Below are 60488 nucleotides of genomic sequence, written 5' to 3' on the forward strand. Positions count from 1 at the left end.
GTAAAAAGCAATTACTGGGCCGCCCTCCCAATGATTCTGCCCGTATGGCAGCGAAGTCGGGTGGGCCATAGAAGGTAGTGGGTTGATGCTACCGACCATAGAGTAGAATGTATGTACATATATGCTACCGATTATTTACCAACTATCTCCAGGGTTTGTCCAAATTTCGGCATCTGGCCAGTTCGTTAATGACACTCCCATGATATGCGAACGACGAGGGGAAAAAGACTGCGCTGGAGTAAAATCGTGCATGCGGGGAAGTGAGGTGGATCAGTTGTGGGTTTTTTTGCATCTATCCATTATAAACCAAAGTTAAAGCAGCTGATGCCCCTACATAAGCATGGCTCGGTACCTACCTAAGTCCAAGTCTCCTATATATCTTAATGTACAGAATATAAATGCTTCCGAAGTAGTGTTGGGTAGGACATGACTTGAAAAAGAGTTTGTAAGTGTTGCCTCTTTTTTGTACCGAGGCAGTACAATGTCCCACTTCAAATGAGGCGAGGCGTATTGAAGCTTGGCACTACATTTAAATTTTGAAGTAACGAATACAAATGTCATATTTGAACTTTGTTTGAAGCAACGTGTACAAATGTCATGTTTGTACTAGTACAATAATATAGCTTAGTAATCATAGATTTACGATTCGGTACAAGTATTCTATGTTAGTTATAGTTTGTCTTACATACTGATATTAAATGCCAAACTTATTTTTAACCTATATAAAATAGATCGATTCACCTTGGTTATTATATTTCAGTTTTTAAATTATTAAGTAATTTTTATTTTTATAAAATGTCAATTGAATAAATCCAAATTCAAAAAATAATATTTCTAAACGCATCGTATACTATTTCCGTCGCGTTAAGGGATATAGTACAAAATTATATGACAGGACCACAGAATGACGTCCCATTCGACTTTTGTACTAGTGTCTCGCTTTCTCTCGCGTACGAGTAAAGCAACTACCGCGACAGAAAATGTGAAGTAGTACATTTTTAAATGTTGAGCCGCTCTTACATTGTGACGTCATGTACGGGACAAATGTCCTGCCTCTTGTATGTCCTACTCAACGCTATTCCGAAGTAGGTAAACAATTTTCATAAATTGACCTTGGTTGGTCTCATGTTTATTCTGCGCTCCGAACAAAACGTTACTTGTAAATGGAAAACCTGTGTCTATTGAAGCAATGAATCAGTGTCTGCTCAGTATGTACTTACCTATAGATACCTACTGTATATTCGCTGACTGCATCGTGGTCGTGGTATATCTATACTATACCTATAATAAATCTGTAGATAGGTCAATTCTGTTCATGAAATATATTTCCAAAATAACTATCAGCGGGTGAGTGATCGATACTTATGCCAAAAATGCAATCAGTAAATTTTTGTCTGTCTGTCTGAATGTTCGTTATATCCGCTCAGAAATATCGCTGTCATTTTCTAACAGTACAACCTAATGTTTTATCTCGGCTAGCCAACTCTGTTGCCAGCGAGGTCTCCGCGGTAGTGTATGGGTCGGGCAGGTAAGTGTTATACTTATCGAGATACTTGAGTTTTGCCCGTCGTTTCGACGGATGGTTAGCTTAAACAGGGTATGTCCGAAAGTTAGCTATCTAGGGTTAAAGAGTCTAAGGGCGGACGAAGTCGCGGGCATCCGCTAGTATTTAATATTTTTACTTGATAAAACCTAATCAAGATTATATTGTGGTGCCCCATTTTTTTATATGCACCAGGGCCCTTGGTTACCTACTGACCACTGCCCTAGACAGGACATGCGGTTCTCTGAACTTAGGATCAAGTTTAAATAAAAAGACAACATTTTATAAATTATTATCCATTAACTTATAATATTTCAATGATCATCAGAAAGGTTACGGCTTCAAAATGTTCGTACAATAAATTCAATACAACCACAAACATAGTAAAACATTATGAAAGATAGCGTGTCTTTTGAAATTCGTATACGTATATACAGGGTGCTCGGGAGTATTTCCCGTAACTTCAAGGTGTTGACGATTCCACATATAGGAGCCGAACTGCATAACTAATATTTTTTTAACTAAAAAATATTTTTTTTTTATGTTTTCATACAAAGTAATACAAAATTCAAATAATTCCGACTATCCATGTAACACACGCATTTATCTATCGTTGCGTTTTATTTAAACTGAGTCTGCGTCATAAATAAAAGGATCGTACAAGGGACGTACTATTACTATTTATTCCGAAAATATTAATTTTAGAACACATGTTCTTTAAACACTTTTAATTAATTTTCGGAAAAGAATATAAGCCCAGAGTTATGGGAAATATTCCCCAGCATCCTGTATATAAACATTAAATTGCATAATTTATTACAAGTAAATTGCATTCAAAACAAAATAACTAATCACTTTTTCAGCCAATGAAATAGCGTTTCGTGTTATGAAAAAATATGGTTTCTGTTATTTACATACAATTACACTGTTATATTTATAATTTATTACATTCATTTTTAAAAGTTACTTAGGGACATACACAACGGAAACAAAAAGTTCGGAGTCAGGAAAGAATAAAACTAATAACAAACACTAATTTGTATGACATTGCTAGTAAGTGGAAAAGCACCTTTAGGTTTGAAGGAAAAGAAAAAAAAAAAACTTAATGCGATTCACTTTTTCAAACGGAATGAACTAAGCAATTATTATTATAAATGAAAATTATCTACTTAAAACTAAAATATAGGCAAATAAATAAGCTAATTAAACACTAAAATACAGTTTCTTTTCAGCATGCAGAGGGAATGAATCTGTCGATGGCAGTCAAAGGCTCACATTATCGGGTGAAAGCACAATCACTTTTTAACAGACTTCAAAAAGGAGGAGGTTCTCAAGTTGATCGTTATGTTTTTTTTAAAAAACCCTCTCATGAATTCGATGGGTTACTTCGGAAGGTAGCGTTATATTGTCTATGTTATACCTGACCATAAAAAAGAGCGCCACAATTTTTTCAGCAATCTGTGTACAGCATGCTACTTCTAGAAGAAATTAATAGTTCCTTTTTTCCGCACTAGTGTTGTATTTTATTTTTCTGCACAGACTATAATATGCTGGTACCTCCAAACTTAAAAATATTGATTCCTAACCTTGGTAAAATAATAAAATGTTTTAATAAACTGTTGTACCAAACTTAAAATGGCCCAGTGGCGGATTTAGAAATTTGCCGCCAGTAGGCTATTGAATTTTTTCAACCCCTACTGAACTTTGAAATTCGATAGGTATCCTAGTTCGCAATCAATAAAATTACCTTATATTGTGTCAATAAAATTGCAAGTTTTAATATTTTAGTAGGACTGTACAGGATGTACAGGAATAAAATATTAAAATTATCGTTACATTTTCTTTATTTCTGTAGAAGATAAAGTTTTTTGGGTCAAATTTGCAGGCTCCAGCCTACTTAGCCTACTGGCAAATCCACCACTGACATGGCCACCGACGTATTCGATTCGAACGGCGGCACGTTCGCCGCGTAAACTCACTAATACAGCCAATACGCCTTAGCCTTCATTCGCGAGTTTATTTAAAAAAGCGTTCGTTGGAATGCGTTTCCAAGTAGGTATATGTTCACACGACAGCGTTTTGACGCTTCTTTTGAGCATTTTCGAGCGTTGGAAATAGATCTTCATTTAACTTCATAGGTACTATATTTGATCGCTAAAAAAACTCACGTGCGAATGAGGGCTTAAAGTTTGACACTAAACAAATTTTAGTATAATACCGAAGAACACAACTGCACAACTGAATATTACAGAGTCAATCAACACTATTATGTTCAATTGTGTAGTCACAGAAAAAGAAAATATGTCAATTTTTCACTGTTCATAATGAACTTCCGCAAAGTAACGCCAGTTCTATTCAACGTAGTATATCAAATACTTGTAGACTTGCGAATGATATTATTAATTTCGTAAAAATTACACAATTAATTTTAATTTGAAGTTATTTGGCTGTGCTAGAAATACGTAAATCAATATAAATTAAATTAATTATGAGATTATTTCTGTTCCTCATGAAGGATGTCAGAGTGTTAATCATGTAAAATGATGCTTCTACTAGTAGAAGATCCGTATTAGAAACGACCTTCACCCAGATCAGGGTTCCCAGCTTAGGGGGTTTCCCCCCGATTTAGGGGGCAAATAAGTGAAATGGGATTTTTTTAGGGGTATTTTCAGGGATTTTTTGACTCTTTAATATTTTTAAGTTCATGATAATTTTAATATTTCTTTCTTGACCTAGCGACTTATAACGATATATAATACGTTATTCTACAACCACTCTGAGGCAACTGGCGGCAAATTTTAATCGAATAAAAAAAATTGTTAAATTTATTCATTGTTAACATGTATGATTTCAAAAAGTCTGAATCTTCAGATAAAGACGAAATATTTTGTCTGTATTAAATATAGACTTTTGAAATATATTACAGCATATTATTTCTAAATGATTATGAATTTATATTTTTTAGGGGGAATACTCAATAATTAAGGCGATTTTAGGGGCAAACTTTAGGGATAAATATTTTGGAGAGTTGGTAACACTGACCCATCTGTTTAATGGATGAAAAGTGTTTTATATCAATATTAGTACGTCATGTACGTACGTGAGGCGTACGCATTACTTTAAACATAAATAAAATAATTTGATGATTATTGAAATTAAAATATATTTTGAAGAAAATATAGAAAAGTAATATATTAGTATACGACAATAGACAGAGGTTGAAACACTTGATACAATTTCAATTTATGAGTTACTGTATATGTGGCGGAAAGGAGAATGGCGAGATTGCATGTATTTTGGGACTAGCTAATAGAAGTAGCGTGCATAATGGAAACCTATTAATAGTTGTTTATCATGATTTAACTAAGAAATAAGTAAATGGTAAGCAGTCTTAAAAAACAGGGAAAAAATTTATACCTTAAATTAGTAGGTACTCTATATATACATGAATGTGAAAAACACCACCGCTGACATACAACTGCGTGATTGCTTTATAAATACAACAAGGCGTTTTTGCAGACGACTTTTTTGTTAATAAAATGCACTTTTTTTCTGTTGATTCCCGTTCTGTAGAATCTCAATATTTTTTATACAAGCATCTTACAAAATAATAGTTATAATCGATACAAATTTATGAGTGTACGACAATTTAGAGTGTGACTCCCACTTTCGCCAACCTCCTTTCGTCTTATATTATTATAATTAATCTAACAATTTCATGAATTTATTTACATCAGGCAATTTCAAGATATATAAGTGTACATACAAAATGTCACATCACATAATCAATGTACTGACACAATTTGTATTGAAAAATAATTACCAAGGCAACGTTAATATATTATACAAAAACCTATGTTTAAATAATCAGATAGTATCATATAAGTGTATTTTAACCGCCTTAATATATACCAGTCTCTATATTGTTTTAAAGCAGGCAGTACATTTCTTAAATAAAGTTTACAATAATTAGTTAATTAGTATTATGTATTTTTACAACATTCAGAATTCTGTGATTGGATATTACGTGCAATTATGTTATAAATATTCTTTTTTTAACAAAATCTAAATAAATTTGAATTTCAAAATCTAAAAGGAAACAAGTAAATTGGACATTTTTTGTGTTGTATAATTAGAACTTTTTAGCTGGCAGAACTGTAAAAGGATATTGAATTTCTCATTGGATCAACTTGTCCTAGCAAAGAGTAAAAAGTGCATTGAAGTGTTCACCCTTATCTCCAAAATAATGCACATATTTCTTCTGAAATCGAATCAAAATCTAAAAAAATTGTTTATTCAAGTAAACTTTTTTTCTAAAGATTTTTTTTTGTAATTAAAAATGCTTTTACCACTTTTAAAACGAGATAAATTACAGACGTGTGAATTTGCTGCACTTTCGCCTAACTTCGCTTTGAATGTGAACAATTTGACGCATCAATCCATTGACTGTGTTAGTATCATTGACCTTTTATAATAAAAGGACACACAATCATGTACAAAATTTCACTTAAAAACCGGCTAATTTTGCTTTGACAGTTTTAGAATTATTGGTAAAGAAAATTATACCTAAAGGCCTTTAAATATAGTCCAATATTCAATAAAATCTTAAATTCACATCAAATTCAACCTTATGCATTGAGTTTAAGGTTGAATTAGCAAAAAGTTGAGTTTGGGTACTCATTGAGTGGGGACGTTTTTTGATCGCTGATTGTGCATCCACTTTTTAATAGGAGATTGTAGGTTAGTATGAATCGACACTTTGATTAATTCAAATTCTTAGTAGCAGCTCAGTTAGCAGGTCAAGTTACATATATATACCCTCATCTGTTATACATTAGTGCTATGAAATAAATGATAATGTTCACAGAGACACATTGCAAATAGGTTGCCTAGTTAAATTGCGGCCAATCACATTTTTCATACAAAATCTAGGAAACCAAAAATTAAGAAGTTAATCAAAAGATACTTAATTCAGTTAAATTAAAGCATAAAGCTTTCATTTGACTTAATATTAGACGACTAAATAACTGATGAAATATATAAATAACATTACTTAAATGTTTATATCTGGCAACCCCACAGTTGCAGTGTGAAAGCAAACAACCTTTACTTTCTCAATTCCTTTGAGAATATATTCTAGTACGTTTTTTTAAATTAACCAATGAGGGAAAGAGTTTAAATATATTTAAAAAAATAATTATTTAATACTGCTTGGTCGCAATTTAACTAGGCAACCTATGTGCAATGTGAATATTTTGTATCATTTATTTCTTATCCCAATTAAATAACAAATGAGGGTATATATTCCTTATGCCAGATTTTATATTATCAATATTAATGGATATTGTTACAATAATTTATTTACCCTAAATAAGCCAACTCACATCAGAGCAGCAAGGTGGGTACAAACTCTATAATCTAAATGAAATTGCATAACATTTGTGGTCTTGAGGTAAAACATATCCTATTTATTTATACACAAAGGCTTAAGATGCGTCAGCGACAACTGCAGAGGAAAGTAACCCTGTTGTAACAATAGCAGAACGATCGAAAATATCGCAACGAAAGAGATAACTATATCTTGGAATCCGCCGCTATTGGTCGACGTTATGTCCTTCTATCGCCATATGTGTTGTTCACGCATCCTAAAACTTGGTGTCACTATTTTCACATAAATCAATACACATTAAACATACAAATCTCTTTACAAACTTTCACATTTATTATTTTAAATACAAACATTTTCAACATTTATAATATTAAATACAATGTCAGTTCAAGATTTCTAAAAAAAAATTTTATTCATATCATTTACTGTAACAAATTTGCACAATTTGTTAATAATAAACATTAGCTTGAACAGTTTTGAATACTATTTTTGTTATGTGATGACATATATCATCATGAGTGTGTCTGACATGCCAGAGAATGGACAAAAGAAAGCATCAGAATTTATTCATTTACAATAATTCACTTGCACTGTATCACTGTTTCGATCACTATATTGTCTTAAGTCATGACCAGTGTTTGTCATGAGTCATGACGATTGTTTGTCACGAGTCATGACGAATGTTGGTACGAGTCATGACGATTGTTTGTCACGGGTCATGACGAGTGTTTGTCACTGTTGACTGCGGAGCGCTGGTCACTATTCGATGACGATGACGCCCTCGGGAGCGGCCTGTCATTTGCTGGGCGTGCTCAGGCCGAGAGCGGACGACAGGAGGCGAACTACGTTCTTTTGTTCTGTAGGTTCATTTTCTGTGAACAAAGAAAACATTTCAGCGATGCGCTTTTCTTCCTCATCCTTTCATTCCTTCATCTATCGGAGATCTGTCACTAGAACTTACCGATCATGGATGTCTTTTGGATAAAATGTCCACAACTTCGTTGGGGAGAAAATCAATGTAGGATCTTGTGCTATGTGACAATTTTTTTCAGAAGATTACATTATGTATGTTATTGTGGAGGGGAGGTATCAGTGTATGTGTAAATAAAGAGGGTATTTGGTGACTTGAGCTCAGTTGTTTGTTAGGCAGCGTAGACACCGTCACGCTGCCAGTCGTGTTAGTGATTTTGTACAATAATGTTTTGTGTTGTATTTATTGTTTATCATAAATTGTTTAATGTGGGCATGGTGAACATGTCGAGCAGGGAAGGTTTGTGTTGGTGCATTCTGAACCTTTAAACCTACTCCTAAAGTCACTAGTCACGAATCCTGGAAACTGCTCGATGTGTTTCCTCTACCAGAAAATAATGGTACAATCACTGTCGCAAAATATATGGCCACCTTCAGATTTTTTATACATCTGTTAAAAGATTAACATTCCACTATGCATATTTTTGTGATATCTCAAAGGAACCAGGCAGCGTTTTCACAAATGATTTAGAAACTGCCTTACATCCTGGTAGTAAATTCACTACAAACAAACATGACATGTCAATTTTCAAGTGTTTGTTAGGCTTACTACTTATAAACAAAAGAACATACCATCAACGCCAGTAACGTGTTTCTCTAGGTTGAGTTTCTCTTGAGCCACTTGGTAGATGCCCTCCTCTATGGTGCCTGCACTGAGAAGCCTGTAGATGGTCACCGGTCTCACCTGACCCATTCTATGACATCTAGAATATAATACGTCAGTTAACACATTTTTTATTAGTCTTAAATTGGTCATTATCGTTTTTGTTTTCAATTTGTTACTCTTTAACGCCGCTACTACTGAAGCGATTTGGATAAAACTTGGAATGGAAATGGATTTTACTCTGGATTAACACATAGGCATACTTTTTGTCTCAAAAAAATCCATGGTTTCCCGAGATTTGCGAAAACTGATGATTTTAATGATATGAATGTTTGTTACTCTTTCACGCCTCGACTACTTAACCGAATTAATTGAAATTTGGTATTGAGATATATTATAGCATGGATTAACACATAGACTACTTTTTATCCCGGAAAAAATCCATGGTTCCCGAGGGATTTGTGAAAAACTAAATTCCACGCGGACGAAGTCGCGGTCATCCGCTAGTAAAACAATATATTATAGTACCTGTCTTCCGCCTGTTTGTCGTTGTAGGGGTTGAAGTCGATGTCGTGGATGATGACGGTGTCGGCCGCAGTCAGGTTAATGCCCAGCCCGCCCGCCTTGGTCGACAGCAGGAACACGAACACGTCCTCCGTGTTGTATATGTCTATTAGCTCTTGTCTGAAACATGAGTATTATAAATTAAAGAAACTCAGAAGTGGATTAAAAAAACCACCAATATTTATACAAAGTTTATATACGATTCACAACTATTTTGACAACTTAATTAACAAAATGAATATTGCAGAGTGTATCAGATGGATGCAATATATGCTGACTTTTTAAAAGCTTCTGATAAGGTTAATCATTGACTACTATTATGCAATCTTAATGCGCTCGGGGTCTCAGACACTTTATTGAAATGGAGCAAATCATATATTGAGAACAGAAAGTCAAGGGTGGTAATTAATGGTCAACAATCAGAAGTGTTTATAGCTGTCTCTGGAGTGCCGCAGGGATCAAATTTAGGACCACTATTTTTTAATATATTTATAAATGATATAATTGACATTTTTCATAGTAGCACCGCAAGTCTCTTTGCCGATGATCTTAAATTAACGAGAAATATTAAGTGCGACCATGACACAAAATTGTTATAGGATGATTTAAATAGACTATTGATTGGTGTTGTACAAATAAAATTTATCTGAACATTGACAAGTGTTATCACATTAAATTCACGCGAAATAGAAATATAATAAAATCTGTATATGATATAATCGATAGTATCCAGCGAGTAAAATCTGGTGGTAGAATAATTGTGCAAACCAACAGGGCGCCGCGAAAAACCGAATAGCAAAAGCGATGTCGTGAGTGTGTTTTGCAGAAACAGCCAAAAACGTTAGATTGTTGAAAAAAAAATAGAAAAAAGAACAAGAAAGAAAGAAAGAAGAAAGAGGGTAGATCGGTTCTGCCCCTAACAGCTGTTGTCAACTTTACATCTCGCAAACTTCAGTCCCGTCGTGACCACGATCCATGCAACTGGATCGAAATATCGACATTAAAAATCTCGTCGTTTTATCGTGGTATATTTAAATAATATTCATAATTATCATCTTATATTTCAATGGCCTCCCTTCTTAATGGGGAAGGTATATGGAACTTAGACCACATACTCCAATAATGCGGGTTGCAGCACAGGGCGATGTTAAATTCATCAACAATCACTATCAGACGTTAAAGTCCGGCCGCTCAGAGATTGCGTTTCTGACAGGTCGTGATCGAATTGGACAAACATTGAATTACAATTGCCTCGTTATTTTGTCTCATTACTACAAAGACAAATAACTGGTATAACCTTGTACGAAGTACAGTTCGAAGTCTCATCGCCCATTATCGGACTTTAACGATAATGAGCGGGAACAACCGATTAAAACAAATAAGCACCTGTCATTCACAGCAGTGCTGCCGTCCAGCCTCAGGTAGCGATAGTTCCGCAGCTGCATGTAAGGTTCGAAGATGTCCAGCATCATGGTGAACTGGCTGAATATCAGCACTCTGTGGCCCTCCTCCTTCAGTTTGGGCAGCATTTCGTCCAGCTTGGAGAACTTGCCGGAGTCCTCTATCAGCGGGTCTGGTATTGCATAGCCATTAATACTCTGCAATATTAAATCGAAAATTGTTATAATTGAATCCTCCAAGAATGAACTATTTTTTAATGTAGTTCTCAACAATGGACATTTCCAAGTTAAATGTGACCGACCACCTTAAAGAGGCATCATTATTTGACAATTCAGGAGCTATCAAAAATCACTTGTGCTACAATTCCTTCGACCATTGATACCAGGTCCTGTCTCACTAGATATTACCCCTCTGGCAAAGATCAAAAATCAATGATCTTATGTGTTATAGTAAACTCGAAAAACTCGAGCCGCCTATTTTGAATGGAAAACACATTCCGTTCTCGTGCGAGGCTAAGTACCTGGGTATTACCTTAGACCAGAAACTTACTTGGAACTCTCACGTGGATGGTACACTTAAGAGGGCGAAAACAGCCCTCGGTATCTGCAGTCGACTGGCAGGAGCACGATGGGGGCTGAAACCTAAAATAACCCTCTGGCTCTATACAGCTGTGGTGATGCCGATTGTATCTTACGCCTCAACAGTTTGGTGCAGGAAAACGATGCAGAAAAACACTCAAAGTAAGCTTAGCAGTCTTCAAAGATCTGCCTGCTTGCTTATAACCGGAGCCATGAACACCTCACCTGGAGCAGCTCTTGATGCACTACTTAACCTCCCGCCCCTGTTTCTCTACTTGGAAAAGGAGGCAAGAGAGGACAGAGTAATCTGCCAGAAAGAGGTGAACTGGCTTTCTCAAGTTATGAGGAACCTACAAAACTCAGTACTTGATATTCCAGTTCTGGGGATGCCATCAGACATTATGACCCCAAACTACTACTTCCAAAGGAACTACACCATTGAGATACCCGATCGGGACAGGTGGCTAAAAAATGAAATAACTTGGAAAGCGGGAAGCCTAAAGTGCTACACCGATGGTTCCAAGTCAGGAAAAGACGTAGGCTGTGGAACCTATGGAGAGAAGCCCAGGGTGAAAATTCACCGGAACCTGGGAACGTATACCTCCATCTTCCAGGCATTACTGATTGTGCGGAAGCCTTGCAGCAAAACAACTACGTTAACAGAACTATTTATATTCACTCTGACAGCCAAGTGGCTCTTTCAGCCTTGTCCGCGGAGGTTATTACCTCTAGACTTGTTGAAAACTGCTGGCAATGTCTAAATAACTTGGGCAACCGTAATCAGGTTATCCTTCGCTGGGTTCCAGGGCATGCAGGAATAGTCGGCAACGAAAAGGCGGACCAACTTGCGAAACTAGGCGCGAGGTTACCACAGACAGGACCTGAACCCTTCTTTGGTATACCTAAAAGCCTAGCCAAACTCACCCTGTTTACTTACTGTTACTACAACACCCTTATTCGCTGGAGAAAACTTCCAGGAATGAATCACTCAAAAGCGCTAGTAAAATCCTTTAATAAGAAGGCTGCTTCAGACCTACTAGCGCTTAGTAGGAAAAACCTATGTATCTTAGTGCGGGCACTTACCGGACACTGTGGACTCAATAGACACATGTTCAATCCTAAACTCCAGGACACGGATTTGTGCAGACTCTGCCTAGAGGCAGAGGAAACACCTATGCACATCTTATGCAATTGCCCAGCTCTAATACATAAACGCAACCTCCACTTAGGGCATTACACAATGGATCCAGAGGAGGTGAAACACATCCCAGCACAGAAACTGTAGCTGTACCTGGCAGCAACCAGTATTGGAGGGGATATCTAGTCAGTGGCGATCATAATAGATCGGTAACGGTCAACGTGATACAGGACCTCAAGAAGACCTGCAGAGCCGCAACATCAAGAAGAAGAAGAAGAAGAATGTGTTATAGTACATTACTTAATTTTATTCATAAAATGGTGAGCACATTTTTGACATAAAAACTCTTTGGGAAAATTAAAAAAAGTACCATTCATTTTTAGACGTAAAGGTTTTATATTACATTACAGCACATGTGCATTTTACTTTACATAACGTCACATGTGCGTGATGAGATACATTACGATATTAAAATTGGTGAAATAAGCGATACTTTACGAGCAAATGTGTTATAAATAATTATTGCAAGACATTTAATATAACAAACTGGTCACTTACATGATATTGTTGGGTGAGTTGGTGCATTTGAAAGTCAGACAAGCACATGAGGTCTTCGAACACATACTGTTCATTTTTCTCCTTGTAGTTAGGGTCTTTGGCCAGTCGGGTGGCTATTTTCCTGGTAGTGTTCTGATCGTAGAAGAATCTCAGTAGCAAAGGATGATTGGCTAGTTTGCGCATTTCCATCATCATGGATATGCCGTTTTGTTCCACTGTTGAATGTATCTGAAAATGTATGGTTAAATAAATTATCACACACAAAATTATCACAATGGAGAATGTTCACTATTTTTAAATGTTAGCTTTCTGTATTCTCTGTTGAAAATAAAAAAAAACTTGTGAGGGAATTATTTCGATACGTTAATTAGTTCTCAAGATATGGAATTTTAAAATGTGTGTGCGGCGACAGCTCGCGTTTAATGTGCATGACGTCATCGTACAACACTTGCACGGCCGGTTTCTCGCAATTTCATACTTCTGCCTTACCTACTGACGAATTAATGGTTAGCCATTAGTCAAAGAGTAAATTGGCCTGAACGGGCCGGGCAAGTGTTCTAAGATGACGTCACGTACAATATCCGGACTGTTAGCGGGAGTCGATATTTATGCGAACTTTGAATGCATGTAAAATCATAATCATTTGGTATTTTTAAGTAAAACAAAAACTAGTGTATTTGTATATATAAAAGCTCTAATGTAACAAAGTTGCAAGTGATTTTGCATACCTAGTAACATTCTCCATGGTGTGGTATGTCTTCTTCTGCAGACTTTATAACATGTTGTTCTTGCTAATAAACAAAAGACTTACAGTTCCATCCTTAGCTGAGAAGCCAGCGATGAGCTCCTTGTACTGTCTCTGTTGCTTCTCCGACATAGGACACAGTATGGTGTGGTTGGTCTTCTTTGGCAGGTCTTGTAACATGTTGTTCTTGCTAATAAACAAAAGACTTACAGTTCCATCCTTAGCTGAGAAGCCAGCGATGAGCTCCTTGTACTGTCTCTGTTGCTTCTCCGACATAGGACACAGTATGGTGTGGTTGGTCTTCTTTGGCAGGTCTTGTAACATGTTGTTCTTGCTAATAAACAAAAGACTTACAGTTCCATCCTTAGCTGAGAAGCCAGCGATGAGCTCCTTGTACTGTCTCTGTTGCTTCTCCGACATAGGACACAGTATTGTGTGGTTGGTTTTCTTCGGCAGGTCTTGTAACACGTCGTTCTTGAGTCGGCGCAGCACAAACGGCTTCATGATCCTCTTCGCTTGTGTTATTTGGCTTTGCTCAAACGCCGGTACGTCATCTTCGGCATTGCCTTCAGCTTTTTTTGTTGTCTTCGCTTTCTGTAAATGTTATACAAGTTAAAGCAGACAGAAACTGTTCAGCTCGTCTGAGTTCTGCAATTTGTGTTGTAAGATTTGTATGTTACAGTATAGACCGACCATTTTCATCATTATTATCAGTATTTTTTAACAGCATATGGAGAGGCAGGGGCATATGGAGCTAAGAGCCAAAACTTTCCATGCAATTTGGACCCAATTTATTAATTTTTTTTTTTTATTATTTACAAGTTAGCCCTTGACTACTATCTCACCTGATGGTAAGTGATGATGCAATCTAAAATGGAAGCGGGTTAACTTGTACACAACATCGTATCGAAACGCTAAATCGCATGGTGGTACGTCTTTGCCGTTATGCCTAGTTCAGACTACTTTAGTATTTTAGTCGAGTACGAACAATTTTTGGAATTACCGCCCAAAAATCGTTCGTACTCGACTAACATACTAAAGTAGTCCTAACTAGGCAGTAGGGTAACTAGCTGAGGCTGAAGCCACCCACCAGCACCTTCTCAACTCTGCTAGGCTATTCTGTAACGATATTTTTATAACTCGCAAATGTGAGTTTCGAATTCACCTCTATCTCTATCTGTTTAACACAATACCAGAGAATGAGAAAGATAGCGGTGAATTCGAAACTCGCACTTGCGAGTTATACAAAACATCGTTAGAGAATATCCGTGCTGGGCTAAGTCTTCACCGAAAATTTCTTTGAAGACAGGAAAGTTCAGTATTAAACAGTCCGATAACTTACGGAATTTTTCTGGAACAAGTTCTTCAGGTCGTCGGTCTTCCCCGAGAACATGTGAGGCATCACGAAACAGAGCAGAGACATCAGCTCTATCAGGTTGTTCTGTAGGGGAGTGCCTGTCAGCAGCAACCTGTGTTTTGACTGGAAAACAAAAAAATCATTTTAATTCATAATCTGACTATATTACTCTATATTAATCGTCCGCGTGGAATTTAGTTTTCACAAATCCCTCGGGAACCATGGATTTTTCCAGGATAAAAAGAAGCCTCTGTGTTAATCCAGGCTATAAATATATCTCAATAACAAATTTCAGCTAATTTGGTTCAGTAGTCAAGGCGTGAAAGAGTAACAAACATTCATATCATTAAAATCATCAGTTTAAAAAAAGTAGCCTATGTGTTAATCCAGAGGTAAATCTATTTCTATTCCAAATTTCAGCCAAATTGCTTCAGTAGCGGCTATAAAAAATTACAAACATCCAAACATCCATACAAACTTTCGCGTTTATAATTAGTAGGATAGGATAGGATAACATATTTCTGTAGAATAAAAATTTGTCAAGTCCTCTTTATAATATCAACTATCTGCCAATAGCTTTCCCCTCAAAATCGGTTACAGTTTAGCCAGAGATTTAACAGACAGCCAGACAGCAAAATAAAAACTTGTTTATAACTTCATACAACAGTAAACTTAAAATTAAAAAAATTAAAATAAAAAAATATTTATTTGTAGGCGAAGTAACATCATCAAAACGTCATCAATCCGCCATTATTACCCATAATAGTGTTGCATTTCTTGAGAGAGAATTAATATTATTTTGAAAAGAATTAAAGTAAATTCGTAGATTTGTATAATCAAAAATAGTTTAAAAAATATGTTCTTTTATTTCTGCCAGGGTACAATGACTGATCCTGGGCTCCATACAATTTTTAACCATCTCCTCTGTTAGGATTTCATTATTAAATATTTTTTTAGATATTGGGCTGGGGATTGGCATTCCCCTTATTGAATGAAAATTAATGCTGAATTACCTTAATTTTGAGCAGATTATCGTATCTCTGTGTGGACATGTTTTTCAGCATGTGTGCCTCGTCGTACACCACGTAGTGCAGCGGCGTTATTCGGAACATCTTGCGCTCTTCGGGACAACTGCTGACCATTGTGTAGCTGGAAGAACATAATATAATAATAAAGCCTTTATTAATTGTTTTTTTATATTATATATTAAATATTATAGCAATATATATACAGGGTGTCCTTTAAATATTACGACATACTTGACAAGGTGATAGCTAACATCAGGGCCTGTTCGCAGACTTTTGTCTTCGAACAGGCCCTGATGGAAGTTCTAGCACTAAGGAATTTTGTTGTTTTAAAAATTTGCGAATGCTGCCCAGCCGAGTTGGATTCGACAGTTCACCTCTTTCTCGAAATTGGATTCATTATAACCTAACTAACCTAACTGGACCCTGGTCAGTTAAAAATATGAAGTTAAGAGGTACTCACGTGGTAAGAACAATATCTATCTTTTCCAACCCTCTGGAGTACTCGATGCGCAGTTGCCGGCGCTCCTCAGGGTTGCCGTAGTACTTGCTGACGCGCAACGCCGGGCACCAGCGCGCTAGCTCGCTGCTCCAGTTGTCTGGAATAGGGTAGTTGACTCGTATCAAATTTAATATAAATATGAATTTCGTATAGTACGTGGAATAATGGTCTGAAATATATCGATATCAATTAATAAAAGTTAACTTAATTTAAAAGCTTTGTATTGAAGCGATTTTTCGAAACGTCAAAAATGCTGTCGTCACGATGTTACTTGGTGTCAATAAAGGAATAAACGTCAAACTAATTATAAACTATTAATTTTGGTTAAGGTTTAGTGGTAAAATGACGTCATTAACAGTTCAAATATAGACCTTCATGGCCGTCAGCGTTTTGGCTCGTATTGTCAAAAAAATATTTAATTTTTATGTATTTACGACGCAATAAAATATGATATTTTTTTTCAATTGAACACTTATGAACCTATTTAGGACCCTTTTAAAAAAATGTCAACTAGCTATCTATTGGTTTAATTGAATATTTATTTTGGAAAAAATAAATGAATTTCTTAAGTGTAACATTTTTTTAAACATTGATGACAGTTTTTTAAATTGTATATAAATTAAGAGTATGCTAATAGTAAAGCAATTTTATAAAAGGAACAGGGTATCTGCGATCATTACTTTCGGACCTACAGGGATTTAAAGGGTCAGATTTGCGGCGCTGCCGCGGATCCCCATACAAAATGGTATGATTTAATGACGTCGTAGGTGCATAATGATCGATAGATTTGTATGGGCGTTCAAACAAAATTACTAATATCTTTGTTATTTGTGCGTTTATGTTATTAAAGAATGTCACATTTAATGTAAGAAATCATCTAATTACGATAAAAGATTTTTAATAGATTTTGAAATTTTATAAACATATTTATTTTGCAAATATCCAGACAACCTGCTTTTTATGCACAAATTAGTTAACGTATTTACCTAAATGTATCATAAAAATTAATATATTCAAACCTAGTCATCATCCCTATTTCTTTTACTTTTTACAACTGTATGGTAACTTACCTAATGTAGAGGCAGGTACAACAATCAAATGGGTGCCCCGAGCCTGCCCCGTCTCCTTCAGATGTGCGAGGAAGGCAATCACTTGAACAGTCTTCCCCAGTCCCATTTCATCGGCCAAGATCCCCGATACACCTTGCTTGTGTAAAACTGCCAACCAGTTGAGGCCCACCAACTGGTATGGAGCGAGTTTTAAACTGAAAATACATTATGATATAATATTGAAAGCTCAAGCCGAAGGCGAGAGCTTTATAAGGAAGCAAAGGCTATAAAAAGCGCACGCAAATCATACAACGTTTTATAACACACTAGCTGACGCCGTGCGGTTTCACCCGCGTGGTTTTGTTCCCGTAGAAATACGGGGATAATATATAGCCTATAGCCTTCCTCTATAAATGGGCTATCTAACACTGAAATAATTTTTCGAATCGGACCAGTATTTCCTAAGATCAGCGCGTTCAATCAAACAAACTCTTAAGCTTTATAATATTAGTATAGATTCGCACATTTGCGAGGAAATACAGTTTCAACACACTTTCTGAAAATGAATTTGCATCTTTGCCTGTTTCCATATGATGATGTTTTGATATGCTTGTCATTTTTGCACAGTTAGCAAAGGAAAGAAAGCGAATGGTTCCCATTTATTGACAACCTTTTATTTTAAATGAAAGAATCATATGTCATTTTATTATATTTTATCTCTCAAAGTTAATTTTATTCATAAAATGTTGAGCACTTTTCTGACATAAAAACTCTTCGCTAAGATTTATAAAAGTACCGTTCGTTTTTAGGCGATTGATAGAGGTTTTATATTACTTTACAGCACACGTGCCTTTTACTTTATATTACGGCACATGTGCATAAAAATCTAAGTATATAACTTTAAATACTTAGATTGTTATGCACAATCTAAGTATATAAATGCAAAAGGTCTTTTATCATGAAAAAAAATATGACATATAATTTAAGAAATCTTAAAATTCAAACTTAATTGAATGACGTGGTTTGGGTTTTGTATTCTATCTTTCCATACAAACTTTCAACACCTATTTCACCCCCTTCTCTTTTAATATTAGGGATAAAAAGTAGCCTATGTTCTGCTCCAAGGTCCCATTTACAATTATACCAAAATTCATCTTGATCGGTTCCGTTTAGCCGTGAAAAGGTGACAGACAGACAGACAGACAGACAGACAGACACAGACAGACAGACAGACTTACTTTCGCATTACAACTTACCTAGTAGACAAAGAAGCTGGTTGCCTCAACCGACCAGCGCCCGCTGCAACCGCTGCCTCCAATTGCTGCGCGAGCCCCACACACTTCTTCATGAGCCGCTGTATGTTGTTCCTCGTACACAGCAGCTCTTGGGTGGAGTTGAGGAGTTCCGTGCTCAACATCTTGTTGCTGTTGAACTTTTCCACCTGGAAAGAAAGAAATATATATTTTTTGACCCGATTAATAAAAAAGCTTGTGAAGCTTGAAGATGAACGAATCAGAATTTGTTTAGATCAGCATTTGTTTTGATCAGGAACATCAAAGCCTAACTAATTTTATCTACCAACTAGCGGAATTCGTCCGCGTGGAATTTAGTTTTTCACAAATCCCTCGGGAACCATGGAGGGATAGCCTATGTGTTAATCTATGCTATAACATATGTCAATACCAAATTTCAGCTAATTCGGTTAAGTTGTCGAGGCGTGAAAGAGTAACAAACATTCATACCATTAAAATCATCAGTTTTCGCAAATCTAGAGAAACCATGGATTTTTTCGGGATAAAAAGTAGCCTATGTGTTAATCCAGAGTAAAATCCATTTCCATTCCAAATTTTAGCCAAATCGCGTCAGTAGTAGCGGCGTTTGAAGAGTAACAAACATCCAAACATACATACAAACTTTCGCGTTTATAATATTAGTAGGACAGGATACTCATACCAAATTTAATATAAACTATATTAATTTCGCATAGTACATGGATTATGGATCTGAAATATATCGATATTGATTAATAAAAATTAAGGGTTCGTTATAAAACTTTGATTTTGTGACGTCACAATGTTACTAAACGTCAAACTAATAATTTGTTAACTAATATTTTTGTCAAACGCTCTGTTTGTACGGGATTTGTTATATTTACTTCATGAAACAGTTGAAATATAGACCATCATGGCCAACAGGCGTTTTGGCTTGTATTGTCAAAATCATGTTTTTTGTTGTTTTCAGTCAGGCAGAGTATGAGGTGTTTTAGAAAGATTTAAAAAACATATCATCATTAACATCATTTAAAAACTAAAATATTCATGAAATCTCCATAAATATAAAAAAAATTCAATCTAGAACGATAATGAACTGTTTAAGACCATTTAAAAAAAGTGTCAACTAACCTATTGTCACTTATCTTACCATATCTAGCCATCCATTGAAAGGTCTCTGTGACATGATGGCCTCGGCCTTCTTCTGTGAGCACCCACTGAGCTGGGTGAGCTCATTCAGAGTGCTGGTGTTCAGAAACTCATACACTTTCTTCTTGTCTCCAATCAAGTCATCTGTCACTTCATTGTCTGAATCGTCACTGGAAATTAATGATTTGCTCATTAAACATTTTAGTAAAAAATTCTATCCATCCATACTACAATATATACTACAATTTAACAACAGCCCCTAGTCCCCAGTGGCCCCGCTATTTCCAGCTCTGCCAGCGGTTGTGGTAACCAAGGACATCAAGAGGATTGCAGGATGCCACTGTTTGCTGGGTGCTCGAGACTGTTGTGTTGGGAAGTCCATGCAAGAGGCCTATGTCCAGCAGCAGACGTCCATCAGCTGATAATGATCATGATGAATTCATAACAATACTATAAAGCTGAAGGTATGTGTCTGTATGTAAGTCCATCCATCCATCTGTTATGTTTTCATGGCTGAACTACTGAATCAATTTGAAATTTGGTATACTTAAGAGATAAACAGGACTTTGAAGCAGAACATAGACTATATTATCCCAGAAAAGACAGTGGGAATTGTAAAAATAGAATCTCATGTGAACAGAGTCATGGGCATCTGCTGGTAAAATATAAAGAGCTCACAACCTTACAAATGAAATAGTTGAAAATGTCTGTTAACTTATGTTAGAAGTGGGTAGGCAGGTTGTAACTGAGGAACTATAGCAAAGAGGCTTTTGTTTTTATGTGAGAAGTGGATGTGAATTTAACCAAGGTACACTAGAACTAAAAGAGGTTCTATGCTTCATCTACCAAGCTGCTTTGTATTTCGATAAATAAAAAAAGTTATTTTAAAAAACTGTACCTATCATAAACTCTATCATCTTTTCCTTTCCGCACTCCATAGTCATCATCCTCACTACCACTGCTTCCTCTTCTTGCCCTGCCACCTTTGGCAGCCAGTGGTTTTCTGACCACCGTACTGGGCACACTGGGACCACTGGTCACTCTCACCGCACTCATGCCGTTGGATGGTCGAGCAAGCTGACCAGAGAACCCTGGTCTGGACAACCCTGGTTTGGAGACTGCAGTGTTATTTGATTCACTTTCTGGATCGTGTTTGAGAAGTTCATCTCTAGATCTCTCTTCATTCCAGCCATGTTTTACTAGTGTGCTTTTAACAAACTGTAAATTAATTTATATAGATGAAATTCTACAATTTGTTGGCATGTATTGCCAATTCTGAAAAGTGTGTTAGGTTTTGGATGTGGTAAGATAACAGACCCAACACATTTGTAAGAATTAAGAGTAGCTTAAAGTTCTTTCAGCATATTTACAGCACATTTGTAGATCATAAACCCAACAAATAAAGACCCCTTACTGTTTATGTTATATATTTTATATTGGTACATCTTATGCCTACACAGTGCAGTACTGACATTGGCAGAAATAAATTAATTAATATGATATTTAATGAGAATCTTTGATGTTATCATCCCAAAAAACTTTTTTAGTGTAATGCATGGTTTCTGTACATTCATGGTTTGCCAATAAAACATTTATCATAGATAAGGCAGACCAGCAGTCACTTTTATTCAGGTTAATGCTAAACTGAAATTACCTAAATTACCTGGAATATACCTTCAACATGTAGGCCTCACATATCTCAAGAAAAGAAAAAGACATAGTCAACCAATAGTGGCTCGACTTCAAATATCTCAACCAAAGTTGATTCTGGTTCAGTACTATTGATCAACAATATGTCATTTAATTTTCACGAGATAATAATATGTTGCAGCATCTTAGACCCACATCAGTTTAAGAATATCACTGCATAATATCACTTTGAATTAAAGAAACTTTTGAAAACTTTGACTTAAAGAAACTGTCAAGCAAGAAAAAATTACAAAATTCTTCAAAACATTGTGGTTTGAAGAATTTTGTAATATTTTTCTTTTAAGACTAAACTAAGACTGATGATGATAATTAAACAAAAACTTCAGTTAATTGTTTTTTTGTTAAAAATAAGGTATCCCTTTATAAAATACCATTCCATATTACAGCAACCACATAAAACAAATAAACCTATATTCACTTACTAATGGTGATATATCTGGAAACATTTCCATCATGTTCCGAAATCTCCTCTCCTTCACCGCAGTGGTCAATTCCACAACCTGAGCTGGTTTCTTAGCAGGGGAGGAGTCATCAGAGTCCGAGTCCAAAATTCTGATGCGCTTGTATACTATTGGTGCACTCTTACTGTTCGGTAAGGCTGGCGCGGGCATCCTGATTAGATGTTCTGGTGTGACACAGAAATTAATAAATTATTGGACATTTTAGCACATTTTTCAAAATATGCACATAACATACTACTTTTTTGTAGTTCACTAGCAGATGCATCACACCAATGTAGTGGAAATGCAGGGATAAAATATTGGATATGTTATTAGAGTAGTACAGATATTTTCTAATGGTAAAAGAATTTTTAAAATTGGTTGAGCAGCTTTCAAATTCAATCATACAAACAAACAAAAAAAGCTATTTTTATATTTATATTTACTCCTTTATAATATTAGTTTATATGGGACAAACAACTTGAAGTCAAATACCTTAAAATGAAAATCACTTTATAGGGCACACACGTCTGCATGCCTGCCTGGTCTGGCAATCTGATCTCCTTTATTAGCCAGTGGTAAAATCACTATTCACTGACAGACTTAATTTTTCAAAGGTTCACAGAAGCCTACTTGAAATAAAAGTTTGATTTCAACCCAAGACTTAGATGTTCTACTTGTATGGGTCAGTAATATCGCTGACAACCATAACCATAAGGCAAGAGTAAATAGGCATTTTCTAGGCAAGTGCTCTTTGTCTTAGACCTGATCATTGCTTTCCATCAGGCATAATTATTGTCAAGCTCAAGCCTATACAACATAAAAAAGACAGAAATACAGAATGATGTTAACAACAGAAATAGGTACAGTGGTAGAATTTTTTTACAAAAACAGTCCCAAAGAATAAGCTGCTAGTACTAAGCTGTCCATAATAACTGGACTTAACTTCATAGTACTATAATAGTACCCACTCCTAACTTGACTATTATAATACCCAATAATTACTGGACTATTATAGTACTCACTTCTATCTTGACTATTATAATAATAATAATAATAATAAAGTTTATTTATTTTGTGTATTTAAGTAAGTTTATTTATTTTCCCTTTGGCTTTTTATATATATTTATTTTGTACTGGGCGTGAGAGTTTAATTAATTTGAATAATAATAATAATAATAAAGTCTTTATTTATTTCATACAAATTGGTAATACAATTTTCTTTTTAATAGATTTTTTTTTTTTTATATTACGTTTGCATGAATCCCATTGTCTTGGGTATAGGCCTCTACAACTATTATAATACCAAATCCAAATTGGACTATTATAGTACCTACTCCTAACTTGACTATTATAATACTAAATCCTAACTGGACTATTATAGTACCCACTCCTAACACAATCTTTCTGACTGATTGAAAGGGTTTGTACATATTAGTCATATTTAAAAGATTTCGCAAATGAAAATAATCCTTTCTTTAAAAAACAAATCTAGAGCAATTTCATTATATTTCACTGTTACTAACATATTGTGTTAACATACTCAATTAAGATTTGATACTTAGGATAAAGTTTTCACACACCCCTTTCTGCTACACGGCATCATACCGGAATGTGAAATCGCTTGGCGGTACATCATTTGCTGGTATGGTGGTAACTAGCCATGGCCGAAGCTTTCCACCAGCCAAAGAGAATAAATAATACTATAAAGAGGAAGGAGTTGATTGATTATTTGTTTGTTTGCATTGAATACTCTGAAACTACTGCCAATAATATAAATTATTTCACCATTATCTTCCTAAATTATCCCTGATGAACATAGTGCTGTTTTATCCCTGTGTTTCCACAAAAAATGTGGATGAAACCGCATGGCATCTGCTAGAATACACTAATATTATAAAGAAGAAAGATTTGATTGTTTGTTTGCCTGCATTGAATAGGCTCTGAAAAATTCTTTATCTGTTAACTGTTGGAAGCTACACTATTCCTGACTACTATAGGCTAAATATTATTCCTGTATTCCTACGGAATTGGGAACCACATGGGTTGAACAGTGCGGTGTCTGCTAATGATAATATTATAGTGGCTAATTATCAATTGAAAATTTTAGTATAGTTATTGATTATGTTCAATTTGATAAACAAATTAATTAATATGAAACTTTACATAACTATTCAGTTTTTTGTATTACACCTAATATTTGTTTAAAAATGCACATAATAATTATGAGGAGTCCAGTTCATAGAAGGTTTATTTATAGAGATATAAAAAGATTACTCCTTGTTTTATTATTGTGATTGTGATGCATTATCAACTCTACGAAAAATTCTAGATAGGGTTTGAGGTGTCTTAGAGGGTACAAAATGGTTTGTATTATTTCTAGAATGATTGTTATATAGATCATGAATTGCCATGCTGGAATAATGATAGACAGCCATAGAGAGTGCATATTAAAAATGAAAGATCTTAAAGCCTACTGGTTATAAGAAAGAAAAAAATCTGTACAATTCTAATGTTTTACATAATGAATTGAAAAAAGTGGATGTGTGTATAGATTAACTACATTTTCTCGTTACAAGAGAGCTTTTCCCATGTCGCGGTGTGAGAAAATTAAGCAAAAACCGGCATAGCAAAAAAAAAGGGAACCTTGAAGTGACGATGGCATTCGGTAAACGTGGTCAGGCCTTTTTGCCAATTACAGCCACTACACGTATTTTGGCCGTAGTTTTTGATAGAAACATTTAATTAATTACTTACGCGAGCTGGATGGTGATGAAGTTACTGTCAAGGAAGTGCTGGATCCAGGTGTTGGTTTCTTTTGAAACCTGTACTGTCTTAGATAACTTAACACACTAGGGCTAGTACTTTCAGACATCGTGTTTATCGATTAAGATTTATTCTAAATTAAACTTTTGTTCATGAATTTATAAAAAATGATGATATAATAACATAAAACCTTTAAACATTAAAAAAACCTTACACCACACTCCTCAAGCATGAAGACAACACTCAACCCATAGGGGTGAAACTTCCGCACAGTTCGCTTACGTAAAATATTTTGTATGAAGTGCTGTCTTCCAGCGCTCACGGTACAAAAACTTAAGCGAAGTTTTCTCAGGCACAATATAGATGGCACGCATGAAGCACATTATTTGAGTTTTAAAATATGACAGTTTAGCTGTCTTTGAATTTTTTCTGTTGTTGCTATAGTGATGTTTATGTTATGTCAATAAAAAATCAGCACACAATCGGGATCAGAGTTTAATTTAAAACATGGTGACAGTGGTGAACGAAAAATATTAAAATAAGATGTAATCGGTACAAATAAGTGTTTATAATGGGTATTACTTGTGGATTTGGTGTGCATAGTGAATAATTAACCATGGAACATGCTCGACCACCATCGGAATTATGCTCAGAAGGCGGCCCGGTGTGTCGCGAAACGGCGTGGCGAAAATGTCGCCAGCAATTTTACGAATTCTTAAAGGTGATCAGTGGTTATTTATAATCATAAACGTCAATATTCATAGTTGGTGCACTAATTTTATCAGGCTGCTGAAGTGCGTTAAGATATTTTCATAATCACAAAAGAAAAAATAAATCGTTGAATAATAAGAATCTTCTTTTTTTTCTTTGATTAAAAATCCTTGAATATTTAAAGGATTATTGCAATTTGTTTTCCTTACTTCTATATATTTATAAAATTTGGCTATTTTAAATATTTGGGTACATTAGTATTATATAGTGAAATAGGTGATTTTGTAAATATTATGTTTATGTTAAATTTTTTTCATTAATAATTCTTATATAAGAATTAAGGAAAACAAACAGCAATAGTCATACAACTAAAATATAGATTGTACTCGTAGAGAGAACGCCATCTATGGGTAGCCAATAAATCTAATTAGAATGCGCCATCTAGTGATCAAGGTACATAACTTTTTTTAACCGAAATGAGAGTTGCGTATCTATCTCAATATATAATGTATCATCTATGACTCAACCACCTCAACACTGCGGCCATTTTAGTCCGCGAGACTCAAAAAATAATTTTAACCAATAGTATAGTTTTAATATTGACAGAACTTTCATTCAACCAATAAGATTGAAGGTTATGATTATTAGAGGACATCAAAATTAGGTTGAAATTCAAATAAGCCAATCAAAATATTTTAGAATTTAGTTTAGGAATGCTAGTGATGAGCTACTCTTCTATTACCATTGGTAAGACAATATTTATAATCATAATGGACTATTGGAATGGTCTAAGATTGGAATAAAAGTCAAAGGTAAAATATTAATAAAATTTAGAGAAATTTCTTTTTTTACTAATAAAAATACTAATGTATTATGTATGGCCTACTACTAAATTTCCCAAAATATAAAATTTTCAAGTGAGGAGTGAGTTTAACGCCGTGACGTCATCAAACAATTTCAAATTAAAAAATTCAAGTTCGTAGCTTTAAAAATCAAGAACTTTCATACAAACTTGTGAGAGCCTTTAGACCTCTTTAATCCGGCCCTATTGCAAAATCCATTGTTAGCAGATACATACTAACTATGACTACCTCCCTTCCAAATTTCATCTTTGTACGTGAAGCGATTTTCGAAATTTCGTGAGAATGACCTTTCGCATTTGTATATTAGGAAGACTAGCTGACGACCGAACATTATTTTCTCCGTTTCGGCCACATATTTGATCGGTACTTTGCTCCTATTTTTCGTAGCTTGATATTATGTAGCTTATAGCCTTCCTCGATAAATGGGCTTTTCAACACAAAAAAATCTATATCCATTATTTAATAAAATTATCAACAATAATTGGTTGCTCTATAGTCAAATGATGATCAGTGACAGCAAAATAATGTGGTGCTGCCCTTAAATACATAGATAATAGGGTGCTGCCACATTGTGATTTCACAAGTTCCATTTTCATTATCTTCTACTATTTAATGTTAAAGTGAGCTGTGTGTGTTCTTAAGATAAAATGATTAATATCGTTACTATCTATGATAGATAGTCCATACAGACTACATTAGTATTTTAGTCGAGTACTAACAATTTTTGGATTTACCGCCCAAAAATCGTTCGTACTCGACTAAAATACTAAAGTAGTCCGAAGTAGGTGTTACGTTAACCAAGTAATTTTATTTTGAGTCTAAGTGAGTAACAATTTAGTGTTTTTTAAGCATAATATTTAACAAATAAAATTAAAAGTATCGATTTTATAATTACTGTACTCTATGGTCACAATCAACATGGCCTGTCAAAGTGACAGGCTGCCAGTTCTGCCACACAAATTTGTCTCTGTCTGTCAAGTTAATAGGCGCGGCCATGTTGGACTGTAGTGAATAAAATCGAAATATTTCGCTTTTAGGGAAACAGAATTGACACAATATGCCCAAATGCGACCTAAAAACGAGATATATCCCCGCGACATTCGCTTGGACATTACTTTTGGGCACCACGTCTCTATTTTTTTATTTTCCGTGAGTATACATTGTCGATCGGGTGCGATCAGTTTGTGACAACTTTCACATAGGATTGTAGAATTACTTCTATTTTTATCACGGGCCTGCCTTTGCCCCATTTATCTTCTTGTGTACACTATTTGGTTTTTCATTAAATCCATGTTAAAAATGCTCGTATGTTGGTAGCTATTTGTCACACTGCCTGTCATTATTTACACCACAAAGCATCCGAAATTCCCATCGGAATACGTCTCACGATGAATTCATTATTTAGCCCTTACCTTATATGCGTAGCCCTTGCTTAGAATTGTATACAGTGGGAACAAAATATTTGAATCAATAAGAATGAATCACTTGTTGTTTGCACTATAGATTCTATATGAAATAGCACTGTCATTTAATGTTTCGCTTCTAATTACTATTTGTTTCTATAAAATTGCAGTATACCTAATTTCCTATAATCATGTTTTTATGCTTCATTAATTTTAATTATTTTCACCATATCACAAACTAAGTAACAGTATTTCTAATAAGATTTCCAAGGATAAGGTTTGCTTTATGTAAAATTTATTGCTAAACATATTTTGATCCACTTTGTATCATAAATGTATAAACAATTCAAAATTTAACCTTCATCTCTCATTCTGTAAGGTAAACAATAAAATTAATTTATTGAAATTGAGAATTGGTTAATTAGTTTATCATTGTCCAAATATATATAAGTTAATATTATTTAAGTTCCATGTGTAAATGTTCTAATAGTACTGAAAAATCATGTTAAAAAGTCAATACAAGTTATTAACATTAGGCAGTATCAAGATAGGTGTTATGTAGGCAGAACATATTACAGCTATAGGCAGAACATATTACAGCTATAGGCAGAACATATTACAGCTGGTTGGTTAAAACATATTAATGCACATGAATGGAGTTGGTATCAGCTAGTATCTATATGAAAGGATAACAGAGTGTCATATCAATACACAGCTAAAACTATATGGCCATGCTCATTGAAAATTTGCATGCAGTCTCTAAGATTTTTATTTAGTAGATAAAGTTTGTATAAATATTTATTAAAACTGTGATAGCCCAGTGGATATGACCTCTGCCTCATCATAAGGGTGTGGGTTCAAATCCGGTCCAGAGCATGCACCTTCAACTTTTCAGTTGTGTGCGTTTTAAGAAATTAAATATCACGTGTCTCAAATGGTGAAAGAAAACATTGTGAGGAAACCTGCATACCAGATAACTTTCTGCATGTGTGAAGTCTGTCAATCCGCATTAGGCCAGCGTGGTGGACTACTGGCCTAACCCCTCACTCACATGATACAATGTCGGAGTCTGCCCTGAATGAGTTTGAACTAGTTGGGTATACTCAGATGTGGTATTACATGAGTTTTAGCCATGTTTCACGATAAATTAATATTAATAACACTCACAATCTTTTGAATTCAAAAATAGGAAATATAGAGTTGTTTGTTTGTTTGAATTGATTCTGTAACTACTGAACTGATATTAAAAAATCTTTCTCCATTAGTATCTTACATTGTACCTGATGAACATGGAATATATTTTATCATATTTTTTATATTCCATAGGGAACAGGTTCCATACAGATGAAACTACAGAATGTCTGCTAGCCTAACTATAAATAATGACCTGGAGTGAGATACTGAGGCTGCTATTTGGTTTTAAATTTTGTTATTGTAAACGTGATCCCATCATGGAATTATTTCCTGAATATGATTTGAACCAAACAACAATTTAAACAACATATTATCTGTTTAAATTGTTGTTTATTTAAAAATGCTGAGGCTTGATTGATAGCATTTACTTATACATACATGTTGCATTTTTTTTAAAGATTTTTGTTTTTTTGGATATGCTTAACTATTTTACTCCCTTCATAGTATCTTGCAAAGGGTTCATTCAACCCTGTTAAAAACAATAATTGAGCTCTGAATGTTTTGTGGCTTAGTAATGTAATTAATTAGTATTCTTGTGTATGAAAGGTAGGGCTAAATCTAGCTGAAGCTCAAGCCAGACCAAACCATTTGCTGGCCAAAAGCAAAAATGTTTAAATCAAAACCTTGAACTCCCAAGTCTTAAAAAACTTAGTACAATTTTTTTTACAATCTATATATCAATAGAACAATGAAGAACAAAAAAAAATGGTCAAAAACATTAATTGTGATTGTGATGTAGTAGGCTAGTACAAAATTAGTTTAAGTTTTTTAATTTCTCTGAATTTTTAATTTTAAATTCAACTTTTGATTAACCATTGGTGACATTATGTCAAACAAACATTCATGCAAAATTCAGTTTTTACAAATCTATCTGGAGATTTCTGGAATATTTTCTGGAAAAAAAGTAACCTAGATGGTGTTAATTTTCGTCTGTCTGAACCACTTTAACTGAGGCTTTCAGTAAAAGATAGAGGATCTTTTACTGAAAGCCTCAGTTAAAGTGGTTCAGACTGTTCAGTGGTAAACACTTGAGAAATCACAGTTAGGTATTTCAAAATCACAGACAGACACTTACAGTTTATTTAAATGTATTGAATTCTGTATTATAAAGCCAAAAGCAGCTGCTGCTCCTGCTAAAGGATCATTATAAACCCATACTCGGCTCCCTGCTGGGCTTGAGTCTCCTCTCAGAATTAGAGGGGTTAGGCCAATAGTCCACCACATTGGCCCAATGCGGATTGGCAGTTTTCACACACGCAGAGAATCCCTGCGATTTGCTTATTACTATAATACATATGATTTTGATAACTATATTTTTCTTCTAGCTGTCAATATTACCTGTACAAGCACCCATGGGTTCCTGCATACCAAGGTGTCATAACATTTTTTGTTTTGGCCAATTTTACACTGGCCACTTTCATGGACCCGGGAGTTATACCAAAAGGTAAGATTCAAATAATTCAACTACCATCAAGTTATATAAAAGTTGAAACATCTTATCCAACATGATGCCTTAATAACTAATGTTACTTGAGTTTTAATGTGCCGCTGATTTCATATTGTAGATATGCTGTTTATTAAACTTAATGGGGATGATGACTAGGTTTGAATATATTGACCTTTATGATATTGACTTTTATGATTTGGTATTCTTAGGTAAGGTCAATGTTTATTATTTTATACGTAAAAAGCAAAGATTGTCTGGATATTTGCAAAATAAATAAGATTATATAATTTCAAAATCTATTAAAAATCTTTTATCGTAATTAGATGAAAATTCATACAGTTTTAGCTTCCTTACATTAACTGTGACATTTTTCATTAAATGAACTACAAACATAATCGCACAAATAACAAAGATATTATAGTAATTTTGTTTGAACGCCTATACAAATCTAAAGATCATTATGTATCTACGACGTCATTAAATCGTATTTAAATAAAAATTGTTTCATTAGATAAGTAATTTTTTACATTTGTCTGTACACATAATATTGTACAGTGTAATAAGTAATGATTACATTCGTAAAATATCGCGTCCTAACACTAACCAGACGCATTTGCTCAATGCAGGCCAGTCAATGGATAAGTATAGTATCTATCGTGCTAATAATATGAATGGACCGGACCTGACGACTTAATAAACTAATTGATGTAATAATAGACATTATAAATAGGTATATTTTAGGGTTCCGTAGTATAAGATAACTCGGAGTCTGTTGAAACTAGAAAAAAGGAAATTGACAACAGTACGTACATAGTAATATACGTACAAGTACATCAATCACGTCTATAAAATGGTAAAAATTAGATTTTAAAAAAACATTTTTGGGGTACCTTCCCCGACATGTAAAGTGAAGATGATTTTTTGTTGTCTCTTCCATAGTGTGTGACAGGGATATATATGTGCTATCAGTATTTTTGCATTATAAGGGCTTGAAGCCCTCATTTAATCTACGGATCCCTACACTGCGCGCAGCTCGACAAGCACTTGGCCGGATTTTTTTAATATTGTACCATATCTTAGAATATTGAGATATCAGTGTGCTAACAAATGCAAATATTCATACTTGCATTTGTCGTTTGTTTTGAATTAAAATTCAATAAAATAATATCATTCTTAAAGAATTGCGTGTGTGTGTTCTATAAAACAAATCACGTTCAGAGTTGAAAAAAAATGCAAGCAGTTTTATGGGGGTCCCCAGATCGCACTGTTTTGAATATTGAACTCAGGAATCTTAGACCTCTCAATATGTGTTTAAAGTTGCTTCATTACGTCACTAACTGACCTCGCGCTGTTTCACCCGCGTGGTTCCCGTTCCCGTAGGAATACGCGGATAATATATAACCTGTAGCCTTCCTCGATAAATGGGCTATCTAACAATGAAAGAATTTTTCACCTGAGATTTAGCACGTTCAAGCAAGCAAACAAACATACAAACTCTTTAGCTTTATTAATCTTCTTCTTCTTTCCTGGGTCTTTTCCGCACTTGGCCACTAAACTAAAAATACCTAATTCAAAGTTCAACATACTACTCATAGTTCATTAAATGTTGAATATAAATTGTATGGATTAAGATAAATGTTTTGATGAGTTTGCTTTTACGATAACCTGATGATAAAGTGCCTGTTTTAATCTCATTGATCTACATCACACAATGTATACAGTTAATAAATAATACTTATTATTAGTTAAGAAAATAAAGTAGACACTAATTATGTAGTTACTAATATACAAAAAAATTGGTATTTTTAAAGGCGACAAACCATATTTCATTTTGTACACTTGCTTGAAATGTATGAAATTAAATAATGGTAATCTCATTCAAATCAGGTCATCCGCTCTAGCCATGTTACATATCGGTTCTCTGTCTACAATCACTAACGCTTCGAAAACTAAGGAATGTATGGGAATGTGTTTCGTTATCGATAGGCCACGTGAACAATCTACTAATCGGGCTATGTAATTTCTATATATTATTAAATTTTGAAGCGTTAGCTATGTAGATGGTGACTATGTTGGTTCAAAATCTTTTATCGTAATTAGGTGAAAATTCATACATTTTTAGCTTCATATTTCATACAACATATTTCATTGTTTGAAGTATAGACATAAAATCACAAATAAAGATATTATTTGTAATTTTGTTTATACCCCCATATATAAAAATCTAAGAATTTCACGAATCGACAACGTCATTCTTTCGTGCCATTTATTATGGAGCGGTTTTGTAGCGATCCATGGCAGCGCGGCAAAATTGCTCCATTAAATCTCTGTAGTTCAGAAAGTAATGATCGCAGATACTCTATTTCTTCTACAAAATTCCTTTACTATTAGCATAATTTTGAATATACAGGGTGCTCGGGAGTAATACAGTATACAATTTAAAAAACTGTCATCATCCCTATTGTAGAAATAGAATTGATATGTGACATGGCTAAAGCGACAGAAATTTTGGTTATACACGTAGGATTCAAATCAACCATTCCATTTCAAAACTTACATTTTATTACCATAAAGTACTTACAGATCCTCATGTACTTACTACTAAATACAGACTATTTTTCCTTGATAAAATTTCCAGATAATAAAATACATATGTAAATACGAGTATTATATTAATTTACATACAAAATGGCAGAATAAGTCTGAACTGGTTTTAAGATGTTTACCTATTTATCTATACGCTATACTAATATTATAAAACTGATGAGTTTTTTGTGTTTGTTTGCTTGAACGCTCTAATCTCATGAACTACTGGTCCGATTTGAAATATTCTCTCAGTGTTAGATAGCCCATTTATCGAGGAAGGCTATATATTATCCCCGTTTTCCTGCGGGAACGGGAACTACGTAAATAAAATGCTATACAATTACCAGTTTCAGATATTAGTATTAACAGACTGATTTAATTCAAAGTAAAATCGCTACGAAGTGATATTTCTGTTTAAATGTTTCCTTGATTGCTGGAGTACACATTAGGTGTACCTCTAAATAAATGAAACCGTGATATCCCAGTGGATAGACTACTGCCGATTTGAAGGGCGTAGGTTCGAATCCGTTCCGGGATATGCACCTCCCAACTTTTCAGTTATGTGCATTTAAAAAAAATATTACGTGTCCCAAATGGTTAAGGCATCTAAACATACCATCTTGAGGAAACCTGCATACCTGAGAATTTTATTAATTCTTAAATTAAAGATTCGGAATAGTGGGATAGACAGAGAAATATAACAAAAATATGTTTACTTAATTATTGAAGAAAAAAAAACGAAACTCGATCTGAAAGTCGAGTCTACTAAACTAAACAAAAGGAGCTCTACAAATAAGTCAATTTGTCGCATCGTCTTATTTCACCAGTAGGTAATTTGTAATTGGAAACCCACTCCGGAGTCTCGAATACGAAACGCATTTTCTTGTTGATTTTGTTTTGTCAAAAGGTCGTGCTGTTGGAAAGATGATTTTCATTTAACGAAAATTGAAAGATCTTTTATATCATTAGCATTACCTTACCATTTGCCTCTTAACTGTTTTTTTAACTGACTATTTGCTATTTAATATTGCTGCAGTATTTTTTTTATAAATACATGTGCCATTGCACAAGAATTTGTTATTTGCTCAATAGCCCAATAACCCTTTGCCTCTTAACTGTTTTTTTAACTGATCATTTGCTATTTAATATTGCTGCAGTATATTTTTTTATAAATACATGTGCAGTTGCGCAAGAATTTGTTATTTGCTCAATAGCCCAATAACCCTTTGCCTCTTAACTGTTTTTTAAGTGACCATTTGCCACTTAAAATTGCTGCAGTATTTTTTTTTTATAAATACATGTGCCATTGCACAAGAATTTGTTATTTGCTCAATAGCCCAATAACCCTTTGTCTCTTAAATGTTTTTTTAAGTGACCATTTGCCACTTAAAATTGCTGCAGTTTTTTTTTTATAAATACATGTGCAGTTGCACAAGAATTTGTTATTTGCTCAATAGCCCAATAACCCTTTGCCTCTTAACTGTTTTTTTAGGTGACCATATGCCACTTAAAATTGCTGCAGTTTTTTTTTATAAATACATGTGCAGTTGCACAAGAATTTGTTATTTGCTCAATAGCCCAATAACCCTTTGCCTCTTAACTGTTTTTTTAAGTGAACATTTGCCATTTAAAATTGCTGCAGTATTTTTTTATAAATACATGTGCAGTTGCACAAGAATTTGTTATTTGCTCAATAGCCCAATACATAGGTATGAGGCATCGGTAAAGAAGCTCTCAAAGAACCCAGAAGCCGTCCAATATGAAATAAGGGTGACCACCAAGTGGGTTTTATTGGAAAAGAAATCCCCACGAAGTCTGGAAGAGATATACTCTGCAACACCCTGTATATCTGAAATCATAATATTTCACTAAGACCTGATGAAAATACTAAGTTCTTCCGTAAAATTAGAAGTAAAATGCATGCATGTATGTATGTAGGACAGATAGCAGCATAAAAAGCGAACTTGAAGTCACGCTTGGCTTAGACGTATCGCGCTCGAATGCAGTTAATTACGGCTGTAGGTCAACACTGATTGTTTGACATAGTTATTGATTTAGTACATTGTACTTCTGAAACTGAATCATTGAACCACTATGTATCACTAGGTATTCTAGGTTCGAGTTCTGGGCAACGATATTATACTATTAGATATGTTACGTGCCTACCAAATTACCGCAAAGTGATCCGAATTTAGCTACTCCACTCCATACATGCACAATTTTGTGTTTACTTAAATTATATATTTATGTATACAAGTTACTCGGGAGTATTTCCCATAACTCTACGGTTATATTCTTTAAGGTGAATGAATTAAAAAATGTCTAAAAAACATGTGTGAACGAATATTTTTGGAGTAAATAATATTTCTTTTGTAAATGGATCGTGAATTGGGTCCCTTATATCGCATCCTTATATTATGACCTAGCCAAACTTTCTTTTTCATTGATAAATATCATGAAGTAGCTTACTAGTGAAGTACGGAGTGCCAGCGATATCGACCGTCTGACCACAACGATTACGTATTTTAAAATGCAAGGATAGATTAAGGCGTGTGTTACGTGGATAGTCGGAATCATTTGAATTAATTTGTATGAAAATATAATTTTTTTTTTTAATTAAAAAAATATTAGTTATGCAATTTGGCTCCTCTATGTGGAGTAGCCAACACCTTGAAGTTATGGGAAATACTCCCGAGCATCCTGTACATAGTTTTTAAACTTCCTAAACGCACAACTAGACATTGTAGAGAATATTTAGGTAGGTAGGTAGGTATTATTTGTTTAAAAATAACTCGTTGTTTACTATGCGACTAAATAAAATTAAGACAATTAGCCGCCTTTGTTCGCCTCAGTTTCGACGCGCTAATGACATATCTATAGTATAAAATCTTTGGTTCTGTGTGGGCTATTAAACAACTTATATGCATTAGCGAGTAAAGTATACACTATTTCTTTTTCCCTACAGCGTCTTATTATAGAAAACTTATTTCTATAATAAGACGCCGTAGGTCAGCGCTGATTGTTTGACATAGTTATTGATTTAGTAAATTGTAACGTCGAACCTCATTTGCATCTTGATTTCATTATTGCAAGCCAATGCAAACATACTTGGGACCAGCTCAATCGTATACACAAAGGGTGCATACGAAAATAAACTTTGCCGTGCTATGATAAGATCTGTTTTTGACTATTTGCGGTGCGGCCTTGGTCTTTATGGTGGATTAAATCCTACCTAATGCGGTGTATTTTTTAAATCGGTCACGGTCTGCCTTAAGTTGATATGCGTTCGATTTTTTATCAGGTATCGAACGGAAACTAGGCTTCAAAATATCGGAATCAAAGACAAATCGAAATTCTTTGAATTTTCGTACAGTTTTCATCAAATACCGGAGCGTTTGGTTTAGGTAAAGTTTAATCTGGAGTAGGGAAGGCACATTGCGACCTACACACGATCAGTTTTATCGAATCACCTGCCGTTAGCGCTGCAAGCGTAGAGTTATTGGATGATGAGTGGCTAGGATTACAGATGCTAACTCACTCTAGCTCCGTTAACCCGCTGCAAGCGTGGTCGATCAAAGATAGAAGTTCTAAGGGCTAGTTCATTTTCTGTGATGTTTTTCCGCGCTCATCTCAATAACGCCAATGTGTTTGACGAAACATTCACAAATACTTCAAAGTTATTGGCGAATAAAAGGGCACTTCATTTTGGCCTCACGAATATTGTCGCGATGTGTGCAGTCATTAAAAATTAGAGTGATGATTAATGTAAATTTGGTATAGCAGAAATGTTATTATAAATATTTTTTTTTGTACACAGCTCCACCTGACGAGGATCGCGAGGACGACTTCCGAGCGCCGCTGTATCGCAGCGTGGAGATCAACGGCATAACGGTGCGCATGAAGTGGTGCGTCACATGCAAGTTCTACCGCCCGCCGCGCTGCAGCCACTGCTCCGTGTGCAACCACTGTATAGAGGTGAGCTGACATAACGGTGCGCATGAAGTGGTGCGTCACATGCAAGTTCTACCGCCCGCCGCGCTGCAGCCACTGCTCCGTGTGCAACCACTGTATAGAGGTGAGCTGACATAACGGTGCGCATGAAGTGGTGCGTCACATGCAAGTTCTACCGCCCGCCGCGCTGCAGCCACTGCTCCGTGTGCAACCACTGTATAGAGGTGAGCTGACATAACGGTGCGCATGAAGTGGTGCGTCACGTGCAAGTTCTACCGCCCGCCGCGCTGCAGCCACTGCTCCGTGTGCAACCACTGTATAGAGGTGAGCTGACATAACGGTGCGCATGAAGTGGTGCGTCACGTGCAAGTTCTACCGCCCGCCGCGCTGCAGCCACTGCTCCGTGTGCAACCACTGTATAGAGGTGAGCTGACATAACGGTGCGCATGAAGTGGTGCGTCACGTGCAAGTTCTACCGCCCGCCGCGCTGCAGCCACTGCTCCGTGTGCAACCACTGTATAGAGGTGAGCTGACATAACGGTGCTCATGAAGTGGTGCGTCACGTGCAAGTTCTACCGTCCGCCGCGCTGCAGCCACTGCTCCGTGTGCAACCACTGTATAGAGGTGAGCTGACATAACGGTGCGCATGAAGAGGTGCGTCACGTGCAAGTTCTACCGCCCGCCGCAAGGCTCTGAAGGTCCAGTGATCGGATCATGAAAATGTTAGGTTTAGCTTCAATAATTCAAATGTTAGAGCCCCGGTCCTCAAAAGGCGTTAAGCCATAGCGATCGTTTGGTTAAAGAGTCACTTACAAAACCGATTCCCAGCTTAAGAATTTGTACAAATCAGTTTTGGATCAGGATTTTTATGGTCGCTTGAAAATCAATAACGAAGTTTATAGTAAGATAGGACGCGCTTGGTAAGTTTTTGTAGGTGGCAGAATACACAAATTTCTACTATCACAAACTTACCTGTAAGGGATTTTACGTTTTGGTATGTTGTTGCATAAAAAATACTATTTAATTAGTTCCATCTATAATTTCAGCTTAATAGGCTACGCCGAAAGGGTCGGCCTAAATATTAAAAAGACGTTCGATGATAAAGATGTAATAGAAATAAATATTTGTTTCCAGACGTTTGATCACCACTGTCCGTGGGTGAACAACTGCATCGGGCGGCGGAACTACAGGTTCTTCTTCTTCTTCCTCATATCGCTGTCCATCCACATGCTGAGCATATTCGGCCTCAGCCTCTACTACATCATGAACAACAACAAAACCTTGACGCAAGTGGAGCCTATTGTGTCGTATCCTTTACAAAAACTATAATCTTATCGTTATTAAAAAAAAAAAAATCTAAAATATATTGATTAAAAATAGAAGTTATTATTCACCGGGTCCTTGGCCGCGTCTATAAGCCACTGCGAAATTAATGTGTCCAATACAAGGAAACCCTTAGCTACATTAAAAATGATCACAAGCAAATTTACACGCTAGCGAAAAAAAAGACAGGTGCGATTTTGTATGTAACTGATAGAATAATCTGTAGAAGTATATGTTTTAATTGTCATTTTGCAAAAAAAAAAAAAAATTATAATAGGGAGAAGAGACGAGTGTCTTAGCAATCAATGGATCCATGTCCATTGCATGGCAGAGAGTAAAATTCCGAGCAGAGTCCTGGACTTGTTACCAATGGATGTAGGGTTAAGGAATTCCTTGATAATCGATTAACACTCTTTCTCCGCTCGTGTTGTTCTCCCTGCCTAGCCAAATTTGGTAAGATCCTACTAGAGCAGCTTTGGATACCCGTTCTAATATAGAACTAGCGTCAGTTCTAGAGAGGCCACGGTCTTTAAGCAAGTTATCGTCGTTATCAACCCATATACGGCTCACTGCTGAGCTCGAGTCTCCTCTCAGAATGAGAGGGGTTAGGCCAATAGTCCACCACACTGGCCCAATGCGGATTGGCAGACTTCACACACGCAGAGAATTAAGAAATTCTCTGGTATGCAGGTTTCCTCACGATGTTTTCCTTCACCGATTGAGACACGTGATATTTAATTTCTTAAAATGCACACAACTGAAAAGTTGGAGGTGCATGCCCCGGACCGGATTTGAACTCACACCCTCCGAAATCGGAGGCAGAGGTCATATGAGCTATCACGGCTCTAGCAAGTTATACTTACTATAAATATTTTATCTTCATATTCCCACGGGAAAGATACAAAACCGCGGGACGAAGAGTAAAAAGGGTCATTATCCGGCTTTGAAGAGTGGTTTAAACAATTACTTTTTATAGAACTTGTTAGCCCCACCTACGGATTATTTTATTAATGGTCTTTGATCGCCCTACGTCACTAGCGTCACGCTACGGCTATAGATTTTTCAAGTAATGAATAATACATTAAACACGAAGTTGTAGATTGAAACGATAACAATGACCGTGGATATAAAACATGGTAAACTTGGAAATGAAATCTTTTTTTTAAAATTTTATACGTTAATTATTTTCATAGTTAAGTTATATTGATGTTCATTCTTTTACCTCTGTAACAAGTCGTCCAGGCATGGTATCCAACCACGGTCACGTGACAGGGCCTATAGCTATGTTGCACGTCGATTCTCTTTCTACAATCGCAAATGATTCGAAAATTAGAAATGTATGGGAATCGACAGGTCACACGGTCAAGTTGTCGATCAGATCTGTCATTCCCTTACATTTAAAAAAAAAAAAATTCTTTAGTTTTCGAAACGTTAGCGTTTGTAGAAAAAGAATCGACGTGCCAAATGGCTACCCTATTAGATTGAATGTCTTTAAATGGAAGTTGAGAGTAGTCTTTAGAGAGCCCTTATAGAGTTGTTCCATTCATCCCTTCTTCACTGTTGAGACGGAGCCTGTTGTAAATACACAATCAGAATAAAAATAGATGTTGCGTGAAAATCACTTAGTATGCCGTAGACTCATTCCTAGGAAATAATGAATAATTATTATTATTTCTATATTTGAAAAGATAATTTCTCAGGTAAACTAGATAACAGCAGGTTCCTTCTAACAGTTAAAGAACTTTAGTTTTAGTTTTATATAAATAATAGTTGCCTCATATCAAATTTAATATAAACAATATTAAATTCGTATAGTACATAGATTAAGAGTCGGAAATATATCGATATTAATTAATATAACTTAAGGATTTCTTATAAAACTCAATTTAAATTTGTATTTTTTTACACGTCACGTTTTGGCCCGTATTGTCAAAAAAATATTTAAAAATTCATAATGTTATGTATTAATGTCTCAAAAACATATGATTTTTTCTTTTCAATTACAAACAACTACAAAATATTTTTTTTAGAGACTGTTTTAAAAAATGTGTCAACTAGCCTATTGTATTACATATATTTACATACGTGTATCCTGAACTGTAATTAAACAGAATGGTGATAATGGGCATAATCGCACTCCTAGCGATACCCATATTCGGTCTGACGGGGTTCCACATGGTGCTGGTGTCGCGGGGTCGCACCACCAACGAGCAGGTGACGGGCAAGTTCACCGGCGGCTACAACCCCTTCTCCAAGGGGTGCTGGTCCAACTGCTGCTACACGCAGTTCGGGCCGCAGTATCCTAGGTGAGGATGCGTTTTATTGTATTTTTTTTATCATTGACAAGTCAGCGCTTGACTACAATCTTAAAATAAAATTTTAATAAAAAAATTCAACCGACTTCCAACTCAAAAATTAACCTAAACTAAAAAGCAAAAAATAACATCTTACCTATGTGCTACCTTCTGATCAGTTTGAAGGCGGTGCCAAGCCAGTGATGTTTTAATTCAAGCCGTTTAAATTACACAATTTCTGTGGTTCTTTCAGAAACGGCTTTAATTAAAACATGACACAAGGTAGCTACTGTGAACCGTCGAGGAGTTCTCTTCACTGTCCTTCGTCTTCATCATCAGACCCTTAATACAGTCACAACCCATCTAGGTGGAAAGTTCTCATCAATACAAATAAATTAAGCCCAAACAAAAGGTACCTGCTGTAAATCGTTGACGAGTTCCATCGTCTGTGTATCGGCTCCATCATCAGACCAACTCCAGACCTTCATAAAATTGTAGTGGTTTAAAATACCTTATGGAAACACTAACAAACGCACTAGCCGTCTCTACGATTTTCGAAATTTCCCCTCGATTTCTCCAGGATGCCATCATCAGATCCTGACATGAAAAAAATGGGACCACCCTGGAATCAAACCCTTCAAAACAAAAAAAGAATTTTCAAAATCGGTCCACAAATGACGGAATTATCGCTGGACATACATAAAAAAAAAAAAAAAACATACATACAGCCGAACGTAGAACCTCCTCCTTTTTGGAAGTCGGTTAATAAATGGTAAGTGATGATGAAATTGAAGCGGGATAACTTTAGGAGTAGGTATGAAAATCTATACCCCTATTTAAAAAAAAGGAATATTTGCTATATCTTTCAAATATGACCAATATTTCTATTCCCCTCCCAACTAGTCAGGAACGACTGTATTAGAAGTGGGTACGACAATAGACTAACGGGACGAGGATCGAACCACCACCTCTCAGTGACGAGTCAAATTGCTCTTAACGTTGAGCTATTTCGGTTTCTACACGACTTCGTACCGGAACGGTAAATTGCTTGGGGGCATTTTGCCGGTAGGGTAGGTAGTCACAGAAGCCTCCCATCAGCCAGGACCAATTAAGCAAACCTCAATCGGTTGCTCCGCCTTCGAAATCCTTTGCGCATACCTCAGTGCGCCTGGTGCGCGCGTGGGCGTCGCAGTTAGCGATTTCCCTTGATGTTATGTGACGATGCAGTTTAAGATGAAAGCATGTCTAAGACTAGACCAGACCTAGTTCCAATTTAGAAATTAAAGAATCCTAAAATGACCCGAGGAATCGAAACCATGTCCGAAGCACAGACTTTCTAACTGAGTCCTCTCCCGCACAGTACAAGGGTGCAGGAACATGAGGAACATGCTTCTTGACTATGTGTAGTACTTTCTACACACAGTCAAGGCTTTTATCACATCTAATTATGTAGAGTGATGAATTTTCAAGGCCGTTCTAATGTACCTCAAAATGCTTTAATTTAACAGAGGTTTTATCAAATAGGTTTTAGTCCATTCCCCTCTGTTATAGGACTCCGCACCCCTTTGAAGTTAGAAATGGAAAGGAGAAAAGTTAGAAATAGGTAAAATATCTCGTTAAGTTTCTTGTCGGTTTCGAGCAAACCAAAAACTAAACTCAGTACCTTGTAAACCATACAAAGAATCTCGGATGACAAGTCTGATAGTGTCATCCTTTTCAAACTGTCCCACGCGAAAAGGATAGCGCCATTTACAGTCAATTTATGGTTTGTGATTAACAGAATTCATCAATTTACTCTTTAATTTCTGTTAGATTACATATAAAGTTTTATCAATAGGTTAAAAATTCGACGTATTGCAAACGCTCGTTGATAGAAAGCGACAGGAAACTCGTTTCTCTTTCTTCCTCAGTGAGTTGTTGAACATCTTGATGTAGTTTCTAATTATTACTTCATCTAAACTTGTGTCTTAACAACATAATTTGTGACACTGCCACACTGCTTTTAGGGTAGTTTGGAGTGAATAAAAATAAAACGTCACTTACAATCGTAAACGTCTTTTATATCATATATATGTCACCATTAGATTGTAATATACGTTAGGTTATAATCTCAGTCGTGATATTATAATCTACCGTCATATTGTGAACTGAAAATACTGATGACAATTTAACGTGTTATTTTTCGGTATATTATAATCTATCGGTATCGGTATATTATAATATCACGAGATTATAAACTACCGTACTTTACAATTTAACGGTAACATCAATAACATATCATATATATAACATTTTGACTAGGGCTAAAGTATACTAGGGAAGAGGGCATGTGGAGCATAGTTTAGTTAGGGTGATAATGTTATTTCATCGATGACCACTATCAGATAATGACCGGAAGGGATGGCTTAACTTGCTCTTCAAGGGACACCACCAACTTCTTAACTTTGGGCTGAGAATTTTACCTGAACCTAATAAAAGCTCAGTAGGTATTCCATGACGCGACCCTGGATTCGAAACAGCATAGGCTAACCATTGGACCAACAAGGCAGAGAAACTCCTACGCACTACAGTCACCAGAGCATTTATGCTCTATCCGCTCACGGTGACTACAGTCCCCAGTTTAAAGTCCTCTCGGCAAAACTTTGAAATAAATCAAAATTATTCTGTATTATGTATTGTCTATGTTACATTTTAAACAGAGATTTGTCGGAGAGGTGTGGAGCAACTTTTTGACATCGACACTATAGGAAATTCTTCTTTGTGGCTTTCATTTGTGCCTACTTGTCACGGTATATCTCGCCATTGTCGAGTAGATAGAGAAGGCACGAAGCAGGGTTGTTCGGTAAAGGCTGACAAGTTCAAATGAAGAGTTTGGAAGCAATGTCAAAAAATAAATCGAAATGAGATTTTTTTATCTATGGTTTTATTGTAATAATGCCTATCAAATGTAAATAATCCTACTTTTTCGTAAAAGCGCTTTAGTCAAGTCGTTAAACTTTCTTTGATATTCGGATACACAACTAAGGTGAATATCGTGTTTTGATTCTTTGAATTTTGAGGATCTACTAAATATTTAATGTTGATAATTCCAGCCTGGTCCGACCGTCCAAATACATATACAAGGGCGGCAAGAAGCGGCGCGACGGCGGCGTCGGCAACGCCGCCATATCCACCATAGCGGCCGACCACCACGCGCAGGTAAAGACGTACACGGCGGACAACGGCACCGCGCACCGGCCGCTCGGCGCGCACGCGCACTACAACAAGGTGAGAGCCAGACCAGCACCGCTCGCTGTGTGTTGTGTGTCTGTAGTGGTAGCTTGTGGAAGCTATTGGTGCAGTAAAAACTCCTTATTTGCGGATTAAAAAATTGCGACCCAATTCCTTTATACGCGGCTAAAGATTTTGTTATTCGCGGATCTTGCTGCCAAAAATTACGTGAAATCTTAAACTTTACAATTGTGACGTAGTAAAATGAAGGTTTTAGAATGCCACTGATAAATATCAGTCTGAATTAAAGAAGGTTTTAATAAACTGTCAAGCAAGAAAAATTACATAATTTGGTCAAATACGTCAATTTTTTTTTTTATGTTATATTTGTTTTAATTTGTGAACCCAAGAACGTATTTCCTCCCAATCCATATACCAATCAATATACCAGTCGATATTCAGGTTTCTGTGTTCGCGGCACATTTAAATAACGTATCCCCAGCGAATAAGGAGCTTTTACTGTATATAAATGTGTCTGTGTGTGGAAAAGTATCAGTCGAAAAGGGGTTTATTTGATAGATATAGAAGTGTTATTTTGGGGGCAATATTTCGTTACAGGCATATGATATGGTACATAAATATTAAAAAATATTTATAAAACAATGTTGCTCTGTGTACTTTAATAGTGTATTATTCTAGAGTGTGTGTTTCAGTCTATATTGTTAAAATCTTAATAGTTCATTTTAGTTAAAGCCAAAGTGACATAATCAAAAAGTATTGAATATGATGATTGTACAAATGCTGTGAAAAATTTTCAAGTTAGTGAGTGAATTTCTTTACGACTCAAGAAATTGGATATGGGGTTAAATCTTTAAATCTCTAGTGACACAGTATTTAATACATTTTGATAAGTTGTCTTTTTTGCTTTATAAACTCTCTGAATGACCCCAGATATCGCCACTAAGAGATATATGTTTTACTTTACATTTATTTATTTATTTTACTTTACTTTTATGTATTGTGTTTACATTTATTTATTAGATTCTATGAGTTTATTTTGTTAAGTTGGAACTAAATTATTGGCCAAAAAAAGTTCAATTTAATGTAGTTTTAATTTCCGGTCGGTAGGCTTTGTTTAGATTTTGTTATCACATAATATTCATTAAGAAGCTAAAATGAATATAATTATTTACACATTGCTTTTCTAGACCCTGATAAAGCTCAAAATCATATATATCCTCATTATTTATAACTAGATTTCATGCTTGTAGAGCAAATTACGTACCTTCAATTCACGAAAGTTCAAATTCTAACGTTTAAAATTATTAAGTTTTTAATGAATGTCTAAAGTGAATTGAAGACATGGTCATGTCTGGCTCTCCTGTTAAATAATTATAAATAAATCACTTCTTTGCGAAGAGTATTTTGACATAACATGTTTGAAAATTATACTATTAAATGGTTATTTGATTTGCTGTTTGTTGTCCATTTTGGTCTCTGGAATATCTTTTAAGCTGCTAAGCAGCAAAATTATTGTAATGTTTGGACTGGTCACTATCTGTCTATTAAATGGTTAGAAATATCAATTTCAAGTTCATAAAAATAGTTTCTAGCTTTGTCCGAGTTTTACTTTTCTACTTGTTTTTGTTACATATCACTATACTTACGTCGCTGACTTTATAAAGTATTTTTTAACTTTTGGAACACAAATCAAGGTTTTTATGAGTTTTTATTAATTCTAATTCTGAAGTTGTCAATAAAGAAAGTTTAGATTAATTTATTTATTATTAACTACGCTTTTGAAACGTTAGGTTATCTTATGTACATAGATACATTATGGTGATAAGTCAAAAACAGTAAATTAAACTTGCGAGGAACAAACTCAATCAGGGTATTTTTTTCTTTTATTTAGTTTTTTGACTGGGATAGCAATTGTCCTGTGGGTTGCGTTGTATTCGCGTTGCATTTGAATATCTGAACGTGAAGCGTGAACGGCCTTATAATAATGAAAAAATAATACAACTCAAGCCATGATTATCGTTATGGCAACTAACGCATGTCTGCAGCTATCGCCGGGTCGGGAAGAACACGAGGGCGAGCTGGAAGGGCCGGGCGCGTCCCAGTCGGCGGACTGCGAGCCGACGCCGCCGCCCCTGCAGCGCCGGGGCTCCTCCGCCAACCTGTTCCCCCCAGCGGAGCCCCACCACCACTTGCCACCGAGACCGCATCACTATCCGAGGCTTAGCCCGCTTTCGAGAAACACGAGGTAAGCGCAAAGATGGCCAATTTTGTTTATTTCTGGTTTCAATAGTATATTCAACATAATGTGTATGGAATTAACGATAACACATCATCCTTTTCCACGTTGTTTATTTAATAGGCGTTCTGTACGATGTCATCAGGGTACCGGGTTTCTTCATGTCAGGATCTGACGATGGAATCTTGGAGAAATCGAGGGGAACTTTCGAAAATCGTAGAGACGGCTAATGCGTTGGTTAATTTTTTCATTAGGTATTTTAAAGCACTACAATTTTGTGAAGGTCTGTCTTCTGTCTGATAATGGAGCTGAAACACAAACGAGGGAACTCCTCAACGATTTACAGCAGTTACCTTATGTTTGGGCTTGATTAATGTGTATTGATGAGAACTCTACATCTAGATGGGTAGTGACTGTCATTAGGTGTCTGATGATGAAGAAGAAGAACAGTAAATAGAATTCCTCAACTGTTCACAGTAGCTACGCTGTGTTTAGGCATGATTCATTTGTATTGATGAAAGCTTTACATCTAGATAGGTAGTGATTATCATTAGGGGTCTGGTCATGAAGACGAATGACAGTAAATGGAACTCCTCAACGGTTCACAATAACTGCATATGTTTGGGCTTGATTAATGTGTATTGATGAGAGCTTTCCATCTAGATAGGTAGTGACTGTCATTAGGAGTCTGATGATGAAGATGAAGGACAGTAAATGGAACTCCTCAACGGTTCACAGTAGCTACCTTATGATTGGGTTTGATTAATGCGTATTTATGAGAGCTTTCCATCTAGATGGGTAGTGACTGTTATTAAGGGTTAAATGATAAAGTAAATGGAACTACTTAACCGTTCACCGTAGCTACCTTGCATTGCAGTCACGGCGGTACAACTACCTCAGGGTACCGGGTGGTCATGGAGCCACTAAGGTACGAGACCGGGTCGAACGGTGGCGCGCGCCCCTCGCCGACGATGCAGCAACGCATCAAAGCGCTCGGTGTGCCCACGCCCTTAGCTGTCAGCAGTCCCGTGCGGAGGTATGTATGCCCCTATATCGATTGGGGAACTAATCGAGCGGGAATTTACAGGTTATTTACAGTGGAATTCATATACAGTAAAGTCTTAAATTCACCATAAATATATGCTGAAGCATTCACGCAGTGGTTGTATGTTGAATCAATCTTTTTGAGAGGAATCCCTAGGTGATTGCACCATTTAGCATTCACATAATGGTTGAATGTTGAATCAATCTTTTTGAGATTCATAAACAATTTAAGAAACTTAGGTGATTGAATACACCATTTATTATTCACGTAGCGGTTGAATTAAAATGTAATACTAAAATGTACCAGTATTTTGGATTTTTAACTCATAGTCCCGAGTTAAACGGACTTTAAATAATGTAAACGGAATCTTGTGGTTTCGTTCCTTTTGCTTATAAAACGTATAGAGGTTGATATTGATACATAGCGTGATACTATGACCTAGGTGAACTTTTGATAGTGTCTATGAATTCCACTGTTGTCGTTTAGGAAATACTCATTAACCAAATGCGATAGCGGGGAATACCCCAGAAGTTTAATCAACTCTACCGTCATTATACGTGTAATTTACATTTTTAGTGCTAAAAAGTCATAGAATATTTTTAACATTTGTCGTCATAATTTTGTTCTAGTGATAGTTAAAGATATAGTATAGAATTAGTGATAGTTTTATTATAGTTAGTTCTACGAACCTTTAAATTCCCGCTCGCAAAAATTAATTAAAGGGCATCATAATATTTTTTTTACTTGGTTAATAATGTTCGATGTTGGGTATCCCATACATCTCAACTTTGACATTGTGTTGATTCACTTGTAGTGGAATAATTGGCGATAATAATACGGAGACTGTTCCCATAGACTAGGTGTTTATTTTCCTCACATTCATGGCCTCTTCCCATCGCATTCATACCACTAAAATGTTTTTTTTACCACAACGAAACTAAACGTCCTACCCGATCTGCATCGCTTACGATATGTTTTGTTTATATGAGTGTTAGATTATAATTTGCATGTAAAATGTTTTGCTTCACATAAATGCCATGTATTCTTTTGGGAACACGACTGTTATGTTCGTTTTTTTTTTTAATTTTCGTTATTTCACCAATCTCTATATGTACATCTGCTTTACATGTAATTGGTTATATTCCATTGTAAAATAATATTTTACATGGGAATATAAATAATAAATATTGCAAGTTTGCTTTAATATAAGAATTTGAAACTTACTTGAATTTGAATAAGCAAGTAAAATGTTTAGGTTGAAACGCAACGATCTTCTATTAAAAAATGGATGCACAATCAGCGAATTTGGGATTTAATTGAATATTAGACTATATTTAAAGACCTTAAGGTATAATTTTCTTTACCAATATTTCTAAAACTTTCAAAGCAAAATTGGCCAGTCTTGAGGTGAAATTTTCTACATGTTAGTGCATCCTTTTATTATAAGAGGTCAATGTTGAAACCACAATATTAATAGCAAACTGGCTAAACTTTATACGTCATTTCATGTCACTTTACTAATACACGATCAAACTGAGCATATCTTTTTTGTTGTTTTAAAAAATTTAAAGAATCTTTCTTGTTGTTTCAAGGATCTATCGATTTTAAGAACACTCTTGAGACTCGATTGTTATAGAAAAGTAATTTTAAAGTTATGCTCAGATTCTTTGACTTCTTTTCTTTGTTGTTTTATGTTGTGTGTAAAAAGTGAAATTGTGACTTACATGTGTCTAAAAATTGCATCAGTATGTATCTAATCTATACTCTTATTCTAAATTCAATTCTAAATGGGGCGGCCACAGAATATTTGAAGCTTAATACACATTGAAATAGATATATAATTTAAAAAAAACTAAATATTCATTTATTTTGTATCACATTTTGAGACCAATCACTTAAAAAAAAACATCAACAGCTTGGATTTTTTTATTTTATTGCAATTATCCATGCGACGACACTTTTGCTTTACTCCTTTCTGTCTTTCCTTTACCTGTGGTCAATATCCTTCAAATTATAACAAAAATAAAATAAAACTACACCTTCTTCCTTCAAAAGTATTTTTTGAAGAAGAAAACCTAAAATATTTTTATCTTGAGCTTATTCCATACTATACTTGATACAAATCAGAAGAATTTTCATATATAGATAATATTTAAAATTATTATCTGGAAAATACCTGGAAATTCTACACTTTCATCTCAAGGAATGGGAGACCTTGATTCTCTTATATGACATTTGGGTGTTAACGCCAGTTTAAGGGAATAAAAGATTTTGTTCATTAAACTTTTTTCAGTTAGGTTATGTGTAAATAAAGGAGTGTGTTATATAATAATATTAATTTTCTATATTTTGTAATGAAATCGTAATTAAGACAAGACATGATCATATCAGTCATAGAGTAACAGAAGTTGTTTGAAAAAAAAACATTCTTTAATACTAAAGTGACTGGCCTAAAAATGCAGTGATAAATTATTATTTTTCTTCTTTTACTAATAAATGTCTATTAAAGCTTAATTATGTGGTCGAAAAATTGTAATGATTGAATTTACCGCTTACCGCGACAGATGGACCTAACGCATAGAGCCGACGTGTCGACGGTAACTTGTTTGTGTTTGCTTTTGTGTGCGTGCACTTTGGTTTCTTGTACATATTTGGTTTCTTTGTTTGCGTGTGTTGGTGGATTTTTGTAAAATTGGTGCTAATTCATCCAATAATTGAGAACACTGTTCTGTAAGAATAAATGGTTATTTTCTTTTTTCGCTTTTAGCGATAAGCAATTTTTATTACTTTGGTTTACTGAAATTGTCAGAAAATTTTAGCGATTTATTAGGAGGTTATTTCCTTCAAAATAAGTAAAAATTAATCGCGTTCATAACTCGAGAACTAAAATATAAGGGTTTTATTTTGTAACTTCGAAACCCTCCCATTCCATTACGTTACGCTGAAATCGTCAGATTTTCGAAATGTGCAATTTTTAGCTATCAACTCACCTACCTTATCTTAATCTTACGTGCTGGTCGTGTATTTCTAAAGTTTTTTTGATACCCTAAGCGTACCCACCAATATTAAGGGCTCATAGTGGGTGGAGGTACTCAACAACGTGCAAGGTATAGTCCCTTATATTTATCTGCCGCGCCTGAGTAACTGCAGAAATCCCCTCTTCGGCTCCCCTACCCCTACTATTAAATACTTTGCCTCTATCCGTGTACGGCGACAATAATACTTTTCCCATAATTTTTGAACTACTAGCGGACGCCCGCGACTTTGTCCGCGTGGAATTTAGTTTTTCACAAATTTCTCGGGAACCATGGATTTTACCGGGATAAAAAATAGTCTATGTGTTAAACCAGGCTATAATATATCTTAATACCAAATTTCAGCTAATTCGGTTCAGTAGTTGAGGCGTGAAAGAGGAACAAACATTCATATCATCCAAATCATCAGTTTTCGCAAATCTCGGGAATCCATGGTTTTTTTTCTGGATAAAAAGTAGACTATGTGTCGATCCAGAGTTAAATCTATTTCCATTCTAAATTTCAGCTAAATCGCTTCAGTAGTAGCGGCGTTATAGAGTAACAAACATCCAAACACCCATACAAACTTTCGCGTTTATAATATTAGTAGGAAGTAGGATTGGCAAAAATATAAATTGAATATCCACCAACCCAAGCTGTTTCTTAATAGATATTTTCAATCTAGACATCATTTTAACAGATAGGGAATATTTTAGGATTATTTTCTTGAATCTTGACGTAATTTAAATTTAAAGAGCAAGGCATTTAATTTATTATTGTTTTTATTTCAGTGATGTGTGGTTTTCTTTATTTACTGTTTTTTTTTATTATTTTGTAAGGCATGGTTTCTGCATTTAAGCACTAGTGATGTTGCCATCTGTTAATATTTCTATAGTTGAGCTTCACTTTTTTTTCGTAGCAATTGTTTAAATACGCTTTATTTAAAAAAAAAACTCGATTTATTATAAGCATGTCATTTATCTTCGAATCATTGTATTTGTTCCATCATCTTTAATTTGTCAAATTTTAAATGAGAATGTCGAAATGCGAAAAACGGGAATGTCCTTTAAAATATAATTCTATTGTGGTAAATAAATTTTATTAACAGATGGTTTTGAGTGTAAATTCTGCCTAGACATAACAGATAGTTTAAAGTTTAAATGATTAAATTTAAAATTTATATATATTTATAATTTATACTACCAAGACTGCTGGGTTATTCGTTGAGTCGGTGTCTTTCGTAGAATAGAGTTAAACGAGCCAATTTGACATTAGTGCTTCTTACATTGCAACTTGATTATGTAGTAAAAATAATATTTCGCAGCTTACCTTTAGTGAAAACACTATTAAATGTCAAACGTGTTCAGTGGCTTTGGTTATCTGAATGAAACTGAGTTAGAGCGCGCACACGATGACTTTGGGCGTGGCCAAAATCAAGAACTAATCAAATGCCGCCTTCTTGTCTTGTCGTCTATCTCGCGGGCGTCCGCTAGTTTCTATAAAATTCTCTATGGTGTTGAGCAAAGGATTCGTAACCTGAATTTTCGATTTAATAGTTACTAACAGACTAGGCAGAATTTTCACCATGAGAAAAGTATTAAAAAATGTAAATTTGTATTTTATTTGCAAGCTGTTGTTCCAAAATGGAGCGCGGGCGTAGTACGACGCACTATACTATGGCTGGAATAGGATACCATCGTATGTCTATGGTCAGATTGTGATCACAGACCACAGACTTGGGGTAATAGGCACAAACAATATTGATATTATTATTACCTACTTTTTTTACTTGTCTGCTGAATTTTCCCGTATTTCTATGTATATGTACTTCTTACTTCTTTCTAAGGCATGATTTTTTGCCTAATTATTTATTAATGTCACTTTCTGGTGGGATTGTTTGAATCCTTAACATGACCGATTATTATTATTTATGCTTTAAATGGTACCTGTACTGTTTCTTTTTTACTACTATTATTATATTTGTATGATAAGACTCTTTTAATTAGATGTTTGAGGAAACCTCTTCACTAATGCAAGAGTAACTGAATTTTGAGAAAATGTTATAGTTACAAAGTTCAGTCTAATTTAAGAGAGGAAATAAATGGACGAAAATTTGTTTTTCTCATGTTGTCCTAAAGTTTTTATTATGATATTTTATAATTTATATTTTCTAAAAATATTGTTAGGAATTCTTTCTTCGCAGTGTGTTTAGTTTTTTATTCTACTGCCGTTTTGTTCTTTTTTTTTTTTTTTTTTTAATGAAACAGCCATCTTATAATTTCGTCACTCTAACGCCTATGCTTTGTCGTTTTTACATCCTGATGGAAATTATGAAACGGTTCTTTACAAATGCTTTACCTAATTTCATTTATAATTGAACTTATTCAAATGTAAATAAATACAGCTACAAGTTATAATTTTTCTTTATTTCTGCTACCTAAATATATTTTTATGTATATATTTAGTTTCGTCAGGATATAAAGCGACTAGGCTTGCAGTAGTTTGTTTGTAGTATAGTGGCATGATCCCGCAACCGCTGCACGCTGGCGCCTGGACTCGGACACGTTCAGAACTGGTCGCTGCTGGGTCGACAATGTTGGGGCTTGTGGCTCACACACGCTTCTGTACATATATCGCGGCTAGTTCTAGTGGTGCGATTGTTTAGTTTAATTTTTGTCCACAACTGTTTGCTTGCCGGACGCAAACATGGCCGCTAGTTCAGTAGAAAGTATGTTTGTCTGAACATTGTTCGACCGGCGATGGGTGGGCCGAGGGAGTTCTGAACGCGAGTCGAGGGGCGGCGCGCCGGACGCTTCCCCCCGCAGCTCCCGTCTCCTTCTGTCCGTAGGCCGTACGATAACGATAGCGAGCGCTCGGACGAGCTCGCGCGATTAAACCCCTGACGTGAGCGCCGCGCACAGGTCCAACCCCGGCACGCCGACGCAGCCGCGCCGCCCCGACTTCATCGGCGTGCGCGCCTCGCCGCAGCGCCGCTTCCTGTCCGAGGGCGAACTGCTGCGCGAGGCGCCGCACGCGCCGCACGACGTGCGCGAGCTGGCCGCGTCCCCGCAGCGCGGCACCTACCTGTGGGCGGAGCGGCCCGCGCCGCCCGCCGCGCCGTCGCCGCACGCGCGCCGCCGCCCGCCGCCGCACGCGCCGCTCGCGCCCGCGCCGCGCCCCGCGCGCCCGCTGTCCTTCATCCGCGCGCTCGAGGTGCAGGACCAGCTGGAGCGCGCGCCGCCGCCCGACCCGCCCGACCGCGCCTCCGTCTACGACTGCAACTACGAGATCTCCGTGTGACGCAGCGCGCCGCACGCACAGTTTGACTCCCTATACCCGAGATAGGCCAGTCCAAAGATTGTTCTCACACGTCACGCACAACGGACAGCGGCTCCGTACCGTGTGTGTATTGTTTATGTATATTTGGTGAGCGACTCGTAACTCTACCACTGTTCCGTAGTTCCGGACTCGTTGTGTATATAACTCCCCCCAGTGTTGTGATTCGGTGGTCGCGAGCGTGATGTTGACGCGATCCCTTGCACGGACCGAAGACTGTAAACCGTAGCTTAGCATTTCAGTACATTTAATCCGAAATGGGATTCGACTGAGTCGTAAATTTGTCTCGTTCGTTTGAATCGATTGTGCAGAGAAATTGTGAAAATGACGGTCAAAAGCAATTGTTGCTCGCTACTTTACATGTTTATTGTAGCGAACGAGAATGATTATTGGGAGAGAAATGTGTGCCAAATATTATGTAGATGATTACGTAGTGCAGATTTTTAACTGCTTCTCATATTTGGTTCAATGAGTAATACAAGGCTTGCACGTTTAAACCGACCGCATTTAAATTACAAAGGAATAATTTATAATCTTTATAAAATAATATTTTATTTTAAAGGATTGTATATTTTGTTATTTTATTGTTTAAGAATCATTGCGAGCTATTATTATTGCTATTCCTCTAAAGAATTCATAAAGAATATCAGCGGAATACAAATTATACAGTAATGTTTTTTGTACTGCACACAAAAATTTTTGACGAAAATAATATTTAAAAAAAAATCAATTATGTCGTTACAAGATGATAATTTTTAATTTCGCATACCTTTATTCATACGACTAGAATTGACGAAAGTAAATCGGATTACTGACTAAATATTATCGATAAATAAAGATGTAGCTAGGAAATGTGTAAAAAAATGTAGTTTTTGTAAGGGAATTGTGTTAATTTAGTCCATAGTGAATATAGGTTGTCGTAAAAGGGTCACAGTTATACAAAAAATAAGGAATTTCTGAAACATAAAATAAAACACCTGAAGTTTGCGACCCAAGATCTCATCTCCTTCCGAATTTTTAATCCACACAGATACGTACTTAGAGATTTTCCGTGGGAATTTAAAATAAATGTGGATTATATATAGTAGCGCGCAAATTGATAGCCAACCTGAGGTAGAGCATTTGGGAATTAGCAGTTTTTTTAAATGATAAATATTTTTGTTTATATAAAAAAAATCTTTATTATTTGCCTAAAAATAATGATAAAATTGAAAAAATAAGCGTTTAGGTACAAGTGCGAACTATTCGCGAATAGGTGCCTAACATGTGTTGTAAATTTACGGTTATAAAGTTTTGATAACGTAAAGGTAAATGCCCACCGGCCAACGTCGGTAGTAGAATCCAGGTATACCCCCATATAAAATGAAGATGTTATTATGATATGTATATAAATAAGGATCTAGTAAAATAATTGGATAAATAAAACTCACGATGTATGGTCAACGATCTTTGCTTGTACCTTGGAGACAATTTAAAGATGAATTGAAAAAGATGTCGTAAAACTTTGTAGCAAATTTTTTTTGATCATTATTGAAGTAGAATTATAAAGATTTTTTTTTTGATATAAGTAAATTGCTTGGTGACTTATGTAGGCCAGGGCTGGCTAGGATAGGACCAGGATGGGCTTTGCCTATATAACCGGACATTATTTAAAATTACTAGGAAAATGACACCGTCTCCCTTGTGCTGTACCTCAGGCCCTTTGATAGACACGTGCGTTCTTTTAATAAAATAAAATATTGAATCAAATTTCCGTTAAAAGTAATATATAATTTTGACTAATAATAAAAAAAAAACATTTTAAGTTTAAAACTGCCAACACAAAGTTGACTTTTGTACTGTGTTGCCATTTACAACGTGTACGACCCGTTTAGTTTATAACAAAGATGTAATTTAAATTATGATATGATAAATTGTGTGAGTGACATTGAATTAAAAATTCGCATTTCTTTATATCCGAATGGGTTATAGATGTATATTATAATTTACGAGTATGTACATAAAATATTTATTGTGTCGTCTTACCAATAAAATGTACCAAGTCATTAGACAAATAAATAATTATTTTATCATAACGCAGCACCCTCAGGACGTATGTGACCCAAGTTTAGCCAGAACATTACGTCGTATTATGTTGATTATTTTTTTTTAATTAAGCTTTTTAATTTTTTTCAAAAAAGTTTTGATAAATTTTCTTGGAACAGTATAAACTTTCAAAGTCTATTTAATATGGTCGGTGGATACTTTACGGTTTGCGAAAACTTATGATAAAGTTCTTTTAATCTAAACAAATAGGAAATTTGAAAACTATTCATTCTTTTGCTTTGATTGAAATTTTTTCAAAATCCGTTCATTGGCTTTTTGCATTGCAAACTACAATTTTGCATTGTGGCAACACTTATATTTTTATAATTGTAATATTTTGGATTGGGTCACTTTCGTTCGGGTGTTGGTTGACATTTTGTTGATTTTTGTTTAAGTAAGCTAATAGGTGTAATAGTACGTTGTAAATATATTATATTTGCCGTTAAACGTTAGGGTTTTGTACAATATAGATATTTATGTTTTCTAGATTTATTATGAAACACAAAATGTAACTCTTCGTGTGTATGGAAAATGATTAATGTTTAAATGTACAGCTTAACTGTAATATTTGTAGGATAACTTTGTAAATAGTTCGTATCATAAACACGTAAGATTTACTATGTATAGTTACTGTTATTAAATGTTAATATTATGTATTTTTAATTATGTATTTTACATAATATATACTATTATTATTTTTATTTATTTACGGTGCCAGTAACTAGGATTTTTCCCTCTACCGACATATCAATTTTTCATTTTAAATAAATATTTACGGCGGGTACAAATTATTCTTTTTAAATACAAAAAACGCTAAATCAAAAATTGTATTTTTTAAAAACATTTGATTTATATACAATCAATGAATAGAATTAAATAAGACGAGATTTGAATATTTTAATTTAATTCATTAATGATTATTTAATAACTTTCTGTATTAAAATATATGGGTTGTAAAATGTTAGTAATCGTATTATGATTTATAATTTTTATTTTTATTTCAATAATTACATAGTAAATGTACCATACGAGTATAATCAAAATAATAGTACCCGCCAAGAATATAACCAAATATAAAACAGTTGTTGGAAAAAAACCACACGGTTTTTTTAATACATAAATAATTGAATCATACAACATTGTCATTGTTTATGATATAATTGTTTTGAATAAAATATAATAATATCTTTTTTATTTTCACATTCCGTTTTTCAAGACTTCTAGTATCGTCCTAAACGACACTGCGTACTTAAGTTTATACGCATTTGTTTATATAGTGATTCACCAAAATAATTATTATGATTAATTTTAATTTTAATAGCTCTGCAGGCAATATGCTGTAAGATTGTTTACCATTAAAATAATAATCACACCTGTTATACAAATGGTACGTAGCAAGCATTTCAGTGTTATAGATATCCAAAAGTTTTATTTATTACCCTTCCTTATAAGTAAGAGTGAAATCAATTTTTTTTAACAAAATCATCAATATGTTGCCATTAGAAAAACATTATTGTCAGACTAGGAGTTAATATAGTGTTTTTATAATATACAATGTTATGTACCTGTTTAAATTTATCTTAACTTCTATATAATTATTATTTTGACAGTTCTGTTTTGTTCGTATGACGTATGTGTAAAATAATTAATGCATTTGTTAACTCTTAGTCCGACTTGTAAATAAGTTCGCGTCCGGTTAAACAATTTGTCAAATATTTAAGAACATCTATTCAAAACCGCAATCGAAAGCGTACGTTACTATGTATTTTTTTTTTAATATGTTATTCTTCTCACTAATTCGGCTCGAAGGACCATATAAAAATAGTGTGCACCGCTTCAAACAAATCAATAAACCGGATGCGGCTTCAATGATTTATTGTTAAAACATACATGCATTATGTTAATGACCATTGCTTACTGACTACATAGTCTATGAAAAATATATGTTGATGTTTTGATCTGGCTTCATGATAGTTTGTACAGTCTGTATCAAATGATTGTCATTTACTAGAATACCTAATCCAATGCTAATATATAGTTCCTTGTTTTGTATTGTTTATAAAAAAACGTTGGCGTTGTAAACAATGTTTTTTTTTTTTTTTTGTAAAAACGTCCTGAGTTCTGCGCACCGTTTGTAAGTTTATCACCGACGAATAGCAGACCGCGCTGCGTGTTCTCTGCTCGTTCTGTGTGGGGCTGCTATGAAGTTAAATAAATTAGAACGCACTACACAAAACTCAGAACGCCTGAACGCTTTCCGTCTGTAATAGTCACATTTTTTTTTATTTATCTGGATTTTAGAGGGTGCATCCCAGTAGAACTGTTGGGATATTTGACTTGACTTATAGCATATGAGTAAAAAACTTTATATTTTAATCGATGTTATATTTTGTTTAACAAAAATATCCTTGTGACAACTGAAATCAAATAAAACTAAGTTGTTTAAACCAAGTTTTAAACTAAAGTCAATGTTTTGAAAAAATCTGAGTCCTCCACATCGATTGACCTGTTATACTTATGATCCATAACGGTCTTTGACTTCCTTTGCAATGCTGTTAGTAATGTCGCCAAAAGCTTTCTTAAAAATACATTTTAATCTTTCGTCATTCCCAAAGTAATCTTCAGCCATCAAAGAAATTAATTGTTGCTGACGTTTTGTGCAGGCTGTATTCGATATAAATACTTTGTTTATTTACTTCACCATAATTCAAATCAGTTTGTGTAGATACTACACCATGATTATGTCTTTCATTTTGTGTAGATACTTTCCCTTTGTGCCAATATGTCTGCGTCCTACGACTTGCTAGAAGATCTGGCGTTGCATTAGTCGATCGCAGACCAGATTCATCACGGAAAAAATATTCTTTTGATGTTGACCCCAACCACAATTTTCAAGTGTGTGATTATTATTCGCTGAAAGTCAGTACAGAGAATAACGTCATGCCATTATTATTATATAATTACCTACTATATCAATGAATATATTTGACCATTACATGACCATTTGACGACATTTTATTTATATTATTTTTCGTATTAATGAAAGTCTTTTAGATATGTTGTTTAAAATAACCTACGCCTGTCAAATATTTATTTTAGTCCATATTTTTTTAAAAATAAAAATCATCTGCAAAGGAGATTCTTTAAAGAATGGATATATAGCGAATAGTGTACCGTAGAGAACTGATCCCTAAGGAACTCCGATATTAATTGCCATTTGATCAGATGAGATAAAATCCAATTTATACCTAATAATTGCAATATCAAAAGAGATTACATATTATATAAAAACTAGATATGTATTATGTAACGAACAAACAAGATGTTGATTGCAAATATCGACATATCTTTAGTTTTGTCACAGAAAACATATGTTTTGTTTAAATACTAGTAAGAGACCTATAGAACTTCAGGTATGGGGTACTTCTGGGATGCACCCGATTTTTACACCAGTAATTCAGGAATAGTAAAGAATGTCATTAGCAATTATTGTTAAGTGTTATTTGGGTTTTCTGTTGTAGTAAAATTCGTTGCATTTTTGCTGCTGACTGTACCTACTTGTTTAAATTTTTTATTTTCCACCCATTGTAAGATAAGCTTTTAATTGAGAATTACAAAAGGTAGTTTAGTGTATTGACTTTATTATAGCTCAAAGTGTGTCTGGAGTTACATCAGCCGCGATATGTAAGACTAACATGTAAAATAATAATAGAACCTCCTCAGAAATCGTTATTACATATGAGTATGTGACAGTCTTTTATTTTTGTATTTTGATAAAATTTGTGTAAATAATTTTCTTATTTTATTGATATTAAACTCAATTAATCAAGCGGCGTTTGATTTAATATAAAGGTTTTTTTTATTTTCCATATTTCCATCTCCTTATTCCAATATTGATTGATAATCACAATCAGAGATTTACAGATAGATGTACCTATTACTATAGCTTTTTTTAAAATAATTTAATAATGAAATTCAACATTGCCGAATAGATATAAGAATACAAGGATGCTCTGGTTTTACGATAACATAACGATCTGGATCCTTACGATAACATAACGAATGACAATGCTTCCCAGGCAATGCAAACAAGCTACGACGACGAGACGAGAGAGTCTCAATAATTCTAGTTTCGCTGCGAAGGATTCTGATTATAGTCTGGGAGATATTACTACACGGATTTGTCGAGTTTTGGCAGATAATAGCAGAATCGCGGTATTTTTTTTTTTATTATAAATTCATTTCATACTAGCTGGCATCGTGCGGCTTCACCCGCGTTGTTCCCGTTCCCGTAGGAATACGGGGATAAAATATAGCCTATAGCCTTCCTCGATAAATGGGCTATCTAAGACTGAAAGAATTTTTCAAATTGGACGACTAGTTCCTGAGATTAGCGCGTTCAATCAAACAAACAAACTCTTCAGCTTTATAATATTAGTATAGATAAAAATATTAAAATTGTGATAAAAATGGGATGAGGAAGAGGAGGACCTACTGTCATATTTACCAAATATTCGCAACGACACCAGTTTTTAGTGTTCCGTAGTCCACAAGGATTCTTTAAAGTTTCGCCAGTCCGTTTGCGGTTTAGCGAAGAGACTATTACTACTAGAAAGCTGTAAATTATCGTGAGTATGTAGATACATTAAAAATGTGAACGAAGTCGTAAAATTAAATCTTTTAACATATTTTTGGGGAATATACTTCTGTCCTCTACAAGTGAGGATGAAGTTTTTCTTACTCGTTTATTTCATAGTGTGGGGTATCGTTGGATGGGTGTTTGAGAGATATGTAGGTACCGAATCGTAAATCTATGCTCCTACCAATATATTTTTTATATTAGGAAACTGCTAGCAGATTATATTTTAGATACGAGACCAAAAAAGTGAGCAGGTATTTTAATTTTTTTACTCATTTTCACTGTGGAAGATCATTCATTCAGATTCAGATG

The 60488-nt window shown here is 35.1% G+C and overlaps 2 protein-coding genes across 4 annotated transcripts; one reads left to right on the forward strand and one right to left on the reverse strand.

Annotated features, from left to right (window-relative positions):
* Positions 1 to 1823: 1823 nt before the first annotated feature.
* LOC112057883 (SWI/SNF-related matrix-associated actin-dependent regulator of chromatin subfamily A containing DEAD/H box 1 homolog) lies at positions 1824 to 26194 on the reverse strand. Its single transcript, XM_052885628.1, has 16 exons — positions 26060 to 26194; positions 24810 to 25060; positions 22035 to 22237; positions 20801 to 21120; positions 19904 to 20072; positions 18739 to 18923; positions 17504 to 17697; positions 16395 to 16530; positions 15920 to 16055; positions 14892 to 15029; positions 13616 to 14143; positions 12805 to 13032; positions 10516 to 10727; positions 9094 to 9249; positions 8535 to 8665; positions 1824 to 7804 (listed from the first exon to the last, which is right to left on the reverse strand). Exons 2-16 carry the CDS (start codon positions 24925 to 24927, stop codon positions 7728 to 7730), a joined length of 2931 nt encoding a protein of 976 aa, XP_052741588.1. The 5' UTR covers positions 24928 to 25060; positions 26060 to 26194; the 3' UTR covers positions 1824 to 7727.
* A 1155-nt stretch (positions 26195 to 27349) lies between these two features.
* LOC112057882 (palmitoyltransferase ZDHHC8) lies at positions 27350 to 59388 on the forward strand. Of its 3 annotated transcripts, XM_052885631.1 has the most exons (9): positions 27350 to 27541; positions 30315 to 30433; positions 36840 to 36997; positions 38108 to 38280; positions 40408 to 40602; positions 43683 to 43857; positions 45867 to 46066; positions 46935 to 47093; positions 53038 to 59388. In XM_052885631.1, exons 1-9 carry the CDS (start codon positions 27450 to 27452, stop codon positions 53414 to 53416), a joined length of 1650 nt encoding a protein of 549 aa, XP_052741591.1. In that variant the 5' UTR covers positions 27350 to 27449; the 3' UTR covers positions 53417 to 59388. The 3 variants fall into 3 exon arrangements, with proteins under 3 accessions (XP_052741591.1, XP_052741589.1, XP_052741590.1); XM_052885629.1 differs by lacking the exons at positions 27350 to 27541; positions 30315 to 30433; positions 36840 to 36997 and adding an exon at positions 37314 to 37497; XM_052885630.1 differs by lacking the exons at positions 27350 to 27541; positions 30315 to 30433; positions 36840 to 36997 and adding an exon at positions 37513 to 37597.
* The last annotated feature ends 1100 nt before the right edge of the window (positions 59389 to 60488 follow it).

Source organism: Bicyclus anynana, chromosome 14 (assembly GCF_947172395.1).
Source record: "Bicyclus anynana chromosome 14, ilBicAnyn1.1, whole genome shotgun sequence".
NCBI classification, from domain to species: Eukaryota; Metazoa; Arthropoda; class Insecta; order Lepidoptera; family Nymphalidae; genus Bicyclus; species Bicyclus anynana.

What these genes read in the sequence shown, in the direction of transcription:
- LOC112057883 (XM_052885628.1), bottom strand. Translation starts at nt 24,927, where the DNA reads ATGTCTGAAAGTACTAGCCCTAGTGTGTTAAGTTATCTAAGACAGTAC. An exon ending in GATGATAGAGTTTATGATAG is followed by an intron (nt 20,073 to 20,800) that starts GTACAGTTTTTT and finishes ATTAATTTCCAG; the next exon opens with TGACGATTCAGACAATGAAG. An exon ending in AGCACTGCTGTGAATGACAG is followed by an intron (nt 9,250 to 10,515) that starts GTGCTTATTTGT and finishes CTCATGTTTCAG; the next exon opens with ACAAGAGCTAATAGACATAT.
- LOC112057882 (XM_052885631.1), top strand. Translation starts at nt 27,450, where the DNA reads ATGCCCAAATGCGACCTAAAAACGAGATATATCCCCGCGACATTCGCT. An exon ending in TGTGCAACCACTGTATAGAG is followed by an intron (nt 36,998 to 38,107) that starts GTGAGCTGACAT and finishes ATTTGTTTCCAG; the next exon opens with ACGTTTGATCACCACTGTCC. An exon ending in CGCACGCGCACTACAACAAG is followed by an intron (nt 43,858 to 45,866) that starts GTGAGAGCCAGA and finishes GCATGTCTGCAG; the next exon opens with CTATCGCCGGGTCGGGAAGA.